This window comes from Macaca mulatta, chromosome 15, assembly GCF_049350105.2.
Source record: "Macaca mulatta isolate MMU2019108-1 chromosome 15, T2T-MMU8v2.0, whole genome shotgun sequence".
NCBI classification, from domain to species: Eukaryota; Metazoa; Chordata; class Mammalia; order Primates; family Cercopithecidae; genus Macaca; species Macaca mulatta.
The window spans coordinates 13267392-13339480 of record NC_133420.1 but is presented as its reverse complement, the minus strand read 5'-3'; the positions used below and the strand labels follow the sequence as shown (position 1 = coordinate 13339480).

The window sequence follows — 72089 nt, the reverse complement described above, 5'->3', positions numbered from 1 at the left end:
TCCAAGCACTTTACAGGAGAGGAAAGCGGAGAATAAATCATCTGACACTCTACTGTAAAAAAAAATCTTTGTGCCTCTCTTCTTTTCATCTTTCCTAAGTGTACATATTACCAAAATGTCTTTAGGTTGAGGTCCCCACGTGAAAACTTTACAGGGTGCTGTGTTCTCAGCCACCCTCCTGTCTTTTCCTAGTCCTGGAATTTTAGAACTGTCTGGGGATGACCCAGGATACCCACAGTGGCCATGTCTATTGGAGGGTCTAGTGACTATCAGCCCCGGGGTCATCTCATCGCCAAGGACAGCCTGAGGTAGGGGGTAGAGTCTCTCAGGGGAGTAGCTGGATGCTCTTGGCCTTAGAGAAATCTCCTGGTATAATTTCATCTAAAATGGTGACCCCTTAGGGTTATTAAAATTTTAGGACATTAAAATTAATGGACAATACAACGTAATGTCATTAAAGTTAGGTCATTAAAACTGTTCCTCCAGCCGGAGCTTTTATTCCTCGGAGACACATTGATGGTCTGCCAATGGGATGCTGATATTGAGAGGAAAAGGCAGAAATGATTTCTGCTCTCTAGATTGTCTCAGACTTGTGAAGAGAGAAAAACTGTCCCAAAGGACAAGGAAAACCCACAACAGAGAGGATGTGCAACAACCTGAACATGAAAATGCACTGAAGGCACACAGGAGGCAAAGAGCAGTGCCAGTGCCTCCTAGGTGGTCACTGAGCACTTTACTGAACAGGATGGGTGTCCCGAGGGATAGAATGGCCTGCCGTGACACTTACAAAGGTCTGTGTTGGAGTCAGCACTGCCTCTCCCTGAATTTGTTACCTTGAAAAGGCTTGTCCGCTGATTTGAGTTTCAGTTTTTCATTGACTGTAAGATACATTTTACCTGTACAGCTTGAAAGATAAACATACTATTTCCAAAGAGGCAAGGTAAAATGATGTATTTTATTTGCTAAAAATTCGTATTTATTTCTTCCCCGGAGCGAGTGTAGTAAGTTTTAAAGGTCTGTTCTTTTCAAGGGTAATTTCAAATGGAATTGTAGGACTTAGCTTTGTCAATGCTACCGGTGAAATAAAAGTGTGATAGATAAATTGATGATTTACAAAGATTCACCAAAATGTCAGTTTCCCTCTTGTAGCATGGTGAAGAATTAATGACAGTGGACACATCTGTATCCTCTTCTCTGGATATCTGAGGGTTTTGTTTTGTTGTTGTTTTTTTTTTTTTTTGGAGACATTGTCTTGCTCTGTAGCCCAACTGGAGTGCAACGGCGCCCTCTCTGCTTACTGCAACCTCCGCCTCCCAGGTTCAAGTGATTCTCCTGTGTCAGCCTCCCGATTAACTGGGATTATAGGCACCCACTACCACACCCAGCTAATTTTTGTATTTTTAGTAAACACGGGGTATTAGGCCTGGCACAGTGGCTCAGGCCTGTAATCCCAGCCCTTTGGGAGGCCAAGGTGGGCGGATCATGAGGTCAGGAGTTCCACAGCAGCCTAACCAACATGATGAAACCCTGTCTCTATTAAAAATACAAAAAAATTAGCTGAACCTGGTGGCAGGCACCTGTAATCCCAGCTACTCGGGAGGCTGAGGCAAGAGAATTGCTTGAACCTGGGAGGTGGAGGTTGCAGTGAGCCAAGATGTTGCCACTGCACCCCAGCCCAAGCGACAATGTGAGACTCCGTCTCAAAAAACAAAAAAACAAACAAACAACAAAACGACAGGGTTTTGATATGTTGGTCAGGCTGCTCTCAAACTCCTGACCACAGGTGATCGCCCTCCTCAAGCTCCCAAGATGCTGGGATGACAGGCGTGAGCCACCATGCCCTGCCCACTCTATTTTCTTTTTATTCCCTAAATTTTAATATGTTTGAGTTTGTCTGTTCCTTTATTACTGTTTTCTTACATATAAGAAATTCTGCCTAATCCTTCGTAAAAAAAAAAAAATCTTCCTGTGACTTCTGAAAGTGTTCTGGTTTTATCTTTCACATTTGTATATATAATAAGTTGATTATGGTTCATGGAACAGAGAAGAATGCAATGCATTTTCCCAAGTAGATGCCAGCCTGGTTTGTCTCATATTTTAAAGTGCATGTGATTTCTTTTTCTATTCTACAGTGCCTACTCTATCATTCATCAACTTTCCATATAAATGCTGGGTCATTAACACTTTTTTTTCCCTTTGATCTGCTTGCTCATCTCTCTGCTAATACTGTGCTGTCCTGAATATTTTCGTTTGAAAATCTTAGAAGTATGTTAGACAAGCCATCACTCTTTTTTTAGATGACTAAAAATCATTAGACATTTGTCATTTTTACTACGTAGGAAAAAGTAGTTTTTCTTGCCTAAAAACAACCTGAGTTGGGAATTTTTGTGATTTCATAGGAATAGCATCTGGAAGTGGTGACATAAATGTCATTTTAAAAAACATGTGTCGCATTTCCTCTTATTCCTTTCTACCTTGATATTGTGCAATAGAGATTTTTAAAATTGTGGCATTAGTATTACCAAATATCAATTACTAGTTTTATTTACTACTCAGTTAAATCTAATGAACCTACTCTGTCTTGGTGTAATCACATGGCATGGGCTCAACTCCTCAGTTAACAAGTGACAGCACTTGTAAAACATTGTCTACCAGGGAAACTCATTGAACACTTACTGTTCAGACTGTGTTTTGGTGTCTGGTTCCCTAAGCACCACTGCAGTGACACAAAATAATAGAGGTTCAGCAGAAAAAGTTTTGGCAAATATAAGCCATTTAGATGCAGTGAGTCATTCTTATTACTTGGGTTGGTGGAATCCCTTTCAAAATGTAAGTTACTAATACAAACAAAGATGAAACTTTGTGAGCAGGTGTTTTTAAGAATAAGTAGTATTAACTCTCTTATGCACATCAGGTAGGACTTTATTATGACAGATACTAGAAATGTACAAAGTGAAGTTAAATGGAAACTCCTAGCAGCATATCTTACGCTCTGGATTCTCTAATAAGATGGGAGTTTCTACTTTGCTGTTGCCTTTCTGAATAGTTCAATTCTAGCATTCGTACTGCTGTGTGGGAGGGAGTATGTGTGAACAGAGTAAGAGTTGTGACAATCAAGTCACAGAATAAATGCTTGAAATTTTAGAATCATGTAAACAGCGTATGGATTGAGTATAGATTCCCAGTGCTGTCAGTCCCACCCATCCTTCTATCCACATGTGTGGGATGTTCTAGGACCCTTGGCTTTTGAGGATGTGGCTGTGAACTTTACCCAGGAGGAATGGGCTTTGCTAGATTCTTCTGAGAAGTTTCTCTGCAGAGAAGTGATGCAGGAACCTGGCTTCTGTAGGTGAGAATGACAACACATTTCACTTAATTACAGAACTATTTCCCTATCATCAGTGCTATTTGTGATTTGGAATGTGGCAAGGGAATGATTTGGTGAAGAAATCAGGCATGGGCACTCTATACAATGAACATGAAATCTAGTAATGTTTCTATAGTTTGTAATAATTTGTGACAATTTTGTGGGTCTGTATTTTAGGAAACAAATGGAAAGGCCAGAATATTGAAGATCACTTTGAAAAATCTGGGAAAGAGATAAGATAATTTGCACTGAGAAGAGGAAATAAAGTCCTCTGAAGGAATCTTAGCTTGTCATGAACTTAAAAACAAGCGATCAAAACAAATAAGAGTCACTCGAAATTTATTTCTTTTTAGAAAAATTTCACCCAAAATGTAATGTGCTTCAGTGTAGCAGTCAGTGTTTGGAAAACAGTTTACTTGAAAATAGTACTACAAAATTGTGTACATGAATGTTACTAATTTGGTCATAGCCATGCAGGTGGTAGCTGTGTTTTCAGTAGTAACCCATTTACTTTCAAATAATTCAGTCATGGAAAAAAAAAAAAAAAAGCATTTTCCTTGGTATTGGTAGCAGTGTAAGTCAAAGACCTATTAATAAGTAGAAAGTTATTAAACCAACCAATAATAATGTGCTTGTCTTTTTTTTTTTTTTTTTTTTTACGGAAATCATATGATACAGAGACTGTGTGAAAGCAAAGAAGGTAGTCAGTATGGACAGTTGTCAGCCAAATTCCAAAGCTTGATCTGAATGAGAGCATTTCTCCCGGATTAAAACAATGTGAATGAAGTATTTGTGGAAAAGTCTTTGTACGTCATTCTCTCCTTAATAGGCACATCCTAGCTCACTCAGGATACAAACCATATGGAGAGAAGCAATATAAATGTGAACAGTGTGGGAAACGCTTCGTTTCTGTTCCAGGTGTTAGAAGACACATGATAATGCACAGTGGAAATCCAGTTATAAATGTACGATATGTGGGAAAGCTTTTTATGTTCTCAATTCAATTGAAAGACATCAGAGAATTCACACAGGAGAAAAACCCTATAAATGTAAACAATGTGGTAAAGCGTTCACTGTTTCCGGTTCTTGTCTAATACATGAACAAACTCACACTAGAGAGAAACCCTACGAATGTAAGGAATGTAGAAAAACATTCAGATTTTCTTGTTCCTTTAAGACGCATGAAAGGACTCACACGGGAGAAAGACCCTATAAATGTACCAAATGTGATAAAGTCTTCAGCTGTTCCACTTCCCTTCGTGACCATGGAAGCATTCATACTGGAGAGAGACCCTATGAATGTAAACAATGTGGCAAAGCCTTTAGTCATTTGAGTTCCCTTTGTAACCATAGAAGTACTCATACTGGAGAGAAACCCTATGAATGTAAACAATGTGACCAAGCCTTCAGTCGCCTCAGTTCCCTTCACCTCCATGAAAGAATTCATACTGAAGAAAAACTCTATGAATGTCAGAGATGCGGTAAAGCCTACATTCGTTCCAGTCACCTTACTCGCCATGAAAGAAGTCATGATATAGAGGCTGGGTGTAGTGACTCAGCCTATAATCCCAGCACTTTGGGAGGCCAAGGAGTGTGTATTGCTTGAGCCCAAGAGTTTATAACCAGCCTGGATTAAAACAATGTGAATCAACCTGGGCATCATGGTGAAACCCTGTCTCTACAAAAAATAAAATAATGCCAGGCGCGGTGGCTCACGCCAGCTACTCGGGAGGCTGAGGCAGGAGAAGGGCGTGAACCCATGAGACGGAGCTTTCAGTGAGCCGAGATCGCACCACTGCACGCCAGCCTGGGCGACAGAGCGAGACTCCGTCTCAAAACAAATAAATAAATAAAAATAATTAGCTGGGCATGGTGGCACATTTCAGTGGCCTTAGTTCTTTTTCAAGGACATAAAAAGCATGGGGGGTTGGGGGAAAGCCCTGTGCATGCCGATCACGAGGTCAGGAGATAGAGACCATCCTGGCCAACATGGTGAAACCTCGTCTCTACTAAAAATACAAAAATTAGCTGGGTGTAGTAGCATATGGTTGTAATCCCAGCTACTCAGGAGGCTGAGGCAGTAGAATCACTTGAACCCAGGAGGCGGAGGTTTCAGTGACCCGAGATTGTGCCACTGCACTCCAGCCTGGTGACAGAGTGAGACTCCATTTCTAAATAAATAAATCAATAAACAAATAAATAAATAAAGCCCCTTGAATGTAAGAAATGTGGTAAAACATTTACTCTTTCCCATTCTCTCATAAACATGAAAAGGCTCACACTGCAGAGAAACCTTAAGAATGTAGGAAATGTGGTCAAACCTTCAGATTTTCCTGTTTTTGAAGATTTGGGAGGACTCAGAGTGGAGAAAAGCCTTTTGAATTTAAATTTGTGGTAAGGCCTTCAGTTGTGTTAGTTTCATTTGAAGACATCAGCTCAGTCTTGAGAAAAACCCTATGAATGTCCAGAATGTGGGAATGTTTCATTTCTCTCATCCCCACTCAAGGACATATGAAAATGCACACTGTAGCTGGCTGGACCTTGTAAATACAAGAAGGTACACAGGATTAAGACTCTAATAGTTTAGAAACTGCAAGAATATTTTCAGTTTTCACATTTACTTGAAAAGTCATGTGAAAACTCCCATGGGAAAGAAGCTCTATAAGTGAAGCTTTTCTAATTTGGAAAGCCTGATGCAAATTAATTATCATGAAGTGTTTGAAAAAAGTGTATGAAATGTTACACAAGTTACAAGTATACTGTTTTTATCAGTGACTCATTCTTAAAGAGTCTTGAGTATGCATTTCACGTTGTTTTGCAGGGAAACCTTGAGGTGAGAGTTCTGTAAATGCTCTTTAAGCAGTAGTACTTGAGTTTCATAGATAATGATATTAAGTTTGTTGGTAGAATTTTTGTCTATTCATTTGATAATTTGCTGGATTCATGGTTGAATTTTCATGTTTTTCTAATATGTAGGTAAGTTCAATTTTTTTATTTCATTATTATCTTTTTTTGAGATGGAGTCTCACTCTGTTGCCCAGGCTGGAGTGCAGTGGTGCAATCTCGGCTCACTGCAACCTCCACCTCCTAGGTTTAAGCGATTCTCCTGCCTCAGCCTCCTGAGTACTTGAGACTACAAGCGCCCGCCACTACATCCAGCTAATTCTTTGTATTTTTAGTAGAGACAGGATTTCGCCATGTTGGCTAGGCTGGTCTTGAACTCCTGACCTCATGATTTGCCTGCCTCGGCCTCCCAACGTGCTGGGATTACAGACATGAGTCACCGTGCCCGTCCAGGTAAGTTTCATTTGTATGTATTGCCCTGTGATTAATGGACCAGTGAATAATGATTGTGAATTGTTGAGATAGTCTTACTAGCCTCATTTGGTAAACTTTGATTATCCCTTGTTCATTATACACATTCCACCTTTCTTTATTAAAGGTAAATTACTCTTGATGTAAAGATGTTTCCATTTTGCTAATACTGAGTTGGTATTAATTCCTAAGTACATAAAGTTTATCGTAGAGTATCATCTCGTGAGTTATTTGCATCTGTTGCCCTTTATTCTTAATTATTTCTGTCTGTTATTTGGATCGTTCACTTTGAATGAAGGAGAGAGGACTGTCATAGGACGATACGTTGTAACCAATCTGAGGGAGGAAGCGTTCAGTCTCTTAGTCACATATGATAGCGTTGGACTTTTCATCGATGTCTTTGGTATTGTAGTAGATCGTATTACACCATTAAGGTATGATAGTTTATATATTGTATTTTAGAGTATTACAGTCTTACCAGTCAGTGTCACATGATTCAGTTCCCTACCAGCCAACAGACAAACCAATCACGTACTCCTGTAGGAACAAAGGAACATCCTCGGCCGGGCACAGTGACTCACGCCTGTAATCCCAGCACTTAGGGAGGTCGAGGCGGGCGGATCACGAGGTCAGGAGATTGAGACCATCCTGGCTAACACGGTGAAACCCCGTCTCTACTAAAACTACAAAAAATCAGCCACGCATGGTATTGGGCACCTGTAGTCCCAGCTTCTAGGGAGGCTGAGGCAGGAGAATGGCATGAACATGGGAGACGGAGCTTGCAGTGAGCCGAGATCACACCACTGTCCTCCAGCAAGGGTGATAGAGCGAGATTCTGTCTCAAAAAAAAGGAAAAAAAAAAAAAAAGGAAATTCCTCACTTTTTTAATGTGATACCACTCCCTGATCCCAAGTTAATCCCTGTTTGGGCCTGTGGGAGCTTATGCCATCTTTCTGTATGTAATTAATAACTGATGTCTGGCTTATCTGTTTAGTAATAGATATTATGTGTTTAACGGTGCCACTAAACTTAGGGTGCTCATTCCTTCCTCACCAGTGGGGTGCATGAGACGCTATTGAAACAATTGGCAGTGCAACACGAGTGGAATGGACCAGCCCTCATGCAGGACACCTGCTCAACTTGACCTACCTGCTGTCGGCTGATGGTTCCGTAACACATCAACAGTCACCTGAGTCAGAACAGTGAGCTGACGATGGGCCTTCCCTTTGTTCTGCACAGTGTTTTGTGGTCTTCAGGTGTTGTCATCTTCTCCCACACTAAAATGCTCTCATCTCCTAGACATGAATGTTTAATTGCACCCCAGCATGACATTTGGCCTGTGCTTAACAGGCAGTTTTGAGGCCCTGGATTATTAATGCAGAGAAGCACAGCACATAAGCCGACACTTCAGTCCTAACTAGCAAGAATCAGGCTGTATTTCTGTAGTCCCTGCATCTACTCTGGTCACCATCTCTGTATGCTTAGGGCAGCCATGTGAACATTATTAACTACTGTACACTCCAAGACAATAGTAATTATGTAGGCAGAAGTAGTGGCCTTGTTTGTTTCTTGTGCTGCTGCACCCCTTGTCGCTGTCCCCTACACCCTCCTGATGAGGTGTACATCCATGGTGCCTCATGGTTCAAGAGAACTAGTAGATGGCTCACAAGAACACTCTGTCGCTACTGTCTGTGACTCTGTCACAACAAATATCCTGATCCTTCAGTTTGAAGGGTGCAGGGCCATTTTCCTCCCTTTCTTACTGGTAGTTCTCAAGATAACTGTATGATATGCTGGGAATGCAATATCCTGATAATCTGGTGACATTGGTCAGAACAGCCCAGGCTCTGTTAGAGTCCCTGCTCGAAACAGAGTGGCCTTTAACGTTTGTGTCCAGCAAACCACATCGTGGGAGAAAACCCAAGGTGGGCTGCTTTCTGGGGTCCCTCAGTTGTAGTGCAAGTGAAGCATTTACAGTCAAAACTCCATCCATCTGCTCTGGGTAGCCTTCCTGATCTTGTGGTAGCGGTTCATATTGAATCCTAGGCTTCTGTTGTCTTTTGTTTGCTATTTGTAAGTAATAAATTCACTTTATGGAATTTATGTATGAATGTGTTTGGTCTCATTGTACTCAGAAAAGTTGGTAGCCATTACACAGTGAACTCGCTTCATAATTGGTGAAAACACCTATGGCCCCCCTTGTGCCACAGCAAGGAGGTTAATTCAGCCAAACATAAACTTCATGTTCGTAAAACCCTGTAGCACAATTATTACCATGTGGGAGGCCTTTAACAATGGTGATGCTGATTTGAAGAACTCTGAAGGAAGAAATTTACACAAATGGATTGGGTACACGGGAGTCCCTCCTAACTTAAAGCAAACCTTACTCCCCTCTGCCTAAAAAGAGTGGAGAGGGCAGGCATGGTGGCTCAGGCCTGTAATCAGAGCACTTTGGGAGGCCCAGGTGGGCAGATCACAAGATCAGGGGTTCAAGACCAGCCTGACCAACATGGGGAAGCCACATCTCTATTAAAAATACAAAAATTAGCCAGGCGTGGTGGTGGGCACCTGTAATCCCAGCTACTTGGGAGGCTGAGGCAGGAGAATTGCTTGAACCTGGGAGGTGGAGGTTGAAGTGAGTCAAGACCATGACACTGCACTCCAGTCTGGGTGAGAGGGCAAGACTCCGTCTCAGGGAAAAAAAAAAAAGTGGATAAGAACTGAAACAGGTTTAAAATTTCACCTAATTGGAAATGCAAAGTTTACAAAAATAATATTTCAAATAAAATGCTAAATGAGTGCTCATTGAATTTTATGCCTCCACAAAGTAGGTTGTGAATTAACTTCCACATCTGTTGAAAGCCACAAAAGTTGGGCAGCCTCCGTGTCTGAAATTCACATGTGGCTCAAATAAGAATTATACCTGGGGATACCCCAAAGTTTAAATATGGTATCCACAGTGATATTATGAGGAATTACTGTACATTAAACAGGTTGTCTTCCTTTAACTCTGTAAATAATATTATCTTGCCTAAATTCTCCAAAACGCATCGCTCTGCAGTATCCTATAGTGGACATAGGTTTCCTGACCAATGAGCAGTAAAAGTAAGTGTGTGCGACTCACCTATGTTCTTATCAAAATTGAAATCCCCGAATCCCACCAGTTAGAATAACATGACGGAATGTCAGGATTTTGGAATATATAGGTTTTCTGTAAGGTTATTAGCTATTGATTCCATTTTTAAAGTAGATATCAATATTTTTAGATTACCTATTTCTCCTATGTTTTAGTATTAACAGATTGTGTCTTTTAATTCATCCAGTTGGCCTAATTTACCAAGTTTGTGGGTTATGGAGATTGTAATATTCTTTATTATTTTATGATCCATGTGCTCTTTAATATAAAGGCCTCTTTTAATTCTTCTATTATTAGGTTGGTGCCAAAGTAATTGTGGTTTTGGACCGTGAATTTTAAATTTTTATAACTAGGCTGCAGCACATCTTTATTAATCAAAATAGAACCCATTACAATGGACTGGGCACAGTGGCTTACGCCTGTAATCCCAGCACTTTGGGAGACTGAGTCGGGTGAATCAGGAGGTCAGGAGTTTGAGACCAGCCTGACCAACGTGGTGAAATCCCGTCTCTACTAAAATTACAAAAAGTAGCCTGTGTGGTGGCAAGTGCCTGTAATCCCAGCTACTCAAGAGGCTGAGGTAGGAGAATCTCTTGAACCCAGGAGGCAGAGGTTGCAGTGAGCCAAGATTGCACCTTTGCACTCTGGCCTGGGCGGCAGAGTGAGACTAGGTCTTAAAAAAAAAAGAAGAAACCATTACATTGAATGCATTTTTGCCAATGAGAAATAAACTTATTTATTCCATGCTTTCAGGGTTCGATGAACTCTTGGAAAGCATTTTCTGCACACTGCTGGTTGTGTAAGTGTTTTCCCTGCAAAAAGTTGTCAAGATGCTTAAAGAAGTGGTAGTTGGTTAGTGAGAGTTCAGGTGAATATGGCAGATGAGACAAAACTTCATAGCCCAGTTTATTCAGCTTTTGAAGTCCTGGTTGTATGACATGTGGTCACGCGTTTTGGAGAACTGGGCCCTTCATGTTGACCAGTGCCAGCTCCAGGTGCTGCAGTTTTCCATGCATCTCATCGATTAACTTGGCATACTTCTCAGATGTAATGATTTCACCAGGATTCAAAAAGTGTAGTGGATCAGAAGACCGGCAGCTGACCACCAAACCGTGACCATGACCCTTTTTTGGTACAAGTTTGACTTTGGGAAGTGGTTTGGAGCTTCTTCTCAGTCCAACCAGTGAGCTGGCTGTTGTATAAAATCCACTTTTCATGACATGTCACAATCTCATCGAGAAATGATTCATTGTTGTTTCATAGAATAAGAGAAGATGACACTTCAAAAGGATGATTTTTAAAATATTTGGTCAGCTCATGAGGCACCCACTTATCAAGATTTTTCAGCTTTCCAATTGGCTTCAAATGCTGGATGACCATAGAATGGTCGACATTCAGTTTTTCGCCAACTTCTCGGGTATGTGTAAGAGGATCGAATTCAGTGGTTGCTCTCAATTGGTCGTTATCAACTTCTGGCCCAGAGCCTGGAGCTGAGGCTGCCATGACCACCCTGTTCTCTACCTTCTGGGGTCCCCAGGAAGTTTCCAGGACTGAATGATCCCCACAAAATACAGTGGCCAGAATGGGAGGGCTGGAGGTCAACTACCCTCCCCCGCCACCATAACCAAGAGGCCCCCATAGAGGTTGGCCCCGAGATGTGGGTCCCTGTGGGATGCAGGCTCCCACGGATACTTCAGGAGATGAGCACTGGTCCTCGTGGCTGACAGGACCTGGTGGGCACTGGCTGTGTGTGGCCTGTACAGGTGGGTTGGACAGAACTGGGCCTAACCAGGGAGCCAGAGACTGATGTGTCTTCCAGATTTCCTATGAGATCCCCTATCTGGTCATAGATGATGGTGATTTCTCTGAATCCCTGTAAGGTGTTAGGCGCTCCATTCTTACCAAGTTTATTTTATTACCTGGTAGAACTTGGCTCATAAAGAAGAAAATGGTGAAGAGGAGGACAGGAATCCTCATGGCTGAAGAAAGAAGAAAGTTTGGCTTCATTTCTAGGAGGCAGAGAAAACTTCCGTCTGTGGCTCTCTAGCACCAGTGGAATGTCTCTGTTTGGACAAGAAGAGCCTTTCTGTACCTCATTGGGGATATTCATAGATAGAGGTGTTCTATGCATGCACAATTGCTTTGATGGGAGCACTGATGTGGATGCACAGTTTTGGCCAGAAAACCTTGTTAAATGGGAACATAAGCTACAAACATTTTGGCAAAAGATGAAAGTTTATGAACAAACAACCATTTATATTGTTACAATAAATTAGACTGTGTTGAGAAACCAGTTGCTTTGGTTAATGACCAGACATTTTGTTAGTGAACACTTCCCAGACTTTTCTAGCCCTGCTAAGAATTAATCACCCCACTTGCTCCTGGTCTGAAACCCCAAAGTGCTTTGTTGATGTTACAGTGCTTACTGCCTTGTATGTTAGATTAGTGAATGTATATTTGCCTCTTCCACTACTGTATGAGCTTCTTGCTTGCTAGGACAAGGCTATATTCCTCAGAGCAGAGGAGGGAGTTGAATCATGTGGCCATTTATTCTCAAATCCTCTTCACCAAGTGGAACAAAACAGAACAGCGAAAGACCACTGCACATGGAAGCAGGAGGTCTGGATTTGGGTTCTAGATCTCTAGATCTATTACTAACTGGAGGTATGGATATAGTCAGGAAAATTGTCTTCCTTAGGTGCTTCCTTGATAGCACCTATAAAGGTTGAGATCTGTTGGATCTAGATCAGGGGATTCTCAATCATTATTATGCATAAAATCAACTGGGACAGTTGCTTTGTAATACAGATGCTTAGTTCCATCTCATGATATTTTTACTGTTTTTTAAAATTGATCTAGTATTTTTCATTAAATAATGTAAACTTTCTTAGTCTACATCAAATAAAACTCCCACCGGCATACAAATACATTGAATGATATTAGCAGCAGAATATTTAAATAAAGTAACCATATACAACTATTAAGCCACTTTTTTTCATTACTTATTATTTCATGCTGTTTGTCATCATTGTCATCATAATCAGCATCATCCTACATTGCGGAATACCCATTACGAACCATATGGCATAAACATTTTTCCTACTCATAAGGAGCATATATTCTCTATATGCATATGAAATTAATGTCTGAACAAAGTGGCTTAAACAAGGCAGAAGTTTATTTCTTTCTCACTTAAATCTATAGTTACACCTATCACGGCTGGTACAGATGCTTGCCAAATTCACTAGGGACGCAGGCCCCTTCCAGCTGTCTGCTCTGCTGTACTTTAGAAGAGGCTCCAGTATGGCTGCTAAATGCCCACCTATCATTTTTTAATGCCAGGCACCAGGAAAGAAAATAGCCAAGAGAGAAAAACAAGGGAACATCTACCCCTCCTTTTAAATTTTTTAACCAACCCCCTCTTTTTATTTTTTTAACCCAATTTGTTGAGCTATGATTACATTTAAAAAGCTGTACATGTTTAAGGTATGCATCTCAGTGAGTCTGGGGTAAGTATACATCATGAACACCACTACCCTTAAGATTAGAAACATATCCTTCACCTCCTAAAGTCCCCCCCCATTATTATTATTATTACTGGTAAGAAATTTTGGTAAGAACACAAAATCCACCCTTTTAGCAAATTTTAAGTGTGCAATACAGTATTCTTAGCTCTAAGCACTATGCTGTAAATGAGACCTCCAGAACTTACTTCTATGGTATATCTGAAACTTTGTGCTCTAACCACATCTACCCATTTCCCCTGCACCAGGGCCCCTGGCAACCACCATTCTCCTCTCTGCTTTTGTGAGTTTGTCTATTTTAGATTTCAAATGCAAGTGAAATCATATAGTAATTGTCATTCTGTGGCTGGCCTATTTCATATAACATAATGCCCTTGAAGTCCACCCATGTTGTCACAAATGACATGATTTCATTATTATGTAACACTGAATAATATTCCAATGCATATATGTATTACCCATTTATCCTGATACTCTCCCTCCACCTGCCTCCCAACAGGCCCCAATGTGTGTTGTTCCCCTCTCAGTATTCATATGTTCTCATTGTTCTGCTTCCACTTGTAAGTGAGAACATGCAGTGTTTGATTTTCTGTTCCCGGGTTAGTTTGCTGAGGATAATGGCTTCCAGCTCCATCTATGTCCTGCAAAGGACATGATCTCATTCCCTTTTATGGCTGCATAGTATTTCATGGTGTATATGTACCACATTTTCTTTATCCAGTCTATCATTGATGGACCTTTGGGTTGATTTCATGTCTTTGCTATTGTGACTAGTGCTGCAGTGAATATGTGTGTACACGTATCTTTATAACAGAATGATTTATATTCCTTTGGGTTGATACACAGTAATGAGATTGCTGGGTCAAGTGATATTTCTGGTTCTAGGTCTTTCAGGAATCACCATACTGTCTTCCACAATGGTTGAACTAATTTACATTCCACCAACAGTGTAAAAGTGTTCCTATATCTCAACAGCCTCATCAGCAGGTAGTTTTATTTAAAAATTTTTGGAGAAACCTTCATACTATTATCCAAAATGGCCATAGTAGTTTGTATTTCCACCACAAGTATACAAGGGTTATCTTTTGTCCACATCCTCACTAATACTTGCTATTCATCTTTTCGATAACAGCTATTCTAAGAGGTGTCAGGTGACATTTCATGGTGGTTTTTGTATGCATCCCCCTGACAATTAGAGATGGTAAGAATTTTGTCATGTATTTGTTGGCCATTTGTATCTCTTCTTCTGGGAAACGTCTATTCAGATCTTCACCTATTTAAAAAAAATTTCAACTTTTATTTTAGATTCAGTGAATGCATGTGCAGGGTTTTACATTGGCATATTGTGTGATGCTGAGGCTTGGAGTATGAATGATCTTGTAACCCAGGTAGAAAACATAGTATTTCATGGTGTATATGTTTTTCAGGTCTTGGTCCCCACCTTCCCTTCCCCTTCTTGTAGTCCCCAGTATCCGTTGTTGCCATCTTTACATCCATGTGTAACAGCGCTTAGTTCTTACTAATAACTAAGAACGTATGGTATTTGGTTTTTTCTTCCTGCATTATTTTAGAATAATGGTCTCTAGCTGCATCCATGTTGGTGCGAAGGACATAATTTTTTAATGGTTGCATAGTATTCCATGGTGTACATATACTACATTTTCTCTATCCAATGATAGAGAAAATATTCATGTCTTTGCTATTGCAAATAATGCTATAATAAATATATGAGTGCACATGTCTTTATGGTAGAACAATTATTTTCTTTTGCATACAAGGGTCAGTCCCCATGGCTGCTGTCAAGGGCTAGCGTTGAGTGCCTGCAGCTTTTCCAGGCTCAGGGTGCAAGCTGTCAGTGGATCTATCATTCTGGGGTCTGGAGGATGGTGGCCGTCTTCTCAGAGCTCCACTAGGCAGTGCCCCAGTGGGGACTCTGTGGGGGCTCCTACCCCATATTCTCCCTCTGCACTGCTATAGTAGACATTTGCCATGAGGTCTCCACCCCAGCAGGCTTCTACTGGACATACAGGCTTTTCCATACATCTTTTGAAATCCAGGTGAAGGCTTCTGATACGGTTTGGCTCTGTGTCCCCCCACAAATCTCACCTCAAATTGTACTCCCACAATTCCCACATGTTGTGAGGGTTCCCAGTGGGAAATAATTGAATCATGGGGGCAGTTTCTCCCATATCGTTCTCGTGGTAGTGAATAAGTCTTACAAGTTCTGATGGTTTGATGAGGCGAAACCAGTTTTGCTTGGCTCTCATTCTCTCACTCGCCTGCTGTGATGTAAGAAATTCCTTTCGCCTTCTGCCTCCCCCCAGCCATGTGGAACTGTAAGTCCAATGAAACTTCTTTCTTTTGTAAATTGCCCAGTCTCGGATGTGTCTTTATCAGCAGCGCACTCCTGTACTTTGTGCAACTGCAGGTCTAATATCCCATGGAAATTGCCAAGGCTTATGGCTTGCACCCTCAAAGCAGTGATCCAAACTCTGTCTGGGGCCTTTTTAGCCATAGCTGGAGCTGGAGTGGTTGGGAGGTAGAATGCTGTGAGCACTGTCCTGCGCTTGCCCTGGGTGGTGCAGCCCTAGGCCCAGCCCACAAAACCAGTCTTCCCTTATAGGCCTCCAGACCTTTGAAGGGAGGGGCTGCCACCAGCCAAGGTCTCTGAAATGTCTTTCAGGCTCTTTCTTCATTGTCTTCTATTAGCATCTGCTTTCCTTTTAGTTATGCAAATGTATTCAGCCTGCTTGAATTTCAGAGGATACCAATGGCCTTAAAAGTACCATATGCCCCCTAACACTTCCTGACTTCATTTCTGCAATATATTTTATTTTTTTACATCATCATGAATATTGAAACTTTTTAGATCTATTCACTTTCCTTTTGTTTTCAAGTCCAGTTTACTTCCAAATAATTTTAGAATATAGAGTCTCCATAAGACTCGAGTTTGTCTGGTTTCTTGCTGTACCCCATGACTGCGAATGCTTTCTAGTACATATAATACACTCAAAAGTACTTATAAGGCCGGATGCGGTGGCCCACGCCTGTAATCTCAGCACTTTGGGAGGCCGAGGTGGGCGGATCACGAGGTCAGGAGATCGAGACCACCCCGGCTAACACGGGTGAAACTCCGTCTCTACTAAAAAAAATACAAAAAAATAGCCGGACGTGGTGTCGGGTGCCTGTAATCCCAGCTACTCGGGAGGCTGAGGCAGGAGAATGGCATGAACCCCGGAGGCGGAGCTTGCAGAGAGCCGAGATCGTACCACTGCGCTCTAGCCTGGGCGACAGAGCAAGACTGCATCTCAAAAAAAATAAAATTAAATTAAAAAGTACTTATGAATGAAAAAAGGAATGAATCTTCCTATTTTTCCTTCAAAATAGCCTTAACTCTTTGGTTTCCAAGTTGATGTGGGGTTTTTAGTAGTTGTCTCAAAAATCCAATCAAATTGAACCGGATGTGTCTCCAGAATGAAGTTTTGATGAGGTTCAGTATCTGTAAAATCAGGGCATGTCTCTTGGAATGTAGTGCTGATTAGGTTTATTAATTGTTTTTTCCTATATAAGGGGAAGCCAATCAGAGGATGCGTTTTCCCAGAGAAGGGGCATCAGAAGAGTTTAAGACCTTGGGGGAAGAGAGTCTTGCTTCTTGCTTGTGGGACTTGCCTTGGAAGGTAGATAAGTTCACAGCATCCTCCAATTTTTTATTTTTGGTGAGTTCTCCGAGCACTGAGATGTGAACTGGTCTCATTCCCTTACAATGATACTGTTACCAGTAGAAGAGATTCGAGTTACTGGCAGCATATCTGCATGGGTCCATAAGCAACTTCAGTCCTTGCCTCCTCAGAAGAAAGTATTTGACTGAGGGTCATACAGCGGAAAAAGAGGCTAAGTTTCAGAGCAGGAGTGGAAGTTTATTTAAAAAGGCTTTAGAACAGAAAGGAAAGGAAAATTCTCTTGGAAGAGACCCAAGTGGATGCCTGAAGGTCCAAGAGAGAAAAGAGAAGGGCCTTTAACCTTGATCCTGGGATGGGCTTGCCTCTTTCCCATGATTCTTCCTTTAGGGAAAGTTTCCGGCATGCACAGTGCTTTCCTTACCCTTTGGAATTGAGCATGCACGGTGCGTTTAGGGAGTCATGTGCATGTCCATCTGAAGTTTTCTTTCCTTTTCCAGTGGAGTGTGTCCCCGGAAGATTATGCTTTGCCATTTTTGTCTCTTAACATAAATGCCCAAGAAGTTGCTTCTTCCTGGGGTCTGCATTTAGTTAACATTTTTGATGTTAACAGGTGTAGACCACCAGGAAATGGCCTCTCTCTGGTGCTGCCTAATTGTCATTTTTAGAGGCAAAGTGATCATTAACAGACCATCACCTGACATTTCTAGTGGGTAGGGGAAGAGCCCTCTCCTGCCCTGCTCCTGCTCTTCTACCTGTAACAAGACAAGCCTTGAATATCATTAGACATGTGTCCCATCAAGGCAGCATCTCATTATTAAATTTTACTGTGTGACTTGTTACTTCACATTCTCATATTCTGTGTTCACTATTTGTGCACCTTTTCCATTTTTGTTTTGACCATATCTCATTATTTTAACTGCCTTCTCCAAGATTCTAGATCTGCATTGACCAATAGAGTAACTACTAGTCACATGTGGCTATAAACTCTAAATTAATTATAATTAAATAACTAAATGGCATATCCTTAGTAGTAATAGCCCAGTTTGTGGCCAAAGTAGAAATTTTATGACTACATATGTGTGGTAGTTACTGCATTGGACAGTGTAGATACAGAGAATTTCTTTCATCACAGAAAATCATGTTGGGCATGTTGGCTGCCACTTATTTTTATTTTATTTTTATTTTTTATTTCTTTGAGACAGAGTTTTGCTCTTGTTGCCCAGGCTGGAGTGCAATGGCATGATCTCAGCTCACTGCAACCTCCGCCTCCCAGGTTCAAGCGATTCTCCTGCCTAAGCTTCCCTAGTAGCTGGGATTACAGGCATGTGCCACCACGCCCGCCAGTTTTTTTTTTTTTTTTCTATTTTTAGTAGAGATGGGGTTTCTCCATGTTGGTCAGGCTGGTCTCAAACTCCTGACCTCAGGTGATCCGCCTGCCTCCACCTCCCAAAGTGCTGGGATTACAGGTATGAGCCACTGCACACGGCCTTATTTTAAAATTCTATTTGTGTGCTTTATAGTTAAATTATATTCTGCTTCTCTATATTCATTTCCTTTCACAGATTTTTCTCAGGCAATTTTTAAATTTCATTCATTTACCTTCTTCAGGAAAGTACTTAGATCATTTTTTAAAAGTAATCTACAGCAAATAATTTTTCCACGGATATTGTTTTAGCTTTATTGTGTTGGTACTTTTACATACTATATTCAGGTATTATTATTTTTCATAACTTACTTTAAAAATTGTGCCAAGTTTATTTAAAAGAGATTTCTCCCTTGATTTTCAGAGGTCAGATTGTGTCTTTCATTGTTGTTATTTTAGTTTAATTTTATTTTATTATATGTAAATATGTTGCATATTCCTTTTTTAAAAATGTGAGATTTTTTTCTCTCTCTTGTTACACAAACTTTGTATGAAGTGGTCATTATGCGCTTTAAAAATAAATATTTTGTTTCAGGGCATGGTGCTTTCACACATGCAACCTTCGAATAATTTTAAATTCCATTCCACTTTCACCATTCCTGAACTGCTTTGAATATATTGGATGTTGGAAGCCATGAGAGGTTTTGACTTGCAATCCAGTCAAGATAATAGGATTTTCCATTTATAGTGTAATCTGATATATATTCGTTTTGGTTTCATACTTTTAAAAAATCTATTCTCTTTTACTCTGTGGTGATCTTTGCTTTTCTATTTGTGCATTGCTAGAATGTCGGCTGCTGTTTCCCTAGAACCTGAGATGTTACTCAACACTGTATAGTGCTGGTGTTGAGAATTGAGAGAACCTACTAAATAATAGCACTTTTCAAGACCGCAGTTCTGAATTAAAAGGAAGGGAAAGGACAGGCAAAAGAATATAGACATCAGCTATTTTTACTGAAGATCTGTTGGAGAACATGGTTTTGGTGTCCAGGAACTTGAGACCTAATACTGCATTCCTAATACTTCACTAAGGTGTGCCTAAATAGCCCTGAAAGGGCTAGGAAGTCACAAGTCTGCCTCTTAGTTGTTATAAGTGTCCTTAAAATATTAAGGGAATATTGAGGATGCAGAATGGCTCCTTCCTCATGACTTTTTAAGAGATCTGGGCTGGGCGCTGTGGCTCACGCCTGTAATCCCAGCACTTTGAGAGGCTGAGGCGGGTGGATTACCTGAGGTCAGGAATTCCAGACCAGCCTGACCAAAATGGAGAAACCCCGTCTCGACTGAAAATACAAAATTATCCAAGTGAGGTGGCGCATGTCTGTCATCCCAGCTACTTGGAAGGCTGAGGCAGGAAAATAGCTTGAACCTGGGAGGTGGAGGTTGCAGTGAGCTGAGATTTCACCATTGCACTCCAGCCTGGGCAACAAAAGAGAAACTCTGTCAAAAAACAAAAAAGGAGAGAGAGAGAGAGAGAGAGAGAGAGAGAGAGAGAGAGATCTGGAGGGAGATACTAAGCTGTGCAGGCTCTTATCTTGAAGTCACCAAATACGTAAGTTGTTATTCCTGCTCTGGTGAGAAGTTTGTCAATACATTTTCTCCATGAATTAATGAAAATTTTAGACTCATAACATAAGTTTTAAAAAATTTCTCCTAAAGATTGCTTGTGTATGTATGTGTTTTGAAATATATTTAATCTCTATATCTTGAAATAGTTTTTATAGATTCCACACAAGAGTCCTTTAGGAAATAAGTGTGCTTTAATTTTCTTAAAATATTTGTCCTTTTTTGTCCCTGGCACAGTCTGTATATGACCATTGAAATTGCTTTTAGTTCATGTTTGGGTTATAATCACACACAGATATTCTCTAAAGTCCAAATCTTATTTTGATATTCGAGGAAGAGTTTACATGGTAATAGTATTAAGGGTTACAGCTGGTTTCACTGAAGCTTTATAGGCATTCTCTAATACCTTACTGTTTTGAAGGAATATCTGTTCTGCTTGAATTATAGACTACATAATACATGTACTGTCAGGTACATTCATGGAAGGGACAGGCAGATGGAGTCATATGTTACTGGAGTCTTGATGAACAGATGTAGGAAATAGTCCAAGGAATAAGAAAAAAGTTGATATTGAAAAGTGCTTGTTGAAGTCTGTAAATGTGTATTAAAATGTGGCAGTAAAAATAAACACAGTGAAGTTTGGGAACTGGGGTCTAAATCCTGGAGTCCCCAGAATCATAGAAAACCTTGGTTAGGGGAGTAATTTTGTAAAAAAGCAAGAAGAGGCAGTGACAAGGCAGAATATAATTAAAAGTATTGCTGTGTCATTTTCTAGTTTTGTAATTTTGTCATATTTGTCAAACTCTGTTGATCATTTATTAAACTGGTAAATAAACTATAATCAGCAGGGTTATTATAAGGGTTAAATAAGGAAATTTGTGTATATCTGTAAGCACAATGTCACAATTAATACAAAGCTACCCTTTTTATTTTTCCTGGATTTCATGTACAAATAGGTCAGTTAATTTTTTGTTTATGACACAAAATTATCATTTGTACATAAAATATATTTAATTATTTTTATATTTTTAGCAGGGAAATAATACACGCATGTTTTCCCCCATCTCAAACACATGCGTTCATATAAACATATCCATCTATATACCTACATATCTATGTATGAATATACACATGAACATCAGTATTTCTCAGCAAATATGTATCATGATAATCAGAGATATTGCAACTAACAAAGACTAATATAAACCATGATTGCAAGAATTTTAGATACCACCTTAGTAAAATATCAGATTGAGCTGCTAAATTTCTCTCAGCCCTAAGTCATTTTGTATTTTCTGAGCATCCTAGAGGATTGTGACTGTATACACAGGACAAAAACACCATGACGCAGGGTACTGCTGCGAATTTCTGATGCGGGGGATTTTAAGGGCTAGATCAGCAGGATGGGAGTGTTGACCCTCCAAGTGAAATAAATTCCTGAGTTGATTATCCCCATCCTAAAACAGATTTTGTGTGTGTGTGTGTGTGTGTGTGTGTGTGTGATACAGAGTCTTGCTCTGTCGCCCTGGCTGGAGTGCAGTGTTAGGATCTCGGCTCACTGTAATTGCCTCCTGGGTTCAAGCAATTCTCCTGCTTCAGCCTCCTGAGTAGCTGGGATTACAGGCAAACACCACCATGCCCAGCTAATTTGTGTATTTTTAGTAGAAATGGAGTTTCACCATTTTGGCCAGGCTGGTCTCGAACTCCTGACCTCAGGTGATCCACCTGCCTTGGCCTCCCAAAGTACTGGGATTACAGGCGAGAGCAACCGCACTTGACCCTAAAACAGATTCTTACTTCATTGATTTCTGAGTTCCAAGGGGAAATACAAAAGTCAAAATTGAGAGAAAGTAAAAGTGGAGTAAGGTTTCAGAAGGCTGTGATTGGTGTTGGAGAAACATTGCTAGGGCATAAAGCTGGGATAATAAAATCTGAGAAATCCCACAGTGTTTATCTACAGGTGGAAATCATATTCCACATGTAGGCGGAGTCAGGGATCCCTGTGTTTTAAAATTAGTGAGGGAATTGAATATCTGGACTTGTGTCAATTCACATACACAACCCAGTGCTGTTGATGCTCTCATTCATAAGATATCTGTGTTCCTTCTTTGTCAGAAACCATAGTCATAGGCTTCCTAATTTTGACCATGGGAAAAGAGGAGAGGCCTCTGTGTGTTTGTGACTGTTGGTCAGGCTGTGGTGCAGGTGGTGTCACCCTTCAGTGAAGGTCTGGCTTTTCATCACAGGTTGGTCTGAAAATTTTGTACAAGGCTGGTGTCTCCCGTGTTCTTTCTCCAACCTCAGCTTTTCTTAGTGCCTGAAGCGTCTGCAAGTGGAAATCCAGAAGAAGACAGAGAGAAACTGAGTTCTTGACAATACATTCACTAGTGAGTGGGGGATGGCTCTTTCTACTGAAATTATACCCATATTGCTGGCAAATGGGCAGTTTTCTCCAGTTTGCATGGGTGTTTCATTTTTATTCTTTTTTTGTTTGTTTTTATGATGCAAAATCCACCCAGCCAGGGTGTTCCAGATACAATCAGGAGACTTTCAGGTATCTGGCCTCCAGTTAAGTTTTCTCAGGACTCTAGGTTGGGTATCATGTGTCAAAGATTCCTAAATTATCAATATAATTTCTAATATTACACTACTTTATTCCAGCCCCTATGCAGGCTATTTACAAGAAAAGACATGGAGGTCTCATTTATGTATTTCTTTTTCTTCTATCCATCCTATAACCTCATAGGGAAATAATTGACCCATTAACTGTACCATTGGCTGAAATAGACTTAGGATTGTGATGAATGCAGGCAATAGAGATGCGTGAAGAGCAGAAGATCACAGCCCAATAATGAGGCTGATGTTCTAGCAGCTGAGTTCAATAAATCCCGTGTGATAGGCCTTGGGCAAGAGCTGCACAGTGTTGAGGAAAAAGGAGAGTTTGATAAAATATATTTATGCTTTTAAAAACTTTGCAAAAGGACAACTAAAGAAGTCGTTATTATTCTTATCCCCATTCGTTTTGCCTTTTGATAATTAACTTTTTGCCTTCAGGTAACTGAAAATAACATATAAGAAATACAATTACTTAATTATGGTTGCACACTCAGGAGAAGGAATATAGTAGATATAGTACAATTTAGGGTTCTGTGGAAATGCTCTATAAGGGCTGGTTAGAAAAAAACAAAACAGTAAAGAGGCCTTTTTATCCTTGAACAAGCCAAGTGACAAGGTAAAGTTAAAAGAGAGGCAGTGATAACTGATGTTTGGGTTGCCCAGAGAAAGTTGAGAACAGGAGGCTTCATATCACAGGAATCATCAGACTAAGACTTCCTCAGTATAGCAGCCTCAGCGGTCTTGTCTTGTGCGGCTGGACTGTCTTTAAGCCTTGTCATGAACACCTGAATTGCATAACATTAGAGTGACTATATGTATGAATTGAGTCCTATATTCTGTGTAAAATTTGTTCAGTTCTGAAGAATGCTGGAGTCTGGTTCATCACTTTCTAACTTTTTAATGAATAAGGGACCAATGACCTGTATTTAATAAATATTTGCTAGATAGGAAACATGTTTTCTATTACTTCTTTAGATTATTCAAAACACACAATAGGTCTTTTAACCAATTGATTGGTGAGAAACCTGTGTTTTATCTAGAGAAATAATTCATTTAATCACGGTCGTGTTTAAAAAATAGTAAATCATGGTTATTTGCCTTGTGACAAATCTGTAATTTACTTGAAATTCATGGTAAATTTGTTTTATTTATGAAGGTTCAAGTGAAAATTTTATAATCAGTTATGTACAGGTGATTAGCACATTACTGAAAAATATCTGGGCTGTATTATGCCACATCTCATGCGATATTTCTATAGGAAAGTTTAATGGATTAAGAGTGGGTATGTCTCTGTGAGTGAATCTGAAAGGCAGATACCAGCTTAGTATTGAGAATGAACTGGCTGGAACCTAAAACACTGAGTGTTCTGCATACCCAGCTCCTACCTATGTCATTTCAGCCTTCCTCCTCTGGACATTAAAAGGGATTCTCTGTCTAAACTAAAATGTCTGTGATGTTTTAGAACAAAGTGACTTTTGAAGATGTAGCTATTGACTTCACCCAGGAAGAGTGGGCCATGATGGACACATCCAAGAGAAAGCTGTACAGAGATGTAATGCTGGAAAACGTGTGTCACCTGGTGTCCCTCGGTGAGTCCCTCAACATTCACATACGTATGTAGACACACATTGACTCATTCATTCGATAAGTGTTGGAACAGCTTCCCCATATCTCACTCTAATCTCTTCTCTGTTTCTCTCACAGATCTTATCTGAAAAAAGTTTGAGCTCTCTAAATCTGTCTAAAGAAATATCTATTTTATTTTATTTTGTTTTGTTTTATTTAGTGTGTCACGCAATTAGAATGTAATCTTGACAGGGATTTCATGGTTTCCTCGGTACTCAGTCTCTAATACTCAGAACAGACCTGGGAACTTAATGAATATTTTCAATGTATTAAATTAAATATTTTCTAAATAACTCTTCTGCTTCAGTCGCTATGCTTAGGCTGAGACCAATTAGTGAAAACAATAGCAATATCTTTTCTGTATAGAACACCAATTATTTTTGTAAATCGAATGTTTTTTTTGTTCTGCATGAGAATAATAATAAACATACTGTGCAGAGGTTTAATTAATCTCTTTCTGAAAAGACTGTGTATTATGCATTGTGTCTTGGAACTTAGGCATGGACTCAGCATTCATAGGTCCTGACTGTTTTGAATTTCCTTTTCCTGATGGACCTTTTGTTTGGATTTATTTTCTAGTCTCACGTTGGGTCAGAAAAATCCTGGGGAGTTTTCTGTGTTCTAGGTCTTGTGGCCTGAGCTGACCTTCACTGTTTTTATTCTTCCTCAGTAGCCTGCCTTACAGTTGGTGATAATGCACATTTATTGACAGTGAACTCAAAACACATGTACTGTTTCCACTAACAGGGTACAGAGAAGCAAATCCTATATAACTTTGCAGCTGGAGCAAGGAAAAGAGCTCTGGTGGGAAGGAAGAGAATTTCTCCAAGGCCAGAATCTGGGTAAGGAACAAGGTCCTGTGCTCTAACAGGAGGAAGTGCTTTGTCAATGAATAATATCAGTCAAATATTAATTAGCAGTTTTATTAAATGAGTGGTAATTTCTAAAATGTAGGTTAAGCTACTGGAGCAGAATTCCTTAGATGTTATTATCATTTTGTTCATATGTCAGATGCTACTCTTGTGTCCTCTTGCCTTTTCTTTTACTTTCGGGAAAAGGATAATTCATGTACCTGTTGGGGTTAAACTGTCACATGCTGACTCTTTTCCCGATACCCCTGTGAAGACTATCCCTCTATTTACCTGCCTGATATCTCATCTCCATTTTATCTCTTTTCACATTTTAATTTTAAAGCACTTTTCTAATTGCTGACGCTGTACAATCTGTTTCTTCTATTGAAGTATTTTCTTCATTTGACACATTTGCCACTTCTAAGTGTCAATTTTCGAAAAAAAGTAAAAGGGCCTTGGGGTTTTTCAAAGAATTTTATTACCATAATACCAAGGTAACAATTTATTTTTCAATTATTTCAGACAAGGAAAGTGCCCTTAAGAAAAAACACACGATATTCATGCATCCTATCAGAAAAGACGCAGCCACCGGTATGACAATGGTGAGTTTTATAGCTGTGTACACCAGTCATCTAAGTTAAAGACCTGGTAATGGGTTAAGTTAGTAATGACGCACAGTCACCTGAGCGTAATTAGGCTGGCATTAAGTGCTTTCTAAGCAAAAAAATATTTGATAGTTTGAATTCAGTGAATAAAGTGACCTGTGTTCTAAACCATAACATGAGATCTTTAAAATAGAACAAGTGCATATACATTGCTCATGTTCAGACTTTGAAAGATATTGATATCATCACAATCAATGGAATAACTCTGCAGTTGGGATCTTACAAAAGAGAAAATATCTGTGTCTGCAGGAGACAATGTGTACGCAAGTGTCAATCGAGAAAAGTGACGAGACAAGTCCCAATCATTTTAGGAGATTTATTTGCCAGAGTTAAGGACATGTACCTGGGGGACAGGTGTATACCTTTCTCCAAAGATGATTTTCTCTAAATTTAAAGGGGGAAAGGGTGGGATATTGAGAAGTACACAATTTTCATGTAAAAGGTGCGTAGAAAAAAATATTCATGCATTTTTCTGGCTCAGTGAATCTGGATTTTTTTTTTACATAAGATGACATAAACAAATGAGGCAGAGGAATAATGCAGGAGAGCTGCATTTTATATAAGACAACATAGGCAAAATGGGGCAGGGAAACAATCGGATATGCATTTGTGTCTGGTGAACTGGGGATGACTGCGCCTATAAAGACAAGCTGTCAGTTTGCATTGCCATGGTGTAACTTTAACAGCTCATGAGGAATTTCCTTGTGGGCAAAATATGGGGGAGGCATGTAGCTTTTCATCTTGTAGCCATACTATTTAGGAACCAGAAGGAGGAGGCAGGTTTGTGTGACCCTGTTCCCAGCTCGATTTTTCCCTTTGGTTCAATGAGTTTGGGGTGCCAAAATTTAATTTCCTTTCACACAAGTGACATTGGAAAGATTTCAACTGGGCTCTACCACTGAATAGTTGGTCTAGAATTCAAAGGTGGTGAAATGAATGTATGTTGGTAAATCATTAAGAGCTTTTAATCTTTGTCCCTAAAGGAGAACTCTCTCATTCTGGAGGATCCCTTTGAATGTAATGATTTGGAAGAAGATTGCACTCACAGTTCCACAATGACTCAGCGTTTGTTAACTCAGAGTGGAAAGAAACCCTACATCAGCAAACAGTGTGGAAAATCCCTTAGTAATCAGTTGTTCCTTAAACCACATAAACAAATTCATACTAAAGGTAAATCATATCAATGTAATATATGTGAAAAGGCCTATACTAATTACTTTCACCTTAGATGGCACATGACTCACACTGGAGACAGGCCATATGCATGTCATCTATGTGGAAAATCCTTCACTCAGTGTTCTCACCTTAGGAGACATGAGAAAACTCACAGGGGAGAGAGACCGTATAAGTGTCATCAGTGTGGGAAAGGCTTTATTCAAACCTTTAATCTTCGAAGACATGAGAGAACTCACCTTGGATAAAAGCGTTATGAATGTGATAAAAGTGGGAAGGTCTTTAGTCAAACCTCTGGCTTTAGAGGACACACAAGAATTCACACTGAAGAGAAACCACATGCTTGTCTTCTATGTGGGAAAGCCTTCAGTCTATCTTCTGACCTTAGATGATATGAGAGAACACGCACTGGAGAAAAGCCATATGAATGCCATTTATGTGGGAAAGCCTTCAGTCAGTGTACTAATCTTAAATAACATCAGAACATTCACCCTGGAGAGAAAATGATAAATGTCTTCAGAACATATTCTGACTTTAGATGACATGGTGTTAGGAATGACGAATGTAAGGAATATGGAAGAGACTTCAGCTGCAGTTGTAACATCTAAACATGCCAAAGGACTCACATTTTGAAGAATTACTATAATCAACATGGACGTTACTTCAGTTACCTTTATTCTTCAGTCCACATCAATAAATTCATATGGAAGAGAAATTGTATGACATATATGTACCAAAGGCTTGTTAGTGATCTGATCATAAATGACACGAGAGAGCTGAAACTGTCAACATAATAAACGAAAAGTCTTCAGCAACAGTTTTAATAACTTAAAACGTGTGGGACTTCCAGGTAGAGAATCTCTAGCTCTGCGTTCAGTGTGAAAATGTTTTTATGTGCAATTTGTTGCCAAATAATGTAAGAAAACTTTACTTGGATGAAGCCTTTATTTGTATTTTCTGTGAATAAACATTCAGCCAAGCACTAGGCTTGATGTTCACAAGAAAACACAGTGATAAAATGCTGCTAAAATGGAAAATAAGAGAGGAAATCCTTTATAAGCTAAATAAGAAGGGAAAGTCTTTCCAAGGGCAATGAATTCTCTTGGAATACCAAACACTTCTTACTGGAGAAGTTATGCCTTGAAAAATCAAGAGAAATCCTTTCTTCACAGAGTAACGCTTGTGGCACATGTGAGATTTCACACTGGACAAAACACGGTTAGCATCTTGAAAGGAGAAGATTCTTTAGGGGTAATTCATTTCTTAGTTAACATTAAGTTTCTCACATTGAGGAGCTATTAAAATTGAAAATCACCATGGAGAAACCTGATAGGTTTCTCATCAGAAAAGTGAGTCAAGAAGGTGGACCTCTAGAAAAAACTCTTAACACATAGTTTGGCAAAATAATTCAGAAATTTGAGAAAATGTCTATTCATAAAAATGCAGCACATAAACATATAATAGCAAAGTGACCTGGGCATAAATTGAATGCAGAATTATATATGAAATCTCATTAAACATTTCCAAAATATCAATACTTACAAATATTCAAAGAATACAATCAGTTGTTGGAAAAACTTAGTGTGTTGGTAAAGTCCTTCTTTCATTTATGCAGCCCTAACAAATTGATTTGCATCTGCACTCCTCGGATTATGGGTCGAGATTCTACCCCAACTTCTGAGTCTCCCCAGTCTTCAACGGCTCTTTCCTCACAGCTCACCTCCCTTTACTTCCATGTCCACTAAAACCACTTGTTTCCATCCAACCCTCGAACTGACACATCAGGGATCTTCAGCCCCACTTGCCAGATTTCTCAGTGTGTCATTGCATAGATTTAGCAAGGAAACGGAGGCTGGATCAAAGACACCTAGTATATGCATTTGGGTGTCCCCAGCCTTTGCCTCTGTCTCTGAGTAGTTACCTGGGATCAGAGAATAAGGCAGCCCTGCTCTTCTATCCCTCAGAAATCTCTTGAAATTTTGTCCCTGAAGCCTCTCTAAGTGGAGGTAGCAGTTCATCTCATGACACCCCAGAGTTTACTCAGGTAAGTCCTGAGTTATTACACAGAGACAGACACAGCTGTGTTCCTTTTACTTCTGTCCAGAAGGTAAAACACCGGCATGCTAAAACAGCCAAACCTGTCAGCCACCATGCAAGCCTTTCCTATATTTGATTCAATGTACTTTTCCAGAAGCAAAATGAAAGTTCTCACAGACGGGGCCTCCTCTGCCTTGTCCTCAGAATTGGAAAATGTATTGTCCATCAAGGAGCCTCAGTACTGAACCTAAAACTCAAGAGAAAACGTTTCCTGAATAATAAGTGGGATGATGACTTGAAATCTTGCAAAACAGGCACAATCTTAATACGATAGGCCTTACTAAGGCTAAATGGCCTTATCCATGGTTGAAATTGACACACCATTATATTTAAAAATCTCCACAAGTGATTGATTTTACTCAGCAGCCAGGGTTTATGTCAAGTGTGAGGATAACGAGCAAGAAATTCGAGCCCTTGGCAAACTGGTTGGAGAGGCAAGGATCGTGTCCAGGTAGAGCTCATAACATTATTTATTGTTTAACCTATTTAATTAAATATGTAATTTACCCTCAAACTGTGGCTGACATTCTATGTAGTCCTGAGCCACATTAAGATGTACTATTTGTGCTGTGAAATTCTACGGGATTTGACAAATGCATGGTGGCAATTCTCCAGCATTAAAGCATAACAGAATGCTTCTCTTATTCAAGCTCTTCTTCCCTTCACATAGAGGGAATCAATCGACTTTTGTATACTAACTTTCGAATTTGTTTCTTTATTCCCATCTTCTTTAATTAAAGCACAAGATATCGTACTCAATTTCCATTTGATCTTCCAAAAGAAAGGTACTGAATAATCCATACCTGAATTTCATTGATTCAGACTCAGGTCCACCGCTAAGCAGTAAAGGCCAAACGTCCTGTGCTGCCACCTCATGGCCGGCAAAGGGCAATGAAACCCATCGGTCCGGCCATGCAGGGCGCATGCGCGGTCTGCTTGCCGCGGCGAGCCGGGTCTCCAGGGAGGACCTGAGTTTTCTTTACCCAGGGTGAGGAAGGCGCCGCCGCCCTGGCTTTGGGGCTGGGGCCTCTGGGGAGGTTCCGGGTGGGGGCGTTGAAGAGGCAGCTCTTTTTGCAAGGCCCAAGATGGCGGGCCCTGCACAGGCCGCGCTGTTCCGCGCCCTCAGGGCGTCAGTATCCCGTTGGGGCAGGATGCCCCCGCTGGGCCCGGAGCATCCTTGGCGCTGCCCTCGCAGAGCCGCGCTGAGGTTGAGGTGGCGCGGGGGGCCCGGGCTCCGCGAGGAGCGGCGGCAGCGAGGGCTGGAGGACCCGGGCTCCGGGGCTCCGGGGCGTCTGGCCTGGGTGGGACTGAGCCCATCCAGGGACTGGGACTCCCGATTTCTGGTGCGGGTGGATCCTGGGCAGGCTCAGGACCAAGTCCCTCTCCTTCCACCAAGGAGCGCCCAGAGGCCGGCGGGAGCTCCAGGTTCACCTCCTCCTCCTTCAGGTGTTTACTTTTCCTTTATTTCTGGAAGGCCAGAAATTGGCGCCATCCTTCACATCAGTGAATCGGGACCCTAACACCCATTACCTCAGGTTTATTGTTATTTTCCATTAACAGTGTTGGTGGCATTATCACTAAGATCATCATTGTTGTTATTGTCATTCATGATTATTAGCAGGTGTGTTCATCATTTTGTCTCACTATGCTTTTTTTTTTTTTTTTTGTGATTGGTTTTGTATGACGTTGAATTGAACTTCTCTAATCTTGACTAGTGTTGTCAGATTCCTGAAGAGCATTCCGGAGGACAACCCCTGCCTTTAGTGCAGCCACAGAATTTCGTGGGCACAGGAGAGCACCTAGAATATTCCCCTTTCATTGCACAGCAGCTTTGGGAAATGGTGGCTGCCTGGCTCTGAGATGAGGTGGAAAAGACCGGATACTGGGGCAAGTGATATCACCTCCACTGGTGTTTTTATGAAGCCAGTGCACTGTCTCCCACGTAGACTTAGAATAAAATCTGATGGCTCTAAAAGGCCATGTTTGCCCTTCCTGGACTTCCTGGGAGCCTTTAAATCTTGTGTGGTTCCTACAGTGGCTAGGTTGCCATATCTGTGCCTCGTATGGCAGCACCAGTCTTTTCTGGGCCAACAAGGGCACTTAGAATGTTTCCAGAAGCTCAGGCATGCTGTCTCTGTTCCTCCCTTCTGTTCAATGGCAATTCACTGGGTCCCTGGCTGACATAGAACATCCTGCAGAGGGATGGGCTTGGGTGACTTCCTGGCCAGCCTTTCCAGGCAGTTATCTTTGAAAAACTTGAAGAGAGTCACAGAAGCCATTCACTGGTATTTCATGACTGCAAGTGGGGTTTCTGGTTCCTTGAGTTTACTTAGAATATTTGAATGGCTCTGAATGGCCAAGAAACCCTCTCTGGTCTTGGAAGCTGCCAAAAGCTATTACTGGGCCTTGGAAGAGTCTTTAAAATTTTTCCAGGTACAGCTGAGAATAGGAAACTTTTCCAGGTCTAGCCCAACCAGCTCAGGTCGAGTCCTGAAAAACTGGTGGGTATTGGGGGAGCTCATCTTATAAAAGAGCAATTGGTGGCAAAGCTGGGTCTCCAGGACAGCTGTGTGTGTATATGTCTGCAGAGCATGCCTTGTGGTCATCTTTAGTAACTGAACACCATTTGTGAATGGATAAACTATATTTCTTGCTGTACAATAATGAAAAATCCATACTAACAATGGTACTAATAAAAATATTGATGAATATTAACAGGAATGATGATCATCATGATACTAGTACTAGTGGTTATAATACTGATAATAATACTAACCCTATGGACTTGGGACATACAAGTTTTCCCTAAGTGGATAATAGGCATAAATATTTGGTGGTGTAGGGTTATTTCAAGTCCCAGAAAGCAAGGATGAACATCTAGAACGAGAAGAAAAACAATCTGGAGGTTGGCATGTGCACACCTGGGGACTCCTGTGTTAACTTCTGCTGTTTCAGCCTAAGAGGGAATGTTAATATAACCCTGGTCCTGCAACACCATGCTGACCAACACCTACCAGCTTTCAGGAGATAAGATAGCTGGCTGATGGGGCAGGGATCCAGAGAAGATACGTGTCCAGACCCGTACATTTGCCCAGCGGCAGAGTTCATGACAAGCAAAAAACCCCAGGACAATGTCATTCCCAGCCACCTGACTGTCATCTGCTCTTTCATGGTCCCTCTCTACTGGTACCTCTAGGCACTGGCATGTCCTCCAGAGGCTGTAGGAGGGCATCATACTCAGTACTCTCCCACCTGCAGCAGGCAAGAAAGATGGAAAGAGCTAAATACCATGGCTTCTGGGTTCTTTTTGGTGGGCATGGCATATTTTGCATTTGCTTTACTAATGGTGGAACCCAGTCTGGTTTGCAATACAGCTCTGAATGACTCTGGACACCTGTAGAGATTTTGACAATTTCCAGAAGGTCACAAGTTCTTGGAGGACTTTTTCACAAGTTCTTTGACTGAAAAAGTGGCTCAAAGAACTACTGTACTGACTTAGAAAATGTTGCAGAGGCTGGGCGCGGTGGCTCATGCCTGTAATACCAGCACTTTGGCAGGCCGAGGCGGGCAGATTTCGAGGTCAGGAGTTTGAGACCAGCCTGAAACCCTGTCTCTACTAAAAATTCAAAAATTAGGCAGGCGTGGTGGCATGCACCTGTAACCCAGCTACTCAGGAGGCTGAGGCGGGAGAATCGCTTGAACCTGGGAGTCGGAGGTTGCAGTGAGCCAAGATTGTGCCACTGGACTCCAGCCTGGGCAACAGTGTGAGACTCTATCGCAAAAAAAAAAAAAAAAAGAAGAAGAAGAAAAAGAAAATGTTGCAGAGACTCTGGTGAACAGGTAGTCCCTCTCCTGCCACTCCAGGTAAAAGTTTCTTGGCCACAAACCTGATTTAGCGGTATCCCTTCATCTTAGGTGAGTAACAGAAAGCCATTCATGACCTATCCAAGCACGGAGGGGGAATTTGACTTAGAAAACTTTTAGGTGGACTAGTTGGTGAAAGAAAGTGCATTCTAGGGCTCACAGGCCTACACATAGAGTTCCTAGCACATAAAGCATATGTATGAATTCTTTCTGAGCCCATGGCAAGACCAGGGTGCACTTCATCCATCTCCTATGCTGGTATGAATAGGTACTTGCCCGAAAAAGAAAAGAATAAGTCAGGAAGCCCATTATTCTACAGGACACCAGCTGGTACAGTAGGAGTCTTGGGGTTGCTGTGGTATGTATGTTTTCAGGTTGTCTTTTAATCATCTTCAGCAAATTCAACAGTCTTCAGAACATAAACAAAATTATTCAACATTGCCTAATAACTACCACAAATCTATCCATGATAAAGAACTGTACCCACATAATAATATTAATAGCAATCACAATGGTGTGATATAAATGTCATTTTAATGAAGAGAATAATAAAAAAGCAGATATTTAAGAGCATATTCCTGTAAGCCTGTGGCATTGTTCCCATATGAGCCCTCATGTTATTGATTACAGGGAGAGGCTTGGGGCTGCATCTTGAAATATCTTCTGTGATGGCAAAGAAGAGTGGCAGTAGGGAGAATAATTCTGAGCCACACGAGGGCTTGGGCAAAAGTGGAGATGCCTGTGCCACGTGGAAATACATTACAAATGGACTATGGAAAAGGGTCTGGCCAGAGTCCTGCCTGACACAGGTCATACAAAAACTTTCAGTAGTTCGCCCCAAGAAATGGCTGGTCCAGGCTGTAGATGAGAAGCACTGGGCAGACAGATCCACACCCGCTTCCTGAGTCTCAGAAGTCTGGTGTGCATCGAACATTAAGCCCCCAAGCCTACTGAGACTTCACCTCCTGGCTGGTCTTCTACCATCTGATTCTTGAGCCCCATCACGTAAGTGCCATCTCCATACTGGAATTACTGACAATGTCTGATGGAGGGTTTCACCCTGGGTACTCAGTACCAGCAATGGATGAAATACCAGAAGGGAGGCTCCAGGGCTTCCATAGAAGACACATTCTAAAGTTGCTCGGGTGATCAAATGATCATCTCATAGATTTTCAGCAGAACTGCAGCATTTTGTGAATACCTGAGTGAATGCAGAAAGTATCCAGACGCATGGGCATTCTAGGAAGCTCCCTGTGTAAATCAAATACAACGAATATCTACTTCTGGGTTCAAAAGCTAACTTAGATAATAAAAAAAGTGAGATGCTGGCAGAAGGCAAATAACTCCACTTCAGTTCCTGAGAGAAAAATGGTTCTGTAACCTCTGAGTTTATTTAGAAAAAGTTTGGAGCCTCAGGAAGACCAAGTATATCATTCCTGATGTTTCCAGGGCAGATTGGACTGCTTAGGCCTCTGGGACTATTCTAAGTCCTCTCACGTTTCCATGGGAAACTGTAACTCTACTCCTAGAGCTCACACCACCCCCGAGCAAGCTCATTGTTTTCTAAATATTCCAAGGAAGTGCATCCAGGGTATGCCTGTATTGGTGAGTTTCAAATTGGACTGGCAGGAGAACTCTGAGAATGATACATCCTGACTTCACTTGATAAAGGTAGGGGAGCCACGAAGTCCAGATCTGGAGAGCACCTGAAACACCAGATGGCAGAAGGACAGTAAGGAGGTGAAGTCAGCTATGGAGTTGGAGCTTCATGTTTAATGCATGTAGGATTCTGAGTTCCAGGACTGATGGGCTGGTGGGGATGAGATACATGTCTTCTTTGCAGGGAGCCAGGCCAAACCAGCCATCTGGTTGCACTACTGAAAGCTTTTGTGTGCCCAGTCGTAGGCAAGACACAAGCCAAACTCTCTTCACCTCTGGCTGGTAGTCCTTGACTAGAGAGGTTTGCACACAAGTGGTCCTATTAGCCCATGCTCTCCTGTGGCTTGCTTTCCTTTCACCTGTTTCTCATGTTTGCCGTCATGGAACACATTTCATAGTGAAATTCTTTGACCCTGACTCCGAATTACACAAGGAGGACCCAATTTGTGAACTTTTCATATATTTAGGAGAATCTCCACATTGATTTTTGTATCCTTATGTTCATATTGTCACCAGTATTAAAATTCTTACTATTTAGGTCATTACGTTCACTATCATAATTATTAAATATTTTTCATTTATCATTTATTTTTATTGGTTAATTTTTGTGGCAGCTGTTATATAACAATCACTAGAGTTTCTCTATTCATGAAAGATGTCCACGTTAATGGAGGTAACTAGGAGTGTTACTTTACAGGTATGTAAACACAGATAATCTTGGCTGAACTGTGGCTATATTGTCTGGTGTCCCTTTGAAGGTGAAGCCTCTTGTGTTATTCTAAGTGACCTCTGGAGACAGAAACTGTCTCATAATTGCAGGGACGACTTGAGAAGGCATCCTGAGCCTATGCAGAAATGCAGAAGCACTTCCATGATCTAAGCAACCTATGTGAAGGCCTGAAAGCCAAAGCAAAGCTGTCCAACAAAAAGTTTTCCTAGTAACACTGGAGGTCCATCAGTCACTCCTCCTCGTCTGGAAATGTCAGAAATGTCCTCCATGGTTCTTGTGAGGGTCCAGATCTTTTCAAAATCACCTCAGGAGCCACAAAACCATTCCATCCTACCTGAAATTGCAGAATGACTCTTCTTTTGACCAGAGTCTCAAAAATATATTCATTGATAGTTTTGATTCCTGGGAGCCGCCATTGCTTGCAAAAGATGTGCCAGAGACTAGACATTTTCTGTCTCCTCACTTGTCCGGGGAAGACTGAAGTTTTTCTGAAACCCAGAAATGGGAATCTGACCCTCTGAGCAGCCCTAGGATTTTCTAAGTCTTCCAAGCAGAGTGGAAGTTCTGGTGAGGGCCCATTGTACCTCCGATGGTCTGGAATCACATAGGATGATGCGTTTAAACAACTCTATGTGGAGATATATTTTCTGAGATATTCCAAGGAGGAGGGACACAACTGGACCAGATGTTAAAAGGGCAGCTGAGCATTAAGTGCCTATGTAGTGTTTGCAGCTTAATGTCCCATGCAGAAGGGGACTCTGGGCTCTTGTGTTAGAATTCAGTGTAATTCTGGGGTCCTGCTTTTCTTCCAGGAAATCCCACTTCCATCTGGATGTCTGGATGAACTACTGAAAGCCACTGAGTGTCCTGCAGCAGGTGAACTGTGGCCAGAGCCCAAGGATGAAGGGGGCTCCTTCCGTCTGTGACTGTGAAGAGGAAGCCTGAGGTATAGCAGACCCAGGCCCCAGAAGGATGGAAAAAATGAGGTAGGGAATGAGGGGACCTCAGAGGAAGACTGAGGTCTGCAGAATCCCAGGGTCAAGGAGACAGTGCGGTGTCGTGGTGGTGTCCTTGATATTCGAAGAGGGGCGATAATCCATCTCCTGAGTAAAAGCTTCATATGGGGTGAGGAGGGGAGAAGTAAACAGAGAGGAAGCAGGGAAGGCCAAGACAGCGACCAGCCTTAGAGCAATTTTAACCAGAAGTGGACACAGACCCTGGACCCCATCGCGGGGTTGCAGGCCAAGGACCGTCTCTAGGCGATGCACAGCTCCCTTGTGGGGTTAGTGGGAGTAGGCATTGTGACGTCTGCAGGGGTGTGGAAGGCTGGGCGACGGGAGCAGCTTACTGGGCTGGACCAGAAAAACTGAACTTCTTTTCCATCAGTGAAATCCACTTCTGGGTCAGAAAAAACTGCAAGTTCTGGAGGGGCAGGGCCTAGGAGGAGGTCAGGGCCTGAGCCTTCCTGGTTTGACCCCCCTACCCCCTGTGTTTCTGGGTCTGTCCTCACTTCCACCCAGCGGATCTTGAGTATCCTCCTTTGAGTCCCCACGAGTGTGTTGTGTGCAGTGGGACCAGGCTGCTTCATCCACTGCACGTTAAATGTTTCCAATACTTTCTGGCCAAAGTTTAGAGTTGCCAGACCACTGACTTTGAATGTTGACCTGCTTCCTTTTGAACAGAGTAAAATCTATTGAAGTTTAAGGTCACCTCTTTTCATGGATGGTGAAGAGGCAGGCTGTTCAGGCACAACTGCCCTCAGGTCTGGAGGGCGGCGGAGGTCACTGTGGGTGGTGGGTGAATCCGGAACCTCTGTGGCTGTAGACTTTCAAATATTTCATTTTTTCTTTTGTAGTTTTTGTTTGTTGCTTGCTTTTTTTTTACAATGGGAACTGGAATGTAAGATGCCAAACTAGCCTGTGGGGGACATGGATTTTCACAACAGTAACCACAGAGTGTAGTTTCCATTTCTATTCCCTGTTCATGTGGGAGGCAGAGAAGGAAATCAGGTGCTCAGTTCTAGGGACATCACAGGACTAGGACATGTACAGTGGGGGTGGAAGGCAGAGGCATTGCTTTAGGAGAATAAAATTACTGCATGCACACACATATGTATGTATATGGATGTATGTACACAAATATGCATATTTATAGATTCAGTTCTCCCTCTCTATATATAATTTTCTTTATTTCACACTTGATATGATTTTTTTTATTATACTTTGTGTTCTAGGGCACATGTGCACAATGTGTAGGTTTGTTACCTATGTATACATGTGCCATGTTGGTGTGATGCACCCATTAACTTGGCATTTGCATTAGGTATACCTCCTAATGCTATACCTTCCCCCTCCCCCCACCCTACGTCAGGCCCCAGTGTGTGATGTTCCCCTTACTGTGTCCAAGTGATCTCATTGTTCAGTTACCACCTATGAGTGAGAACATGCGGTGTTTGGTTTTTTGTTCTTGTGATAGTTTGCTGAGAATGATGGTTTCCAGCTACATCCATGTCCCTACAAAGGACTCAAATTCATCCTTTTTTATGGCTGCATAGTATTGCATGGTGTATATGTGCCACATTTTCTTAATCCAGTCTGTCATTATGGACATTTGGGTTGGTTCCAAGTCTTTGCTATTGTGAATAGTGCTGCAGTAAACATACATGAACATGTGTCTTTATAGCAGCATGATTTATAATCCTTTAGGGATATACCCAGTAATAGGATGGCTGGGTCAAATGGTATTTCAAGTTCTGCATCCTTGAGGAATCGCCACACTGTCTTCCACAGTGGTTGAACTAGTTTACAGTCCCACCAACAGTGTAAAAGTGTTCCTATTTCTCCACATCCTCTCCAGCACCTGTTGTTTCCTGACTTTTTAATGATTGCCATTCTAACTGGTGTGAGGTGGTATCTTATTGTGGTTTTGATTTGCATTTCTCTGATGGCTAGTGATGATGAGCATTTTTTCATGTGTCTGTTGGCTGCATAAATGTCTTCTTTTGAGAAGTGTCCATTCTTATCCTTTGCCCACTTTTGGATGGGGTTGTTTGTTTTTTTCTTGTAAATTTGTTTGAGTTCTTTGTAGGTTCTGGATATTATCTGTAGGTTGCCTGTTCACTCTGATGGTAGTTTCTTTTGCTGTGCAGAAGCTCTTTAGTTTAATTAGATCCCATTTGTCTATTTTGGCTTTTGTTGCCATTGCTTTTGGTGTTGTAGGCATGAAGTCCTTGCCCATGCCTATGTCCTGAATGGTATTGCCTAGGTTTTCTTCTAGGGTTTTTATGGTTTTAGGTCTAACATTTAAGTCTCTAATCCCTCTTGAATTAATTTTTGTGTAAGGAGTAAGGAAAGGATCCAGTTTCAGCTTTTTATTTATGGCTAGCCAGTTTTCCCAGCAGCATTTATTAAATAGGGAATACTTTCCCCATTTCTTATTTTTGTCAGGTTTGTCAAAGATCAGATGGTTGTAGAAGTGTGGTATTATTTCTGAAGGCTCTGTTCTGTTCCATTGGTCTATAGCTCTGTTTTCATAACAGTACCATGCTGTTTTGGTTACTGTAGCCTTGCTGTATAGTTTTAAGTCAGGTAGTGTGATGCCTCCAGCTTTGTTCTTTTGACTTAGGATTGTCTTGACAATGCGGGCTCTTTTTTGGTTCCGTATGAACTTTAAAGTGGTTTTTTTCCAATTCTGTAAAGGAAGTCATTGGTAGCTTAATGGGGATGGCATTGAATCTATAAATTACCTTGGGCAGTATGGCCATTTTCACAATATTGATTCTTTCTGTTCATGAGCATGGAATGTTCTTCCATTTGTTTGTGTCCTCCTTTATTTCATTGAGCAGTGGTTTGTAGTTCTCCTTGAAGAGGTCCTTCACATGTGTTGTAAGTTGGATTCCTGGGTATTTTATTCTCTTTGAAGCAATTGTTAATGGGAGTTCATTCATGATTTGGCTCTCTGTTTGTCTGTTATTGGTGTATAAGAATGCTTGTGATTTTTGCACATTAATTTTGTATCCTGAGACTTTGCTAAAGTTGCTTATCAGTTTGAGGAGATTTTGGGCTGAGACGATGGGGTTTTCTAAATAGACAAGCATGTTATCTGCAAACAGGGACAGTTTGACTTCTTCTTTTCCTAATCAAATACCCTTTATTTCTTTCTCTTGCCTGATTGCCATGGCCAGAAATTCCAACACTATGTTGAATAGGAGTGGTGAGAGAGGGCATCCCTGTCTTGGGCCAGTTTTTAAGGGGAATGCTTCCAGTTTCTGCCCATTCAGTATGATACTGGCTGTGGGTTTGTCATGAATAGCTCTTATTATTTTGAGATACGTTCCATCAATACTGAATTTATTGAGAGTTTTTAGCATGAAGGGTTGTTTAATTTTGTCAAAAGCCTTTTCTGCATCTATTGAGATAATCATGTGGTTTTTGTCTTTGGTTCTGTTTATATGTTGGATTACGTTTATTGATTCGAGTATGTTGTACCAGCCTTGCATCCCAGGGATGAAGCCCACTTGATCATGGTGGATAAGCTTTTGGATGTGCTGCTGGATTCGGTTAGCCAGTATTTTATTGAGGATTTTTGTGTCAATGTTCATCAGGCATATTGGTCTAAAATTCTCTTGCTTTGGTGTGTCTCTGCCAGGCTTTGGTATCAGGATGATACTGGCCTCATAAAATGAGTTAGAGAGGATTCCCTCTTTTTCTATTGATCGGAATAGTTTCAGAAGGAATGGTACCAGCTCCTCTTTGTACCTCTGGTAGAATTCAGCTATGAATCTTTCTGGTCCTGGACTTTTTTTGGGTAGTAGGCTATTAATTATAACCTCAATTTCAGAGCCTGCTATTGGTCTCTTCAGGGATTCAAATTCTTCCTGGTTTAGTCTTGGCAGAGTGTATGTGTCCAGGAATGTATCCATTTCTTCTAAGTTTTCTAGTTTATTTGCGTAGAGGTTTTTATAGTATTCTCTGATGGTAGTTTGTATTTCTGTGGGGTCGGTGGTGATATCCCCTTTATCATTTTTTATTGCATCTATTTGATTCTTCTCTCTTTTCTTCTTTATTAGTCTTGCTAGCGGTCTATCAATTTTGTTGATCTTTTCAAAAAACTAGCTTCTGGATTCATTGATTTTTTGAAGGGTTTTTTGTGTCTCTGTCTCCTTCAGTTCTGCTCTGATCCTAGTTATTTCTTGCCTTCTGCTAGCTTTTGAATGTGTTTGCTCTTGCTTCTCTAGTTCTTTTAATTGTGATGTTAGGGTGTCAATTTTAGATCTTTCCTGCTTTCTCTTGTGAGAATTTAGTGCTATAAATTTCCCTCTACACACTGCTTTAAATGTGTCCAGAGATTCTGGTATGATGTATCTTTGTTCTCATTGGTTTCAAAGAACATCTTTATTTCTGCCTTCATTTCGTTATGTACCCAGTAGTCATTCAAGAACAAGTTGTTCATTTTCCATGTAGTTGAGTAGTTTTGATTGAGTTTCTTAATCCTGAATTCTTGTTTGATTGCACTGTGGTCTGAGAGACAGTTTGTTATAATTTCTGTTCTTTTACACTTGCTGAAGGGTGCTTTACTTTGAACTATGTGGTCAATTTTGGAATAAGTACAATGTGGTGCTGAGAAGAATGTGTGTTCTGTTGATTTGGGGTGGAGAGTTCTGTAGACGTCTATTAGGTCCGCTTGGTGCAGAGTTGAGTTCAATTCCTGGATATCCTTATTAACTTTCTGTCTTGTTGATCTGTCCAATGTTGACAGTGGGGTGTTGAATTCTCCCACTATTATTGTGTGGGAGTCTAACTCTCTTTGTAAGTCTCTAAGGCCTTGTTTTATGAATCTGGATGCTCGTGTATTGGGTGCATATATATTTAGGATAGTTAACTCTTCTTGTTGAATTGATCCTTTTATCATTATGTAATGACCTTCTTTGTCTCTTTTGATCTTTTTGGTTTAATGTCTGTATTATCAGAGACTAGGATTGTAACCCCTGCCATTTTTTTGTTTTCCATTTGCTTGGTAGATCTTCTTCCATCCCTTTATTTTGAGCCTATGTGTGTCTCTGCACGTGAGATGGGTCTCCTGAATACAGCAAATCGATGGGTCTTGACTCTTTATACAACTTGCCAGTCTGTGTCTTTTAATTGGAGCATTTAACCCATTTACATTTGAAGTTAATATTGTTATGTGTGAACTTGATCCTGTCATTATGATGTTAGTTGGTTATTTTGCTCGTTAGTTGATGCAGTTTCTTCCTAGCATCGATGGTCTTTACATGTTGGCATCTTTTTGCAATGGCTAGTACTGTTTGTTCCTTTCCATGTTTAGTACTTCCTTCAGGAACCCTTGTAGGGCAGGCCTGGTGGTGTCAGAATCTCTCAGCATTTGCTTGTCTGTAAAGGATTTTATTTCTCCTTCACTTATGAAACTTAGTTGACTGGATATGAAATTCTGGTTTGAAAATTCTTAAAGAATGTTGACAATCAGCCCCCACTCTCTTCTGGCTTGTAGAGTTTCTGCCAAGATATCTGCTGTTAGTCTGATGGGCTTCCCTTTGTGGGTAATGTAACCTTTCTCTCTGGCTGCCCTTAACATTTTTTCCTTCTTTTCAACTTTGGTGAATCTGACAATTATGTGTTTTGGAGTTGCTCTTCTTGAGGAGTATCTTTGTGGCATCCTCTGTATTTCCCGAATTTGAATGTTGGCCTGCCTTGCTGGGTTAGGGAAGTTCTCCTGGATGATATCCTGCAGAGCATTTTCCAACTTTGTTCCATTCTCCCCATCACTTTCAGGTACACCAATCAGATGTAGATTTGGTCTTTTCACATAATCCCATATTTCTTGGAGGCTTTGTTCATTTCTTTTTACTCTTTCTTCTTTAAATTTCTCTTCTTGCTTCATTTGATCTTCAATCTCTGATACTCTTTCTTCCAGTTGATCAAGTCGGTTGCTGAAGCTTGTGCATTTGTCATGTAGTTCCTGTGTCATGGTTTTCATCTCTATCACGTCATTTATGGACTTCTCTGCATTGGTTATTCTAGTTACCCATTCGTCAAATCTTTTTTCAAGGTTGTTAGTTTCTTTGTGCTGGGTTCATAGTTCTTCCTTTAGTTCTGAGAAGTTTGATCAACTGAAGCCTTCCTCTCTCAACTTGTCAAAGTCATTCTCCATCCAGCTTTGTTCTGTTGCTGGTGAGGAGCTGCGTTCCTTTGAATGGGGAGAGGTGCTCTGATTTTTTGAATTTTGAGCTTTTCTGCACTGCTTTTTCCCCCTCTTTGTGGTTTTATCTACCTTTGGTCTTTGATGATGTTGATGTATGGATGAGGTTTTGGTGTGGATGTCCTTTCTGTTTGTTAGTTTTCCTTCTAACAGTCAGGACCCTCAGCTTCAGGTCTGTTGGAGTTTGCTTGAGGTCCACTCCGGTAGGCTACTCCCAGTTAGGCTCTCCAGTTAGGCTACTCGGGGGTCAGGAACCCACTTGAGCAGGTAGTCTGTCAGTTCTCAGATCCCAACCTCCATGTTGGGAGAATCACTACTCTCTTCGAAGCTGTCAGACAGGGACATTTACATCTGCAGAGGTTTCTGCTGCTTTTTGTTTAGCTATGCCCTGTCCCCAGAGGTGGAGTCTACAGAGACAGGCAGGCCTCCTTGAGCTGCAGTGGGCTCCACCCAGTTCGAGCTTCCTGACTGCTTTGTTTACCTACTTAAGCCTCAGCAATGGTGGGCACCCCTCCCCCAGCCTCACTGCCGCCTTGCAGTTAGATCTCAGACTGCTGTGCTAGCAATGACAGAGGCTCTGTGGGCTTGGGACCCTCCGAGCCAGGCATGGGATATAATCTCCTGGTGTGTTGTTTGCTAAGACCCTTGGTAAAGCACAGTATTGGGTGGGAGTGACCCAATTTTCCAGTGTTCTGTGTCACAGTTTCCCTTCACTAGGAAAAGGAATTCCCTTCCCCCTTGCACTTCTTAGGTGACGTGATGCCTTGCCCTGCTTCGGCTCTCACTCGTTGGGCTGTGCCCACTGTCCTGCACCAACTGTCCAACATGCCCCAGTGAGATGAACCCGGTACCTCAATTGGAAATGCAGAAATCACCCATCTTCTGTGTTGTTCACGCTGGCAGCTGGTGGCTGGAGCTGTTCCTATTCGGCCATTGTGGCACCAACCTCACTTGATATGATTTCTAAATTTAAATACCTTTGAGACAAATGCGAATTGTGAAGGGATTTAAAAATGTCAGTGAAAATGGAATTAAAAATAAAAATATAAATATCAACTTTATTTCTCAATATAATCTCTACTGAGGTCAAGACACTGCATTAAGGGATGATCCCAACCATTCAGTCCATTGGTAAAGAACTGAGGGTCATGGGAATTTAACCATGTCAATGCAGTCTTCTACTATTAACTAAAGAAAAATGGGTGCCCTTTACAGTTATTTCAAGATTAGGAAAAATAAGGTCAGAAGAAACCAAATCAGGACTGTAATGTTGATGCCTAATAATTTCCCATGAAAACTCTTTCAAAATTACTGGTGTTTGTCGAGAGGAAGGAACAGAAGTGTTGTTGTGGTGCAGAGGGACTCTCTAGTGAAGCTTTACAGGGCACTTTTCTGCAAAAGTATTTGCTAATTTTCTCTAAGAACTCTCCTACTAAGCAAATATTATGGTGCTTTGATCCTACAGAACGTCAACAAGCAAAATGCCTTGAGCATCCCCAAAACCTCTATGGCTTTTGCTTTTGAGAAGTTTGCTTTTGCTTTGACTGGAGCACTTCTACCTCTTGGTAGCCATTGTTTTAATTGTGCTTTGCCTTCAGGATCCTATTGATAAAGTCAATTTCACTCCCTGTTATAATTTTTCAAAATAATGCTTCAGGATCTTGATTCTGCTTGTTCAAAATAGTCACTAATAGCTCTGCTTTTGTCCATAGCTGATCTAGGCACAAGGGTATTCGGGACTCATCAAATGTAAAGTTTCTCAACTTTCACGTTATAGTCAGTGTTGTGTAAGCTGAACCAATTGAGATGTCTGTGGTGTTGGCTATAATATCTCTCGTTAATTGTCAGTTCTCCTCAATTAGGGCATAGAAACAATTTTTTTTTTCTCTCAAAAATTGGAATGGGTGCCCCTCCTCTGTGGGCTTCATCTTCAACATTGTCTTACCTCTTCTTAGAATCAGGTATCCGTTTGTATACGACTGATCCTTCAGGTCATTTTTCCCATAGACTTTTCATAAAGAATAATTTATTTCACCGTTTTTTGTAGCTTCCCCATAAATTTGATGTTTGTTCTTATTTCAGGTTTGGCAGAATTCAAGTTCGGCAGAATTCATGTGGCTCTTTCAGACTGATGTTTTAAATCCTGTTCACATATGTTAAAACAGGTCCGGGCATGGTGGCTCATGCCTGTAATCCCTGCACTTTGGGAGGTTGGCCAACATGGCAAAACCCTGCCTCGACAGAAAATACAAAAATTAGCCTCTACAAAAAATACAAAAATTAACCAGACAAGGTCCCAACTATTTGGAAGGCTGAGGCAGGAGAATCGCTTCAACTTGGGAAGCAGAGGTTACTTTGAGCCAAGATTGCTCCACTGCACTGCAAGCTCGGTGAGAGGAGTGAAACCCTGTCTCAAAAATTAAAAAAAGTTAAAATAAACTAGCATATGTGTGTTTTGATGCAAAAGCTGAAAGTTCATGCATAGTTTTTTCATAATTGTTATTTTGCATGAACTTATTAAAGCCCCCTATTATTTGCCATAATTTTCTCATCTTATTAATTTCTATATACATACAGAATTTCCAATTTGTGTAAACCTTTCTTCCCAGTTACTGAACAATTATTTTAAATTTGAAAAATATGAGCTATTTTAATCTATATATTTTTTTCTACTTCTGAATATTTTAGAGAAAATATGGATAATGAAACTTGTAAAAAGGAGATGTTTGGAAGTTTCTGTTACCAATGACAAATTAATTTTTAAATAATTTCAGGAAAATTTAGGTGAATGTCTGTACTTTCATATGAACGTTCATAGTAAAACAGATTTTTGAATTTATACCCTTGATAAACTTTAATGTAAAATATGTGAGTAAATGTGTACTTTTCCGTTCCTCATGAACATTCTGAAGTTTATACTATCTGGATTTTCTCAGGACGAATTACAAGCTGTATATGCTGCTGAAGTGTCTCAAAGATTAAGTCCCAAAGAGAGTGCCCTACTGTTTTTCCAATATTAATTTCTAAGTTTTACCAAGTTACAAGTTTTTTTTTTCATAAAATATAAAATGTTTTGCCTCCAGCAGAAATACATTTTGGAACATAACTTTCCTGTACGTAAGGAGTATAAAGGAAGCTTGGATTTGTTCTGAGAAAGGGAGAGGGTACTTCTGCCCATTGCCATGCACATCTGATTTTAGAGCTGAATGCCTTTCTGAGCTTGGCTCACTCCTCTCAAACTTGCTGGTAAATGGACACAAATTAAAGAGAAATAATTGTACACCATTTGGGATCAAGGAATCCAGATATCTGAACCATTGTTTATTATTTGCCCCTCCCACCCTCTCACCCTTCCAGATCTCTAGTGTCTATCATTCCACTTCTATGTCCAGGTGTACAATTATTTAAATCACACTTACAAATGAGAACTTCATGTGTTCATTTGTACAGATTCTCTTCCACCTAGCTACCTCTGAGACTGCAAGAACAATCACTCCTCCCCGTCCTCCTTCTCAGCCTACTCAAACAGAAGACCAGGAGCATTATCTATCTATCTATCTATCTATCTATCTATCTATCTATCTATCTATCTGCACACACACACACGTACACATATATATACACACACAAATATATATACACACATATGTGTATATATACACACACTCATAAAGAATTTGCATTTTAAAGAATGGCAGACCCATAGTTGTTCAAAAAATCAACTATATAATTCTATATATGATAAATGTCTACTAGAAAGTTCACATTGAAAATTGCAAACACGACTTAGAAAAAATAAAATTTTTAAAAATTTTATTTTATTTCATTTTAAGTTCCAGGATACATGTGCAGGACGTGCAGGTTTTTTACATAGGTAAGTGTGTGCCATGGTGGTTCGCTGTACCTATCAACCCGTAACCTAGGTATTCAGCTCCACATGGATTAGCTATTTATTCTGACGCACTCCCTCCGCACCCCCAGACAGGTTCCAGTGTATGTTGTTCCCCTCCCTGTGTCTATGTTTTCTCATTGTTCATCTGCCACTTGTAAGTGAGAACATGTGTATTTGGTTTTCTGTTCCTGCATTAGTTTGCTGAGAATAATGGCTCCCAGCTTCATCCATGTCCTTGCAAAGGACATGATCTCATTCCTTTTTATGGCTGCATAGTATTCCATGGTGTATATGTATCACATTTTCTGTATCCAGTCTGTCACTGATGGGCATTTGGGTTGATTCCATGTCTTTGCTATTGTGAATAGTGTGGCAATGTACATACGCATGCAAGTATCTTTATAATACAAGAATTTATATTCCTCTGGGTATATACCCAGTAATGGCATTGCTGGGTCAAATGGTATTTCTGATTCTAGGTCTTTGAAAAATCACCACACTGTCTTCCACAGCGTTTGAATTTATATTCGCTCCAACAGTGTAAAAGTGTTCCTGTTTCCCCACAGTCTCACCAGCATCTGTTGTTTCTTGACTTTTTAATAATCGCCATTCTGACTGGCATGAGATGGCATCTCACTGTGGTTTTGATTTGTATTTCTCTAATGATCAGTAACGTTGGGCTTTTTTTTCCATATGTTTGTTGGCTGCATAAGTGTCTGTTCATATCCTTTGCCCACTTTTAAAAATATTTTTATTTTCGCTTTTTAAGACAGAGTCTTGCTGTGTCACCCAGGGTGGAGTTCAGTGGCACAATCTCGGGTCACTGCAACCTCTACCTCCCAGATTCAGGTGGTTCTTCTGTCTCAGCCTCCTGAGTAGTTGGGATTACAGGCACCTGCCACCACATCTGGCTAATTTATTGTATTTTGAGTAGAGACTGAGTTTCACCAGGTTGACCAGGCTGATCTTGAACTCCTGGCCTCAAGTTATCTGCCCACCTCACCTTCCCAAACTTCTGGGATTACAGGCATGAGCTACTGCACCCAGTTTTTGCCCACTTTTATATGGGGTTGGATTTTTATAGTTTTGGGTTTTACATTTAAATCTTTAATCCATTTTCAGTTCATTTTTGTATAAGGTATAAGGAAGGGTCCAGTTTTAGTTTTCTGCATATGTCTAGATAGTTTTTCCAGCACCATTTATTATTAAATAGGGAATCCTTTCCCCATTGTTTGTTTTCATCCAAAATAAAATGGTTGTAGATGTGCAGTCTTATTTCTGATATCTCTATTCCATTCCATTGGTCTATGTGTCTGTTTTGTACCACTACCATGCTGTTTGGGTTACTGTAGCCTTGTAATATGGTTTGAAGTCAGGTAGCAGGATGCCTCCAGCTTTGTTAGTTTTACTTAGGATTGTCCTGGGTATATGGGCTCTTTTTTCGTTTCATATGAATTCTGAAGTAGTTTTTCTAATTTTGTAAAGAATGTCCATGGTAGTTTATGGGAATAGCACTGAATCTACGAATTACTTTGGGAAGTATGGCCATTTTCATGATATTGATTCTTCTTAACCATGAGCATGGAATGTTTTTCCATCTGTTTGTGTCCTCTCTTATTTCCTTGAGTAGTGGTTTGTAGTTCTCCTTGAAGAGGTCCTTCACTTGCCTTGTTAGCTGTATTCCTAGGTAGGTATTTTATACTCTTTGTAGCAATTGTAAATGTGAATTCATTTGTGATTTGGCTCTCTTCTTGTCTATTGTTGGTGTATAAGAATGCTTGAGATTTTTGCGTACTGATTTTGTATCTTGAGACTTTGCTGAAGTTGCCTGTAGCTTAAGAATCTTTTGGGCTGAGGTGATGAGATTTTATAGATATAGGATCATGCCATCTGCAAGAAAAGAAAGTCCAACTTCCTCTCTTCCTGTTTGAATATGCTTTATTCTTTCTCTTGCCTGATTGCCTTGGCCAGAACTTCCAACACTATATTGAATAGGAGTGGTGAGAGGGCATCCTTGCCTTGTGCCAAATTTCAAATGGAATACTTCCAGCTTTTGCCTGTTCAATATGATAATGACTGTGGGTTTGTCATAAATGGCGCTTATTATTTTGAGGCATGCTCCATCAATACCTAGTTTCATGAGAGTTTTTAGCATAAAGGAATGTTGAATTTTATCAAAGACCTTTTCTGAGTCAACTGAAATAATCATGGGGTTTTTGCCTTTAGTTCTGTTTATGTGGTGAATTACATTTATTGATTTGCATATGTTGAACCAGCCTTGCACCCAAGGGATGAGGCCGATTTGATCTTGGTGGATAAGCTTTTTGATGTATTGCTGGATTTGGTTTGCCACTATTATATTGAGAATTTTGCAACAAAGTTTATCAGAAATATTAAGCTAATGTGTAGTAAATACATTGAAAATAAGAACAGACTGATTAAAAGACTAAATAACATGAATCCTAAGTGTTTTCACAACTGATTTATAGAGTAAAAGCATTGCCAAACTAAATGAGCTTGATCAAAAACTGTACAGGGTCTGAGATGTTGTATCAACTTCCATTACTCATTGTGAGGTGGACCTGCAGTAACTATATTTGATGCAAAATTTCATGTTGATGGAAGCTGAGATGTCCTGCAGTCTCAGAGGGACAGAATTCTGGTGTGTCTCCCTTTGCCCTGTCAGGAATAAAGATCTAGACTCTACAGGTTTTGTCAAAATTTACAAGATGTAGGAAATGGGGCAGGATTTAGGCTGTGAGGCAAAGCCTAGAGATATAAAGAAACAGCTTCTGACCCAGGGCTCATGAAGTCAGGATAGTTTCAGAGGGGATGGTGGAGTGAGCATAGTACAGTCTTTGGAACCATTCCTTCCCCTTATTTGTTCATAGGCCAGATGTGCTCAACCAGGGGGCATCTCAGGTCTGATGAACAGAGTCCTGGAGAGACAAAGGGGCAATCCTGAGGAAGAGGCTCAACAGGGAGGAAGGAGTCACCATTTTCTCTCCTGAGAAAAATCCTTCTCCCTAGGAAACCATAGGATTTTCCTTGGTCCCAGTGAGACTTTTCCTGAGTGAAGAGAGCAGAGAGAGCAAGGGACTGATGTGTTATCTGTTTCCACCTCCTGCCGTGATTCTGAAACCATGGGGGACAGAATTATCTTCAGAATCATGAGCAATCCAGATGCCATGGTTTCACACAAGACATTGGAAGTTCTTATCTCTAAGGGGTAGGCACTGGTCATTGATACTCTGTAAAGCTCATTCGCTGATTACTAAGTGAGCCAAATTAATAATCTACTGGAAGTTTTACTAAACTCAGTTTACTTGACACACAATTCACACAGACACATTGTTAATATACACATTTTGATGCTTGGACAGGGTTGGACCCAAGATTCTGTACTTCTATGGAGCCCTGTGTTCTGCCCAGGTGTCATTTACTCTCAGGTAAGTAAACTGATCACCATAACTAACAAGAGATTGATCTGTGATGATTAAAAATGAGAAGATCTGTTGGTTATGTTTTATTGGGATGGATTCTATTAACATTTAAATACAGTTTAAAAACGCAGATTTACAATGAAAAGTAACAAGCAAATATAAAAAGTGAAGGGGCTATTCCCCAAAGTAGTTTCCACTGAAATACCACCAGAGAAAAACAACTCTCAGGACAGGGATACTGCTTCAAAGACACAGATTTCACAGCTTGATGGTTGATCTCGAATTTCTGAAAATTCCATCCCTTACTCATGAAATGCAGTTTATTTAAGAACTTTCTAATTTGACTGTAGTTTCATACTCACACATTTCAGTGTGTTGTGTATTATTCCATTGATGATAAGTATAACTTATTTGAAAATGAATTACATACTGGTGAGAAAATTTTCCCTTTAAATTAAACTTAAACTCACACCATAAAATTAGCAGCATCTGTTTGTCTGTTCCAAGAATTACCTAGGTTCTACCCAGGGCACCTGAGATCAGTTGAAAACAAATGCAAAAAAGTTGGAATAAAAAGTAAGAACACCCTTCAAATGTTACGAATGCATCCTAGTCTCAATTATTCACATTCACGAGAATGATTCACCTATATCCCACTTTAGCAAAATTTCACCTACTCTCGCCTACCAATTGACTAATCAAAACAAACCAAGACAGAACAATAAATTCAAATTCATCCAGTAACCTGAGGGGAAAACCTACACCTCAAAATGTAGTCTACAGATATTCACACAGGATGTCATCTACTGTGAAAACACATGCACAGAGACAGTCCCTTCACATGATCAGAATACTCACAACTCCACAACAACATATTAGATATGGGATCATCTTGAAATGCGGCCATCACTAACCAGTTGTCCCTTTTACATAGACAAAAACCTGAGGACCACGTTATGTTATGTAGAAATGACTGTACACCTGTGTGCGTGTGTGTGTGTAGGGATCCGGGGAATCCAATAGACATTCCAGCCTCTTGATTTTTTCCATGTTCAGGCTCTTGATTCTATATCCGAGTGAAATGACTTGCCAGTGGGGAACAAGATAAGTCTTTGCAGGAAGGGCTCTGGTGGGAGCTAGATACTCAAATCATAAAGCATCGAGTGTTGGAAACATGCACTGAAGTTAGACGAAATACTCAATGCACAGTTTAGACGGTGAAAGACTTTCAGGTAATCATGCAATCACCGACCGGCTGATTGATGACATTCCCCGAATTTATGATTGCAAGAAGAGACAAATACTCATGACATTCTATTTCCGGTGGTTGGGGACATACGATGGCAACATACTGTCTGCCAGTCATGCTCATCACACTGTACTTTGCACACACGTCACACAGAGACACTGTTAATATGCACATTTGTGTGCTTGAGCAGGGTTGCACCCAAGATTCTGTGGTTGTACGGAGCCCTGAGTTATGCCCTCGACATCTTTACTCTCGGGTTGGTCAACTTGGATCACTGTACCGAACGAGAAACGGAGCCTGAAATCCAATCAGCGAATACACAAAAGGAAGGGGCCATTTCCCACAATCATTTCCACTGCAACACCACCTCGGATGAACAAGTCTCATTGCAGCTTAGGGACTGTGCTTCAGAGATGCACCTTTTGCAGCTGGACGATTGACCCGGAATCTCCCAAATGCCATTTTGATACACACCAAATGAGATTTATTTCAGTACTTGCTGATTTTATTTTAGTTGAATACACACACGCTCCTGTGTTTGATTTCCTTTATTATCAATACGACTTACTTCCAAATGACTCACATACCAGTGGGATGATTTTCTGCTTCAATTCATTGGAAATGGACAGCATTCAATAGGCAAGTGTGTCTGTCTGTCTGTCTCCAGCATTCTGTGGGTTCCACCAAGGGCACAAGTCCTAGGGTGCCTGAGGTCCATTCAACAAGCAATGTAAAAACGGCGAGGCAGGTTCAAAAGAACACCCTTCCTCTCTTCAAATGCGTCCCAGTTTCCACTACTCAAGGTAGGGAGAAGGATCCACAGAAGTCCCACGTTCGCAACATTTCAACTTCTGGTGCTCACCAACAACTGACGAATGAAACACACCCCAAGAGAAAATAGTCAACCCTGTCCCCTGCAATAACCTCATGCGCAATCCTACACCGCAATATGTCATATTCAGAAATTCACACTGAATGTCATCTACCATGAACACAAACACACAGACACTGCCTCCACAGGTTCAGAAGACTCACGACTGCAAAACTCGATGTTTGCCATGTCTGGGCTCATCCTGAAACGCAGCCATCACTATCCAGTTGTCCCTCTTGTGTAGACAGAAACCTGGGCTCCTCATTACTTTATGTCGGATTGACTGTGTATGTGATGTGATGGTGTGTGTGTGTGCGTGCGTGAACCCCCTCGTGGGTGTGTGTGTGTGTACGTGTATGTGTGTGTGTGTCAGTGTGTGTGCACATGCACTCCTGCGTTTGGGTGGAGACTTTTCCTGAGATCACTGGCACACAAACAGAGCCCTCTTGCTGTGTTTGTTCCTCCCTTTGGATCTCCTGGTCCTCCCTTGCAGAGAAATAAGTGTGTCAGTGTTCATGGACTCCTAAGGTGTCAGGTTCCTTGAAGAGAGGTTCAGCAGGGAGCTTTGCTGTTCAGGATGACGGTTGTTCATCCCACCCTTGTATTTTGATGGATGAATCACAAGCACGTTGGGAGGCAGGGTACATTCGACTTTTCTGACGTTGAAGTCAGGCTTGGTTTTGTTTTGCTCTTGGAGGAACTTCCAATGGTCTAAGGTGCTTTCCTGAGTGTCTCTTTCCACCAAGTGCTCCTCCAAGTCAGGTACCTGGAGGCAGGGTTCTCTCTGGAGCTCTCCTTGCGTTGCTCGCCTGTCTTTGTGTTCAGCGCCAAGGGCTCCTGGTTCCCTGCCTATTGACACACTCTCACTGCATCTTTCCAGTTCACTCTTCTGGATGTAAAAGAGGACATAGGCCTGTTGACTCAGGACAGAAGCGATGCTACAGGCAGTGACCTCGGCGTCATCCATTTTATACCACTGGCCTCCTGGAGCTTTGACATAAGAGAGGTAATGTCCGTTGTGACAACTCCACCCAGCGTGGACCAGCACAGCATAGAGGACATAGACTAGAGGTCCCGTGTTTTGCTGAGACATGTATGGCTGCATGTCAAGGCACTCAGGGTATTGCACATTCTTGGCAAGTTTGTTGCCTGTGACATCGGAGAATCTCTTCAATACAAGGATGAGGACCTTGGCAGAAGTGTGTAGAGTGAACGTCTTGGAGGCAGGCGCCTTCTGGAGACAAAGACCACAATGATAGGCATTCTCTCCATTGAGTTCTTCGGGCTTCACCACCTGTTCCAAAGCTTGCTTCACACTCTGAGCTGCCTGGATATCCAGGACGATGTCCAGGTAAGGGTCAAAGGTGTCCGAAACGCCCTGGCAGTGGAGACACTTGATTTGAGATCTCCAGCAGCCTCCAAATATCTGGTGGATGAGGGTGGTGTCCTCAGAGTCATGATCTACCTGCTTGTGCCCGGGAAGGCATGCCTTTTTCATGGCATCCACAATGAACATCAGAAACTCATGGGCATCTTCCTGCTTGCCTCGATGGAAGCCAGCAGTCAATGCCTGTGAGGGCTGGGTGACGTGGCCAGGACAGTGGAGGGCCCATGTAATGTGAGCTTCCATCGTACACAGCATGCAGCACTTGTGACGCTGACAAAGTTGAAAGTGCTCCTGGGACAGCATGTAGTTGGCAAGGGGCGGTGTGTATGTCAGGCACTGCAGGGAAGCATTCAAGTAGCAAGTATTTCCCATATTCTGGAGCCCAGCCTCCACCGCAGCAGGTCTCCTGCTACTGAGAGGAAGCTTCTTTCTGGGGGCAGGCTGTCTTGCCACGGGAGCCAAATCATCACAGAGGTTGACTTGGGTCTCAGATGACAGTGGTGGCTTCTCAGGTAGAGAAGTCCGCTGAATTTCAGCAAAAGCTGCATCTGGCCGAGAAGATATGAGTTTTGAAAAGTGGTTGAACTGCCACTAACCTCCCAAGTGGAGTGAATCGGCCTCCATGTCGCCAGGAGCAAGGATCACAAGCTTTTTCTGCTGGGACCACACGTTGCAGAAAGACGCTATCTCTTCCGAGAGAGTCTTCAAATGACGCGCCATCTGGCTGCATCAGCCCTTATATAACTCACCCCCGCCTACCGCGAACACCCCACCCACCCATCAGGTACGCGGTGCACCAATCCAATATCAGCGCTCAGTTAAAGAATGAGTCATAGGGTATGTCCCCTTGTATTCCCCAGGGAGTTCACTTAAAACTCCTGGGGAATGCGTTAGTTTACTTAAAACAGTGGTAGGGAACAATTCTGTCCTTACAAAACAATGTGTGTGTTTGTGTGTATGTGTTTGCTTGCGTGAACTTGTGGGCATGCGGAATCATGCCCATGTGAGTGTTTCTTTGTTTTTGTTTATATGTCTGGGTGTGTGTGTGTTTGAGCTGCGATGTGCTTCTAACTATGTGCTTTTGGCAGTTACGATCATCCTTTCAGGCACTGAAGGACAGGAAGTCAGACCTGTACTTTCTGACTTGAGAATCATCAATGAAGTACAGTTAATAACATAGTGTATTTGTTTCCTTAATATCAAAGAAGAAATCCGTGCAGTCTAATAAGTATTCTAGCGATAACCTTTCCATGTTCAGCCTATTGATTCTGTGTTCGAGTGAAATGACTTACCAGTGGGGACCAAGACATGTCTTTGCAGGAAATGCTCTTGTGGAAGCTATATACCGAAATCATAAAGCATCAAGTGTTGGAAACATGCACTGAACTTAGACGAAATACTCAGTGCCCAAATTAGACTGTGAAAGACTTTCAGGAAATCATGCAATCACCGACATACCAATTGATGACATTCCCCGTATTTATGATTGCAAGTAAAGAGAAATACTCATGACATTCTATTTCCAGTGATTGAGGTCCTATGACCGCAATTTAAGAAATCATGATATCAGAAAACTTGACTAATCACAATTTAATCCAACTAAAACCTTTGGTTCATTTAAGAAAGGATGAATATAAAAACAACATATCACACAGCATGGGAGATAATATTTTAATACGTATGTGATAATGGATCAACATTTGAGAGAGATGAAATAAATAGTTGTAAATTTGAGAATAGCATATAACCAGAATTAAACACTGTAAATGCCTGGGTGATGGGAGTGAGTCCATGTCTCAGGAGGAAACATAGAGATTTAAAAGCAGGGCGTCTAAAAGAGATTTGCATACCATTGTTAAAACTGGCGGTTGTTTTAGTAAGAAAGAGAAAAATAAACCATTTGTCTTAGGGATTGTTGCATGTATTTTTCATCGTCTGAGATGTTGCTTCCAATTCCAGTTAAGCATTGTGTGGTGGACTTGCAGTTACCACATTTGGTGGAAAATGTCATGCTGATGAAGGTAGACTTGTTTCCCAAACTAAGAGGGACAGAATTTGGGTGTTTCTTTGGGACTTTTGGCTTACTAGGAATAAAGATCCTGGCTCTAGGGATTTTCTTAAAATTTTTCAGATAATGAGAAAGAGAATAGAATTTAGGCCAGGTGGCAAGGCCTCGAGGTGTACAGAAGCATCCCCGGTCTCAGGGCCCATGAAATCAGGATTTTAGGGAGGATGGTGGAATGAGGAGAGTGTGACCTTTGGCCTCCTTTCTTTCCCTTTTCTTTTCATGGGTCAGGTGTGCTCTATCAGAAGGCTTCCCCTTTCTGTTGGACAGAGTCCTGGAAGAAGAAATGAGCGCTGCTGAGAAAGATGCTCCACAAGGAGGAAGGAGCCACTATTTTCAGGAGCATGATCCCCAGAAGCATGAGAAATCCAGATGCCGTGGCTTTACACAGGATGCTGGAGTTTCTTTCCTCTGGATCCGGGAACTTGGCATCAGTGTTCTGTAATGCCCATAACTGATTTTGAGGTGAGTCCACTTGATAACCTGTCTGCGTGTCATGCTCATTACACTGCAATTCACACACATGTCACACCGAAACACTCTGAATGAGCATATTTATGTGCTTGAACAGTGTTGCATCCAAGATTCTGTGATTCTACAGAGTCCTGAGTTCTGTCCTGGACATCTCTACTCTTGCGTAGGTCAACTTTGATCACTATACCTAATGATAAATGTACCATTAAATCTAATCAGCAAATACACTAAAGGAAGGGGCCATTCTCCATAATTGTTTCACTCTGGTAGGTCAACTTTAATAACTGTACCTAAGAAGAAAGGGATCTGTGATGATTCCACATCAAAGAACCTGTTGATTTTTTGTCATTTGAATGAATTATGTTAACATTTAAATAGAGTTTAAAACCCCAGATTTCCCATGAAATCTAATCAGCCATGAAATCTAATCAGCAGATACACAAAAGGAAGGGGCCATTCTCTAAAATCGTTTCCACTGAAACACCACCACCAATAAACAAGTCTCATTGCAGGAAAGGGATCCTGCTTCCAAGATCCAGTTTACACAGTTGGACGATTGACCCAGAATCTCCCCTAATGCAATTTTTTAACACCCCAAGTGAGATTTATTTCCGGGTTTTCTAATATCATTTCAGCTGAATACACACACTCCTGTGTTTCAATTTCTTTCAAACACCTTTTAATAATGAAGTATCTTGCTGCTTCACCCCTTATATAACTAATGCCCACCCACTGGTTCCACTACATTTACCCATCAATTACCCAATTTAACAATGAAATATCAGCAGTCAATTAAGTTTTGTGTCTTAGGTTGTATCCTTTTGCATTCCTCAGGGAATTTAATGGACACAGCTTAAATTGTGATTATAGAACAGTTGAATCAGATTTACTAATCAGTGTTATGGGCAAATATGATAGGAGTGGAACTGAGTTAGGACAGTGGCTACACATTTGCCTTATTTCATGTAAAACAATGCCAGTTAACAATTGTGTACGTATTAAACAGTTTGTGTCTGTGTGTGTATTTGTATCTTTGTGTCTGGATGTGAGAGTGTGTGTGTGTGTTGAGAAGTACTTCCAAGCATGTGCATCTGGGAGATAAGATCATTCTTTCCACGATTGAACGACAAGAAGTTGGAACTACACTTTCTGATTTGAGAATGTGCAGCGATGTTATGTAATTAACACAGCATATTGTGTCTTAATTAAAATGGAGAGATCAATGGAGTCAAATAGACATTCCAGAGATAACCTTCCCATTTTTGACCAATTGATTCTATATCATGTTGCAATGATCTGGCTGTGGGGACAAGACAAGTCTTTGCATGAAATGGTCTTGTGGAAGCAATATATGCAAATACTAAAGCATCAAAAGGGACTATGCGTTCAATTTGTAGAAATATTCACTTAAGTTTGATGAAATTCTCAATGCCCAAAATAGACTGCAGAACACTTTCAAGAAAACATGCTATAACCCAGAGATTAACTGATGACATCCACCGAAGTGATGACTGCAAGAAAAGAGAAATATTCATGGAATTTTATATCCAAGGGTTTCTTGTATATGACAGCATATTTTGAAAAGTCAAAATCAGAAAAACTTGACAAACAGGAAGATATCTAAGCTAAAACCTTTTGTTCATTAAAGGAGCGATGAGAGGCAGTTCCAAGATGGCCGAATAGGAACAGATCCAGCCTCCAGCTCCCAGCGTGAGCAACACAGGAGACGGGTGATTTCTGCATTTCCAACTGAGGTACCGGGTTCATCTCACTGGGGCTTGTTGGACAGTGGGGGCAGGACAGTGAATGCAGCACACAGAGCAACAACCGAAGCAGGGCGAGGCATCACCTCACCCAGGAAGTGCAAGGGGGAAGGGAATTCCCTTTCCTAGCCAAGGGAAACCGTGATACGCAGCACCTGGAAAATTGGGTTACTCCCACGCTAACACTGTCCTTTATCAAGGGTCTCAGCAAATGTTACACCAGGAGATTATATCCCGCATCTGGCTTGGAGAGTCCCATGCCCACAGAGCCTCCCTCATTGCTAGCACAGTAGTCCAAGATCTAACTGCAAGGAGGCTGCAAGGCTGGAGGAGGGGCGCTTGCCATTGCTGAGGCTTGAGTAGGTAAACAAAGTGGTGGGGAAGCTCAAACAGGGTGGAGCCCACCACAGCTCAAAGAGGCCTGCCTGTCTCTGTAGACTCCACCTCTGGGGAGAGGGCATAGCCAAACAAAAGGCAGCAGAAACCTCTGCAGATTTAAATGTCCCTGTCTGACAGCTTTGAAGAGAGTAGTGGTTCTCCCAGCATGGTGTTTGAGATCTGAGAACAGACAGACTGCCTGCTCAAGTGGGTCCCTGACCCTGGAGTAGCCTAACTGGGAGACACCCCCACTAGGGTAAGATTGACACCTCACATCTCACACAACCGGGTACCCCTCTGAGACGAAGCTTCCAGAGGAATAATCAGGCAGAAACATTTGCTGTTCAGCAATATTCACTCTTCTGCAGCCTCCACTGCTGCCACCTAGGCAAACAGGGTCTGGAGTGGACCTTGAGCAAACTCCAACAGACCTGTAGCTGAGGGTCATGACTATTAGAAAGAAAGCTAACAAACAAACAGAAAGGACATCCACACCAAAACCCCATCTGTACATCAACATCATCAAAGACCAAAGGTAGATAAAACCACAAAGATGGGGAAAAAGAAGTGCAGAAAAACTGAAAATTCTAAAAATCTGAGCAACACTCCCCCTCCAAAGGAATGCAGCTCCTCTCCAGCAATGGAACAAAGCTGAACAGAGAATGACTTTGACGAGTTGAGAGAAGAAGGCTTCAGACGATCAAACTTCTCCGAGCTAAAGGAGGCAGTTCGAACCCATAGCAAAGAAGCTAAAAACCTTGGAAAAAGATTTCCTGAATGGCTAACTAGAATAACCAATGTAAAGAAGTCCTTAAATGACCTGAGAGAGCTGAAAACCATGACATAAGAACTACATGACAAATGCGCAAGCTTCAGTAACCGACTCGGTCAACTGGAAGAAATGGCGTCAGTGATTGAAGATCAAATGAATAAAATGAAGTGAGAAGAGAAGTTTAGAGAAAAAAGAGTAAAAAGAAATGAACAAAGCCTCCAAGAAATATGGGAATATGGGAAAAGGCAAAATCTACGTCTGATTTGTGTACCTGAAAGTGAGGGGGAGAATGGAACCAAGTTGGAAAACATTCTGCAGGATATCATCCAGGAGAACTCCCCCAACCTAGCAAGGCAGGCTGACGTTCAAATTCAGGAAATACAGAGAACGCCACAAAGATGCTCCTCTAGAAGAGCAACTCCAAGACACATAATTGTCAGATTCACCGAAGTTGAAATGAAGGAAAAAATGTTAAGGGCAGCCAGAAAGAAAGGTCAGGTTACCCACAAAGGGTAGCCCATTAGACTAACAGTGGATTTCTCGGCAGAAATTCTACAAGCCAGAAGGGAGGGGTGGGGCAATATTCAACATTCTTAAAGAAAAGAATTTTCAACCCAGAATTTCATATCCAGCCAAATTAAGTTTCATAAGTGAGGGAGAAATAAAATCCTTACAGACAAGCAAACGCTGAGAGATTTTGTCACCACCAGGCCTGCCCTACAAGAGCTCCTGAAGGAAGCACTAAACATGGAAATGAACAACCCATACCAGCCACTGCAAAAACATGCCAAAATGTAAAGACCATCGATGCTAGGAAGAAACTGCATCAACTAATGAGCAAAATAACCAGCCAACATCATAATGACAGGATCAAGTTCACATGTAACAATATTATCCTAAATGTAAATGGGCTAAATGTTCCAATTAAAAGACACAGACTGGCAAGTTGGATAAAGAGTCAGGAGCTCTTATAGGGCAGGCCTGGTAGTGACAAGACCCACCAGTTTGCTGTATTCAGGAGACCCATCTCACGTGCAGAGACACACATAGGCTCAAAATAAAGGGATGGAGGAAGATCTACCAAGCAAATGGAAAACAAAAAATGGCAGGGGTTGCAATCCTAGTCGCTGATAAAACAGAGTTTAAACCAAGAAAGATCAAAAGAGACAAAGAAGGCCATTACACAATCGTAAAGGGATCAATTCAACAGGAAGAGCTAACTATCCAAAATATATATACACCCAATTCAGGAGCACCCAGATTCATAAAGCAAGTCCTTAGAGACTTACAGAGAGACTTAGACTCCCACACAATGATAATGGGAGACTTTAATACTCCACTGTCAACATTAGACAGATCAACGAGACAGAAAGTTAAGGATATACAGGAATTGAACCCAGCTCTGCACCAAGCAGACCTAATAGACATCTACAGAACTCTCCACCTCAAACCAACAGAATATACATTCTTCTCAACACCATATCGCACTTATTCCAACATTGACCACATTGTTGGAAGTAAAGCACTCCTCAGGAAATATAAAAGAACAGAAACTATAACAAACTGTCTCTCAGACCACAGTGCAATCAAACAAGAATTCAGGATTAAGAAACTCAATCAAAACTGCTCAACTAAATGGAAACTAAACATCCTGCTCCTGAATGACTACTGGTTACATAACGAAATGAAGGCAGAAATAAAGATGTTCTTTGAAACCAATGAGAACAAAGATACAACATACCAGAATCTCTGGACACATTTAAAGCAGTGTGTAGAGGGAAATTTATAGCACTAAATTCTCACAAGAGAAAGCAGGAAAGATCTAAAATTGACATCCTAATATCACAACTAAAAGAACTAGAGAAGCAAGAGCAAACACATTCAAAAGCTAGCAGAAGATAAGAAATAACTAAGATCAGAGCAGAACTGAAGGAGACAGAGACACAAAAAACCCTTCAAAAAGTCAATGAATCCAGAAGCTGATTTTTTGAAAAGATTAACAAAATTGATAGGCAGCTAGCAAGACTAATAAAGAAGAAAAGAGAGAAGAATCAAATAGATGCAATAAAAAATGATAAAGGGGATATCACCACTGACCCCACAGAAATACAAAGTACCATCAGAGAATATTAAAAACACCTCTACATAAATAAGCTAGAAAACCTAGAGTAAATGGATAAATTCCTGGACACATACATTCTCCCAAGACTAATCCAGGAAGAAGTTGAATCCCTGAATAGACCAATAACAGGCTCTGAAATTGAGGCAATAATTAATAGCCTACCAACAAAAAAGTCCAGGACTAGAAAGATTCATAGCCGAATTCTACCAGAGGTACAAGGAGGAGCTGGTACCATTCCTTCTGAAACTATTCTAATCAATAGAAAAAGAGAGAATCCTCCCTAACTCATTTTATAAGGCCAACACCATCCTGATACCAAAGCCTGGCAGAGACACAACAAAAAAAAGAGAATTTTAGACCAATATCCCTGATGAACATCCATGCAAAAATTCTCAATAAAATACTGGTAAACCAAATCCACAGCACTTCAAAAAGCTTATCCACCATGATCAAGTGGGCTTCATCCCTGGGATGCAAGACTGTTTCAACACACACAAATCAATAAACGTAATCCAGCATATAAACAGAACCAAAGACAAAACCACATGATTATCTCAATAGATGCAGAAAAGGCCTTTGACAAAATTCAACAGCTCTTCATGCTAAAAACTTAATAAATTCAGAATTGATGGAACATATCTCAAAATAATAAGAGCTATTTATGACAAACCCACAGCCTATATCATATTGAATAGGCAAAAACTGGAAGCATTCCCCTTGAAAGCTAGCACAAGACAGGGATGCCCTCTTTCACCACTCCTATTCAACATAGTGTTGAACTTCTGGCCAGGGCAACCAGGCAAGAGAAAGAAATAAAGGGTATTCAATTAGGAAAAGAGGAAGTCAAATTGTCCCTGTTTGCAGATGACATGATTGTATATTTAGAAAACCTCATCCTCTCAGCCCAAAATCTCCTTAAGCTGATAAGCAACTTCAGCAAAGTCTCAGGATACAAAATCAATGTGCAAAAATCACAAGCATTCTTATACACCAATGACAGACAAACAGAGAACCAAATCATAAGTGAACTCCCATTCACAATTGCTTCAAAGAGAATAAAATATCTAGGAATCTAACTTACAAGGGATGTGAAGGACCTCTTCAAGGAGAACTACAAACCACTGCTGAATGAAATAAAAGAGGACAGAAACAAATGGGAGAACATTCCATACATTCCATGCTCATGGATAGGAAGAATCAAGAATCAATATAGTGAAAATGGCCATACTGTGCAAGGTAATTTATAGATTCAATGCCATCCCCATTAAGCTACCAGTGACTTTCTTCACAGAATTGGAAAAAACTACTTTAAAGTTCATATGGAACCAAAAAAGAGTCCGCATTGCCAAGACAATCCTAAGTCAAAAGAACAAAGCTGGAGTCATCACACTACCTGACTTCAAACTATACTACAAGTCTACAGTAACCAAAACAGCATGGTACTGGTACCAAAACAGAGCTATAGACCAATGGAACAGAGCAGAGCCCTCAGAAATAATACCACACTTCTACAACTATCTGATCTTTGACAAACCTGACAAAAACAAGAAATGGAGAAAGGATTCCCTATTTAATAAATACTGCTGGGAAAAGTGGCTAGCCATAAGTAGAAAGCTGAAACTGTATCCTTTCCTTACACCTTATACAAAAATTAATTCAAGATGCATTAGAGACTTAAATGTTAGACCTAAAACCATAAAAACCCTAGAAGAAAACCTAGGCGATACCATTCAGGACACAAGCATGGGCAAGGACTTCATGTCTAAAACAACAAAAGCAATGGCAACAAAAGCCAAAATAGACAAATGGGATCTAATTAAACTAAAGAGCTTCTGCACAGCAGAAGAAACTACCATCAGAATAAACAGGCAACCTACAGAATGGGAGAAAATTTTTGCAATCTACTCATCTGACAAAGGGCTAATATCCAGAACCTACAAAGAACTCAAAGAAATTTACAAGAAAAAAAAAAAAAAAAAACAATCCCATCAAAAAGTGGGCAAAGGATATGAACAGACACTTCTCAAAAGAAGACATTTATGCAGTCAACAGACACATGAAAAAATGCTCATCATCACTAGCCATCAAAGAAATGCAAATCAAGACCACAATGAGATACCGTCTCACACCAGTTAGAATGGTGATCATTAAAATGTCAGGAAACAACAGGTGCTGGAGAGGATGTGGAGAAATAGGAACACTTTTACACCATTGGTGGAACTGTCAACTATCAACTAGTTCAACCATTGTGGAAAACAGCATGGCAATTCCTTAAGGATCTAGAACTAGAAATACAATTTGACCCAGACATCCCATTACTGGCTATATCCCCAAAGGATTATAAATCATGCTGCTATAAAGACATGCACACATATGTGTATTGCGTCACTATTCACAACAGTAAAGACTTGGAACCAACCCAAATGTTCATCAATGATAGACTGGATTAAGAAAATGTGGCGCATATACACCAGGGAGTACTATGCAGCCATAAAAGAGGATGAGTTCATGTCCTTTGTAGGGACATGGATGCAGCTGGAAACCATCATTCTCAGCAAACTACTGCAAGAACAGAAAACCAAACACCACATGTTCTCACTCATGGATGGGAATTGAACAATGAGAACACCTGGACACAGGAAGGGGAATATCACACACCAGGGCCTGTTGTGGGGTGCGGGGAGGAGGGAAGGATAGCATTAGGAGATACGCCTAATGTATATGACAAGTTAATGGGTGCAGCACACCAACATGGCACATGTATACATATGTAACAAACCTGCACTTTGTGCATATATTCCCTAGAATATAAACTATAATAAAATAAAAAAGGGACGATGAAAATAAATGAAATGTAACACACAGCATGTGAGATAATGTTTTCATACACATCTAAAAAGCCTTAAAATTCAATAGAAATTAAATAAAATCTTCTAAAACTTGACAAAAGGAAAGAACAAAAATTACAGACTGGAAAAGCCTGGCTGACTGGAGTGATGTCCTGTCTCAAGAAAGAACAAACAAAACACAAACAAACAAAGGATTCTGAAAGCAGAGAATCAAACAGATATTTGTACACCGTTCTTCCTTCTTCCTACTAGCATTCTTCATAGTAGGAAAAGGCAAAAACAACCCAAATGTGTCACGAATTGCTTCATCAGTTTTTTTGGATCTGAAATACTGCCTCAATTTTCAGTTACTCATTGTGGGGTGGACCTGCAGTTACCACATTTGGTCCAAAATTTTATGCTGATGAAGGTAGACCTGTCCTGCATTTTCAGAGGGACAGAATTCTGGTGTTTCTCCAGGTTCCTTGGCTTACCAGGAATGAAGATCCGGGAAGAAAGTGTGTGTGTATGTATGTATGTACATAAGTATTTCCTGTTTTTAAATTTAAAAAATACGGGATACATGTGCAGAACGTACAGGTTTGTTATATAGGTATCCTTTGCCATGATGGTTTGTTGCACCTATTGACTCATCCTCTAAGTTCTCTTCCCTCACCCCCAGTCCCCAGCGGGCCGTGTTGTGTGTTGTTCCCCTCATTGTGTCCTTGTTTTCTCAATGTTCAACTTTCACTTATTAGTGAGAACATGCGGTGTTTGATTTTTTGGTTACTGTGTTAGTTTGCTCAGTATGATGGCTTCATCCATGTGCCTGCAAAAGACATGATCTCATTCCTTTTTATGACTGCATAGTATTTTATGGTGTATAGGTACCACATTTTCTTTATCCAGTCTAGCACTGAAGCGCATTTGGGTTGGTTTCATGTCTTTGCTATTGTATATAGTGCTGCAATAAACTTACATGTGCATGTGTCTTTTTTTTTTTTTTGATTTTAATTCTCATTTATTTGCTTATAAATAACATTGATTTTCATATCAATTTTATTTTTAGACCAATAGATTTCTTTTTTTAAAAAATTTATTTATTATTATTATACTTTAAGTTGTAGGGTACATGCGCATAACGTGCAGGTTTGTTACATATGTATACTTGTGCCATGTTGCTGTGCTGCACCCATCAACTCGTCATTTACATCAGGTATAACTCCCAATGCAATCCCTCCCCCCTCCCCCCTCCCCATGATAGGCCCCGGTGTGTGATGTTCCCCTTCCTGAGTCCGAGTGATCTCATTGTTCAGTTCCCACCTATGAGTGAGAACATGCGGTGTTTGGTTTTCTGTTCTTGTGATAGTTTGCTAAGAATGATGGATTCCAGCTGCATCCAAGTCCCTACAAAGGACTCAAACTCATCCTTTTTGATGGCTGCATAGTATTCCATGGTGTATATGTGCCACATTTTCTTAATCCAATCTGTCTCTGATGGACATTTGGGTTGATTCCAAGTCTTTGCTATTGTGAATAGTGCTGCAATAAACATACGTGTGCATGTGTCTTTATAGCAGCATAATTTATAATCCTTTGGGTATATACCCAGTAATGGGATGGCTGGGTCATATGGTACATCTAGTTCTAGATCCTTGAGGAATCGCCATACTGTTTTCCATAATGGTTGAACTAGTTTACAATCCCACCAACAGTGTAAAAGTGTTCCTATTTCTCCACATCCTCTCCAGCACCTGTTGTTTCCTGACTTTTTAATGATTGCCATTCTAACTGGTGTGAGATGGTATCTCATTGTGGTTTTGATTTGCATTTCTCTGATGGCCAGTGATGATGAGCATTTTTTCATGTGTCTGTTGGCTGTATGAATGTCTTCTTTTGAGAAATGTCTGTTCATATCCTTTGCCCACTTTTTGATGGGGTTTTTTGTTTTTTTCTTGTAAATGTGTTTGAGTTCTTTGTAGGTTCTGGATATTAGCCCTTTGTCAGATGAGTAGAGAGCAAAAATTTTCTCCCATTCTGTAGATTGCCTGTTCACTCTGATGGTAGTTTCTTTTGCTGTGCAGAAGCTCTTAGTTTAATGAGATCCCATTTGTCAATTTTGGCTTTTGCTGCCGTTGCTTTTGGTGTTTTAGACATGAAGTCTTTGCCCATGCCTATGTCCTGAATGGTACTACCTAGGTTTTCTTCTAGGATTTTTATGGTATTAGGTCTAACATTTAAGTCTCTAATCCATCTTGAATTAATTTTCGTATAAGGAGTAAGGAAAGGATCCAGTTTCAGCTTTCTACTTATGGCTAGCCAATTTTCCCAGCACCATTTATTAAATAGGGAATCCTTTCCCCATTTCTTGTTTCTCTCAGGTTTGTCAAAGATCAAATGGCTGTAGATGTGTGGTATTATTTCTGAGGACTCTGTTCTGTTCCATTGGTCTATATCTCTGTTTTGGTAGCAGTACCATGCTGTTTTGGTTACTGTAGCCTTGTAGTGTAGTTTGAAGTCAGGTAGCGTGATGCCTCCAGCTTTGTTCTTTTGACTTAGGATTGTCTTGGAGATGTGGGCTCTTTTTTGGTTCCATATGAACTTTAAAGTAGTTTTTTCCAATTCTGTGAAGAAACTCATTGGTAGCTTGATGGGGATGGCATTGAATCTATAAATTACCTTGGGCAGTATGGCCATTTTCACGATATTGATTATTCCTATCCATGAGCATGGTATGTTCTTCCATTTGTTTGTGTCCTCTTTTATTTCACTGAGCAGTGGTTTGTAGTTCTCCTTGAAGAGGTCCTTTACATCCCTTGTAAGTTGGATTCCTAGGTATTTTATTCTCTTTGAAGCAATTGTGAATGGAAGTTCATTCCTGATTTGGCTCTCTGTTTGTCTGTTACTGGTGTATAAGAATGCTTGTGATTTTTGCACATTAATTTTGTATCCTGAGACTTTGCTGAAGTTGCTTATCAGCTTAAGGAGATTTTGGGCTGAGAGGATGAGGTTTTCTAAATATACAATCATGTCATCTGCAAACAGGGACAATTTGACTTCTTCTTTTCCTAACTGAATACCCTTGATTTCTTTCTCTTGCCTGATTGCCCTAGCCAGAACTTCCAACACTATGTTGAATAGGAGTGGTGAGAGAGGGCATCCCTGTCTTGTGCCAGTTTTCAAAGGGAATTTTTCCAGTTTTTGCCCATTCAGTATGATATTGGCTGTGGGTTTGTCATAAATAGCTCTTATGATTTTGAGGTACGTTCCATCAATACCGAATTTATTGAGCGTTTTTAGCACGAAGGGCTGTTGAATTTTGTCAAAAGCCTTTTCTGCATCTATTGAGATAATCATGTGGTTCTTGTCTTTGGTTCTGTTTATATGCTGGATTATGTTTATTGATTTGCGAATGTTGAACCAGCCTTGCATCCCAGGGATGAAGCCCACTTGATCATGGTGGATAAGCTTTTTGATGTGTTGCTGAATCCGGTTTGCCAGGATTTTATTGAGGATTTTTGCATCGATGTTCATCAGGGATATTGGTCTAAAATTCTCTTTTTTTGTTGTGTCTCTGCCAGGCTTTGGTATCAGGATGGTGTTGGCCTCATAAAATGAGTTAGGGAGGATTCCCTCTTTTTCTATTGATTGGAATCGTTTCAGAAGGAATGGTACCAACTCCTCCTTGTACCTCTGGTAGAATTCAGCTGTGAATCCATCTGGTCCTGGACTTTTTTTGGTTGGTAGGCTATTAATTGTTGCCTCAATTTCAGAGCCTGCTATTGGTCTATTCAGGGATTCAACTTCTTCCTGGTTTAGTCTTGGAAGAGTGTAAGTGTCCAGGAAATTATCCATTTCTTCTAGATTTTCCAGTTTATTTGCGTAGAGGTGTTTATAGTATTCTCTGATGGTAGTTTGTATTTCTGTGGGGTCGGTGGTGATATCCCCTTTATCATTTTTAATTGCGTCGATTTGATTCTTCTCTCTTTTCTTCTTTATTAGTCTGGCTAGTGGTCTGTCAATTTTGTTGATCTTTTCAAAAAACCAACTCCTGGATTCATTGATTTTTTGGAGGGTTTTTTGTGTCTCTATCTCCTTCAGTTCTGCTCTGATCTTAGTTATTTCTTGCCTTCTGCTAGCTTTCGGATGTGTTTGCTCTTGCTTCTCTAGTTCTTCTAATTGCGATGTTAGAGTGTCAATTTTAGAACTTTCCTGCTTTCTCTTGTGGGCATTTAGTGCTATAAATTTCCCTCTACACACTGCTTTAAATGTGTCCCAGAGATTCTGGTATGTTGTATCTTTGTTCTCATTGGTTTCAAAGAACATCTTTATTTCTGCCTTCATTTCGTTATGTACCCAGTAGTCATTCAGGAGCAGGTTGTTCAGTTTCCATGTAGTTGAGCGGTTTTGATTGAGTTTCTTAGTCCTGAGTTCTAGTTTGATTGCACTGTGGTCTGAGAGACAGTTTGTTATAATTTCTGTTCTTGTACATTTGCTGAGGAGTGTTTTACTTCCAATTACGTGGTCAATTTTGGAGTAAGTACGATGTGGTGCTGAGAAGAATGTATATTCTGTTGATTTGGGGTGGAGAGTTCTATAGATGTCTATTAGGTCTGCTTGCTGCAGAGATGAGTTCAATTCCTGGATATCCTTGTTAACTTTCTGTCTCGTTGATCTGTCTAATGTTGACAGTGGAGTGTTGAAGTCTCCCATTATTATTGTATGGGAGTCTAAGTCTCTTTGTAAGTCTCTAAGGACTTGCTTGATGAATCTGGGTGTTCCTGTATTGGGTGCATATATATTTAGGATAATTAGCTCTTCCTGTTGAATTGATCCCTTTACCATTATGTAATGGCCTTCTTTGTCTCTTTTGATCTTTGATGGTTTAAAGTCTGTTTTATCAGAGACTAGTATTGCAACCCCTGCTTTTTTTTGTTCTCCATTTGCTTCGTAAATCTTCCTACATCCCTTTATTTTGAGCCTATGTATGTCTCTGCGTGTGAGATGGGTCTCCTGAATACAGCAGACTGATGGGTCTTGACTCTTTATCCAGTTTGCCAGTCTGTGTCTTTTAATTGGAGCATTTAGTCCATTTACATTTAAGGTTAATATTGTTAGGTGTGAACGTGATCCTGCCATTATGATATTAACTGGTTATTTTGCTCGTTAGTTGATGCAGTTTCTTCCTAGCCTCTATGGTCTTTACATTTTGGCATGTTTTTGCAATGGCTGGTTCCGGTTGTTCCTTTCCATGTTGAGTGCTTCCTTCAGGGTCTCTTGTAAGGCAGGCCTAGTGGTGACAAAATCTCTAAGCATTTGCTTATCTGTAAAGGATTTTATTTCTCCTTCACTTATGAAACTTAGTTTGGCTGGATATGAAATTCTTGGGTTTAAAATTCTTTTCTTTAAGAATGTTGAATATTGGCCCCCACTCTCTTCTGGCTTGGAGAGTTTCTGCTGAGAGATCTGCTGTTAGTCTGATGGGCTTCCCTTTGTGGGTAACCCGACCTTTCTCTCTGGCTGCCCTTAAGATTTTTTCCTTCATTTCAACTTTGGTGAATCTGGCAATTATGTGTCTTGGAGTTGCTCTTCTCGAGGAGTATCTTTGTGGCGTTCTCTGTATTTCCTGGATTTGAATGTTGGCCTGCCCTACTAGGTTGGGGAAGTTCTCCTGGATGATATCCTGAAGAGTGTTTTCCAACTTGGTTCCATTTTCCCCCTCACTTTCAGGCACCCCAATCAGACGTAGATTTGGTCTTTTTACATAATCCCATACTTCTTACAGGCTTTGTTCATTTCTTTTTCTTCTTTTTTCTTTTGGTTTCTCTTCTCGCTTCATTTCATTCATTTGATCCTCAATCGCAGATACTCTTTCTTCCAGTTGATCGAGTCGGTTACTGAAGCTTGTGCATTTGTCACGTATTTCTCGTGTCATGGTTTTCATCTCTTTCATTTCGTTTAGGACCTTCTCTGCATTAATTACTCTAGCCATCAATTCTTCCACTTTTTTTTCAAGATTTTTAGTTTCTTTGCGCTGGGTACGTAATTCCTCCTTTAGTTCTGAGAAATTTGATGGACTGAAGCCTTCTTCTCTCATCTCGTCAAAGTCATTCTCCGTCCAGCTTTGATCCGTTACTGGCGATGAGCTGCGCTCCTTTGCCGGGGGAGATGCGCTCTTATTTTTTGAATTTCCAGCTTTTCTGCCCTGCTTTTTCCCCATCTTTGTGGTTTTATCTGCCTCTGGTCTTTGATGATGGTGATGTACTGATGGGGTTTTGGTGTAGGTGTCCTTCCTGTTTGATAGTTTTCCTTCTAACAGTCAGGACCCTCAGCTGTAGGTCTGTTGGAGATTGCTTGAGGTCCACTCCAGACCCTGTTTGCCTGGGTATCAGTAGCAGAGGCTGTAGAAGATAGAATATTTCTGAACAGCAAGTGTACCTGTCTGATTCTTGCTTTGGAAGCTTCCTCTCAGGGGTGTACTCCTCCCTGTGAGGTGTGGGGTGTCAGACTGCCCCTAGTGGGGGATGTCTCCCAGTTAGGCTACTCAGGGGTCAGGGACCCACTTGAGCAGGGAGTCTGTCCCTTCTCAGATCTCAACCTCCGTGTTGGGAGATCCACTGCTCTCTTCAAAGCTGTCAGACAGAGTTGTTTGCGTCTGCAGAGGTGTCTGCTGCGTTTGTTTAGTTTACTGTGCCCGGTCCCCAGAGGTGGAGTCTACAGAGACAGGCAGGTTTCCTTGAGCTGCTGTGAGCTCCACCCAGTTCGAGCTTCCCAGCTCGTGCATGTGTCTTTATAGTGGAATGATTTATATTCCTTTGGGTATATAGCCACTAATGGGATTACTGGGTCAAATGGTGTTTCTGGTTCTAGATCCTTGAGGAATCACCATACTGTCTTCCACAATGGTTGAACTAATTTACAGTTTCCCCAACAGTGTAAAAGCGTTCCTCTTTCTTCTCAGCCTCACCAGCATCTATTGTTTCTTAACTTTTTAATAATCACCATTCTGATGGGTTTAAGATGGTATCTCATTGTAGTTTTGATTTTCACTTCTCTGATGATCAGTATTGTTGAGCTGTTAAAAAATATATTTGTTGGTTAGATAAATGTCTTCTTTTGATAAGTTTCTGTTCATATCCTTTGCTCACTTTTGATGGGGTTGTTTTTTTTTTTTGCTTGTAAATATGTTTAAGTTCCTTGTCAATTTTTGTTATTAGACCTTTGTCCGATGGGTAGGTTGCAATAATTTTCTCCCATCCTGTAGGTTGATTGCTCATGCTGATGATAGTTTCTTTGCTGTGCAGAAGGTCTTTAGTTTAATTAGATCCGATTTGCCAATTTTGGCTTTTGTTGCAATTGCTTTTGACATTTTTGTCATGAAATCTTTGTCCTTGCCTGTGTCCTGAATGATATTGCCTGGGTTTTCTTCTAGGGTTTTTATGGTTTTGGATTTTACATTTAAATCTTTAATCCAGCTTGAGTTAATTATTGTATAAGGTGTAAGGAAGGGGTCAAGTTTTGGTTTTCTGTATATGGCAAGCCAGTTTTCCCAGCATCATTTACTGAATAGGAGATCCTTTCTCCCTTGCTTGTTTTTGTCAGGTTTGTCAAAGATCAGGTGGTCATAGATGTGTGGTGTTATTTCTGAGGTCTTTGCTCTGCTCCATTGGTCTATATGTCTGTTTTGGCAACAGTAGCCTGCTGTTTTGGTACCGTAGCCTTCTAGTACAGTTTGAAGTTAGCGTAATGCCTCCAGCTTTGTTATTTTTGTTTATGATTGTCTTGGCTATATGGGGTATTCTTTGATTCCATATGACATTTCAAATAGTTCTTTCTAATTCTGTGAAAAATGTCAACGGTATTTTGATGGGTATAGCATTGAATCTATAACGTTTGGGCAGTATGGCCATTTTCACAATATTGATTCTTCCTATTCATGAGGATGGAATGTTTTTCCATTCGTCTGTGTCCTCTCTTATTACCTTGAGCAGTGGTTTGCAGTTGTCCTTGAAGAGGTCTTTCACATCCGTTGTACTCCTAATTGTATTCCTAGGTATTTTACTCTTTGTAGCAATTGTGAATGGGAGTTCATTGTTGATTTGGCTCTCTGCTTGACTATTGTTGGTGTACTGGAATGCTTGTGATTTTTGCACAATGATTTTGTATCTTGAGACCTTGGTGAAGTTGCTTATCAGTTCAAGAAGTTTTTCAGTTGAGATGATGGGGTTTTCTAAATAGGAAGTCATGTCATCTGCAAACAGAGACAAGTTGACTTTCTCTCTTCCTATTGGAATACCCTTTATTTCTTTCTATTGCCTGATTGCCCTGGCAAGAACTT

At 40.8% G+C, this 72089-nt stretch overlaps 1 long non-coding RNA gene and 3 pseudogenes across 1 annotated transcript; 3 read left to right on the top strand and 1 right to left on the bottom strand.

The window, feature by feature from the left end:
- The first annotated feature begins 766 nt into the window (after positions 1 to 766).
- LOC144334774 (uncharacterized) lies at positions 767 to 4973 on the top strand (annotated as a pseudogene).
- Positions 4974 to 11490: 6517 nt separating this feature from the next.
- On the top strand, positions 11491 to 27334 carry LOC144334773 (zinc finger protein 846-like; annotated as a pseudogene).
- A 2626-nt stretch (positions 27335 to 29960) lies between these two features.
- Positions 29961 to 59007, top strand: LOC144334845 (uncharacterized). Its single transcript, XR_013405084.1, has 4 exons — positions 29961 to 30027; positions 36105 to 36278; positions 49783 to 49848; positions 55646 to 59007. It is a non-coding gene; the product is annotated as an uncharacterized LOC144334845 (long non-coding RNA).
- On the bottom strand, positions 52384 to 53973 carry LOC144334699 (ubiquitin carboxyl-terminal hydrolase 17-like; annotated as a pseudogene).
- Positions 59008 to 72089: the final 13082 nt, after the last annotated feature.